Source organism: Arachis hypogaea, chromosome 3 (assembly GCF_003086295.3).
Source record: "Arachis hypogaea cultivar Tifrunner chromosome 3, arahy.Tifrunner.gnm2.J5K5, whole genome shotgun sequence".
NCBI classification, from domain to species: Eukaryota; Viridiplantae; Streptophyta; class Magnoliopsida; order Fabales; family Fabaceae; genus Arachis; species Arachis hypogaea.
The window spans coordinates 20,148,859-20,220,947 of record NC_092038.1 but is presented as its reverse complement, the minus strand read 5'-3'; the positions used below and the strand labels follow the sequence as shown (position 1 = coordinate 20,220,947).

At 34.0% G+C, this 72,089-nt stretch overlaps 3 protein-coding genes across 10 annotated transcripts; 2 read left to right on the top strand and 1 right to left on the bottom strand.

Moving 5' to 3' along the window:
- Positions 1-7,892: 7,892 nt before the first annotated feature.
- Positions 7,893-10,053, bottom strand: LOC112774017 (uncharacterized). Its single transcript, XM_025818445.1, has 2 exons — positions 9,525-10,053; positions 7,893-9,346 (listed from the first exon to the last, which is right to left on the bottom strand). Exons 1-2 carry the CDS (start codon positions 10,051-10,053, stop codon positions 7,893-7,895), a joined length of 1,983 nt encoding a protein of 660 aa, XP_025674230.1.
- Positions 10,054-59,569: 49,516 nt separating this feature from the next.
- Positions 59,570-64,020, top strand: LOC112789764 ((R,S)-reticuline 7-O-methyltransferase-like). 3 transcript variants are annotated; one of them, XM_025831808.2, is made up of 4 exons: positions 59,570-59,723; positions 62,007-62,484; positions 63,142-63,440; positions 63,515-64,020. In XM_025831808.2, the coding sequence occupies exons 1-4, from the start codon at positions 59,715-59,717 to the stop codon at positions 63,809-63,811; spliced, it is 1,083 nt and encodes a 360-aa protein (XP_025687593.1). In that variant the 5' UTR covers positions 59,570-59,714; the 3' UTR covers positions 63,812-64,020. The 3 variants fall into 3 exon arrangements, with proteins under 3 accessions (XP_025687593.1, XP_025687594.1, XP_072088619.1); XM_025831809.2 differs by having other exon boundaries at positions 59,642-59,723; positions 61,984-62,484; XM_072232518.1 differs by lacking the exon at positions 59,570-59,723 and adding an exon at positions 59,848-59,867.
- A 1,763-nt stretch (positions 64,021-65,783) lies between these two features.
- On the top strand, positions 65,784-70,114 carry LOC112789762 (uncharacterized). 6 transcript variants are annotated; one of them, XM_025831802.3, is made up of 10 exons: positions 65,784-65,918; positions 66,589-66,691; positions 67,486-67,580; positions 67,739-67,807; positions 67,906-68,021; positions 68,439-68,493; positions 68,630-68,750; positions 68,984-69,031; positions 69,117-69,211; positions 69,524-70,114. In XM_025831802.3, the coding sequence occupies exons 1-10, from the start codon at positions 65,823-65,825 to the stop codon at positions 69,623-69,625; spliced, it is 900 nt and encodes a 299-aa protein (XP_025687587.1). In that variant the 5' UTR covers positions 65,784-65,822; the 3' UTR covers positions 69,626-70,114. The 6 variants fall into 6 exon arrangements, with proteins under 6 accessions (XP_025687587.1, XP_025687588.1, XP_025687590.1 ...); XM_025831803.3 differs by lacking the exon at positions 65,784-65,918 and adding an exon at positions 65,941-66,013; XM_025831805.3 differs by lacking the exon at positions 65,784-65,918 and adding an exon at positions 65,945-66,092.
- Positions 70,115-72,089: the final 1,975 nt, after the last annotated feature.

The window sequence follows — 72,089 nt, the reverse complement described above, 5'->3', positions numbered from 1 at the left end:
TTATATTTTTAAAAATTTAGAATTATATGTAAAAATAGTTAATTGAATTTTATAATTAATTTTAGAGATTATGGTTTTAGATATTATAACATTTTTTGTGTTACTGTGAATTAATAGACAACTAAGCTCAAATTGTTAATTAAATAGGAGCGTTCTTAGTTTAATAAGAATTGGAATTATGTATTAGTTGTTATTGTTAATAGTCAGTTATGAATAATTTTTAGGATTAGTAAGTTAATTTAGAAGGTAAAATGATTTGTTTTAATTGGTTTTGGTAAGATAATTTATGATAGTTGTGTGGTTTCAATCAATATGTTGTTGAGTTACTGTAAAAGATTTTTAACTAATAAGACTTAATAAATTGGTGGGTTACTACATGGTTACTACTATATGTTGTAATTAGGAAACAGATTAATGAGTTGACTAATAATAATTTGTTATGTTTTTGTAAAGTTTAAGGATGTTGACATGTGATCACTCAATCCCTCCAGATCGATACAATGAAAGGGTGGAGGGGCACTTACAACAAACTGGTTTTTATCATGCATCTCAGATTGGGGTATCCAATATCAAAAAGCACTGGTGAATGCTCTAATCGAAAGGTGGCACCCAGATACACATACCTTTCACCTTTCAATCGGTGAATGTGCTGTGACGCTTGAAGATATGGCAATAATTCTTGGTCTTCCGACGGAAGATCTTCCAGTCACAGGAATGACAATGAGTAGTTTTGAAGTCTTGGAGGCGAAGTGTTTACACCAGTTTGGAGTGGCACCCAGTAAGTCGGCATGTAGAGGAAGCTACATAAAACTGACATGACTTTGGAATCTAAAAGAAAACTTACAATTGACTGATTATATCAGTATACAGAGGTACGTGAAGTGCCACATTATGTTGTTGATTGGAACGATCTTATTTGGGGACAACTCTGGCACAGGTGTGCATTAGAAGTATCTACCACTACTTCGTGATTTTGGGAGTACTGGACAGTACAGTTGGGGATCGGCATGCCTAACACACCTATACAGGGTGTTATGTAGGGCATCTCGTTATGACTGTAAGGAGATCAATGGTCTGCTAACACTTCTGCTTGGTTGGGCTTGGATCCGCCTGTCATATCTAGCGCTGCTTCCTAGGGAATCTCGTAGTTTTCCGCTTGCAAACAGGTAATATTATCTTACAGTGAACCCGTATCTTAGTATTTTGAATCCAATTGTGTTAATGAAATAAGTCATATTAGGTGGCATAACTGGGAGCATGGAGACCATCGCTATAGATATCTTACGCTTGCTCACTTTAGGAAGGCATTGAATGATCTTCAGGAAGGCCAGGTGTGTTGTCATTCAAGAATAATTATTTTCGGGTTTAGCCATAGTGTTAATTTTATTGTTGTTGTTATACTTCTTTATATTGTGATTGTGAAGTGGATTGTAATCATGAGTTTACTTTATCTTTTCCAGTTTGTATGGGTTGCTTATGCTGTCGATCGCGTGGATCCGGACATAATTCCCCTAGACATCTACATGCACTCGGTATGTTGGAGCGCCACGGTGCCGTTGGTCAGTTTTGAATGCATTGAGTGGCATGCAACTGATAGGTATAGGCGACAGTTTGGTTTTTTTCAAGGAGTTAATCATCAGGAACGGAATCTAGACAAGGCACACGGAGAAGTCCTCACTGGTCCTAAGAATCTTAATTGGGCCACGACCCTGACTCATTCATTCTGGGTGATGCAGTGGACAAATAAGTATAGTCACGTTCTTACTGAGATTCCCGTGCCTTCACTGTTGACTTTACTAGGAGTGACGGTAGTCGTGGAATTCTTAATAGTCAAAATCCTAATCATGTTTCAATAGGTCTTATTGAAGAAAATGATAAGACACCTGAACAAGAGACTGATGGGTATCTAGGGAATGAACCGGACGATGAGGATGAGGATGAGGACGAGGAGGATGAAATAGAGGACTCCGACGAGGATGAAGAATCCTGTAATGATAGTATTGTATTTTATACATTGCTTTTCTTGTTTAATGGGTTGATTGTATTGTGATTCAGTTGACTATATTGGATACTTGGTTGGTTTGTAGAACTTGTTATTATACTACTATGGTATCTTTGCTGGTTTGATTACTTTATGTACTTGTGTAATTAAATTGTATACAGGTCAGAAACGTACTCCAAGTGAGGCAGGGAAAGGTTACAATCTCAGGATTGATCTGCCACGTTGTAGCGCTAGTCGGTTCACCCCTTCAGTGTTCAAAAAGGCCGCCAAGAAATGTAAGAATCTTGTGAAAGATGTAAAGTGGACAATAAGAAAGTAGTTGTTATGTACTTAACATTTGTATTTATCAGTAAACTTCTTTATGTATTAGTTAACTGCTTCAAGATCTTTATGTATTAATTAACTGTTCTATGTAAAAACAATATTTATCTCATGGACTAGTTGATATAGTTATAATGTTTTAGATATCATAACATAATGTTTCAAATATCATAATATGGAGGATTGTCTGGATAATACATAAAGTCACTTTATGTCACAGGGTAGATTGTCATAGGTTACAAAGTCTCAAATATGACAGTATATGAATCTACTGAGCATCTCCGTTGGCATTTCCACCACCTGTATGACGGCATCTACTACGACTATGTCCCTCAGCCCCACATTGCCTACATCGCTTGGGATGACATAACACTCACGTATCAATCTCATTCAAGAAGCGCGTCATCCTAGGTCGACCTTTGGTAATGCATCTCAGGAATGGATTCGGTACGAATCGAGGCCCATTGTAAGCTGGCCATGTAGTAGGATTCCTTAGTGGCCTAAACCTAGCTCGGTACACCCGCCGAACTTGGTCCATCTTGTACACATCATGCACATAGGCTTGCCAATCCAGTCATTAGTTTGTACAACATGAAAATACATGTCGACAAGAAATCCGGTCCACCTGAAACTCTCCACAGTCATACCGTTGTCGACAGAGGTCGACAGCATATTCCAGTCTACTTGGCATCCCACGCACTTCAAGGACCCCATTCTGCCGGTCGAAGCAACTGACCTGGATATTTCCTTATGCTAGTTGGTTTGCATGCAGAGGTCACGAGCTCAGAAAAAATATGCCCGGCATTAATCCGTGCTTCTGCCTCGTCTCTTTTTCGGGTGAACAGCTTGTTAAGCCTGTAGAATGTTGCCTTCACAAGAGCAGTGATGGGGAGATTGCATGCACCCTTCAACACTAAGTTGATGCACTCGACTAGGTTCGTCGTCATGTGGCCCCAACAATAGCCACCATCAAATGCCAACGCATATTGTTCGTGAAAAATTCGGTTTAACCAGTTAGTGTAAGCTTCACCCCGTTCTCGTAATCATTGGTAACGCACTTCGTACTCGCGAACCGTCCGCGAATAACATGTACGACAACAAAAAATAATCGTAAAAAAATGTATTACGAGCACTTGTTCAAGGTAACTCTGTTAGCAACGAACTTAGAATTAGTCAACCTTACCTATATTGACGACCAGTTTTTGTAGGTAAGGTGCCTTGAACTTTCTCAGAAAATTTGACTATATGTGCCTGATGCAAAACATGTGGAAACCTCTGGGAGGTGACCAAGCTCCATTTTTGTGCTCTACAACTGCATTGATGGATTCGTGTCGGTCGGATATCAGCCTCACACCATCCCGAGTGACAACATGTTGTTGCAGGTTACTGAGAAAAAAGTGCCATGCATCAGAAGTCTCTCCCTCCACAATAGCAAATGCAATTGGGACGATATTGTTGTTGCCATCCTGTGAAACTGCCACTAACAGACAACCCTTATATTTTCCATACAAGTGAGTCTCATCCACCTGGACAATTGGCTTATAATGTTTGAATGCTCTAATGCAGGGGTAATAACTCCAAAATACTCGATGCAATACCCGAATATCAGTCACCAGGTCATCGCCTTGGTATGCAGGTATAGTCTCGAAATGGATGACAGCTGATGGCTCCTTATGACACATGGCCTCAAACCATATAGGCAATGCTTCGTACGAGGCTTCCCAACCACTGTATATTTTTTCCACTGCCTTTTGCTTAGCCAACCATGCTTTCCGATTACTGACGGTGTAGTAGAACTTCGATTACACTTCTGTAATAACTAATTTTACCTTTAACGAGGGGTCAGCCTCGACCAACGGCTTAATGGCTTCTGCAATTGTAATCGAATCTAGCTTAGAATGATCCTGAGAAATGGTGGCTCTGGTACAGGTGTGACTACCATTATACCTCCTAATAACCCAACAGTGCTTCCTGCTGATCATGCTAACCCTGACAAGCCAATCTCATCATGACCCATATTGTGTACACTTGGCATAAAATGTCAATGGCTCTGATTCATACACCCGGTAGTCTACACTTCTTCGGATGGTATACTCTTTAACAGCTTCCCTGAAACTAAATTCCATCCCAACGACAAATTCACCATCTGCGACAATAGGAGTTTCTGTGGCGAAGGCAACCGAACAGAAAATACTTAATAAATGGATACTTAATAATCAAAACTAAAAGTAAATCAATACGCATAGCATCAATTATGATATAAATAAACTGTACATCTAGTCATTCTCTCATTCAAAACAAAATAACAACATAAACACATAATTAAATTCTGATTAATAAATACTAATTTTTATAAACTAAATCACTAACTAACTAACGACATCATTACCTTAAACTTAACTAAATAAACCGATAAACAAATGCTTGTTAAGTAAATTGTCACACGTCACTTAACTATTTGGTCCATCGATCACTCTAAATTATTACAAGCTTCTAATCCTATTTATAAATATATTCAACCACGTACCTACACTCATATATTCCGGAAACTCCGGAACATGCATGGCATCCAAATCCAAAACTCGCATGAAAGACGGCTCCTCAAATGGCTCTTTGTTTGCGAGTGCATTTGCCACGTCCATCACGTTTGGAGCCATGAGGTCGTCACCATCATATTCATCACTGTCTGGACCAACAACTTCGTAATTGCTTTCGAACTCTTCTTCACTATCACTATCGTAATCTTCGCGTATAATATTCCGGCCGGTCTCAGATTGTTCGAACTCAACGTACAGCTCGATGAACGAGATTTGAGCACGACTTTCAATATACATTGAAAACATCTCTTGCAAACTAGCTTCGTCCGTCATATATTTGACTTGAAATTGGATAAATCTACCAAAGACAGGTATGGGATATCTGTATAAAATATAAGATATTTTCTTTGACATCTCAAAATCTAGCTTCTCACAGATCACACATTTGATCTCTTCAAATGAGATTGTGAAGGGAATAACAACATCTAACAGGTTTTCACATATGAATTTTACTCCTTCAGATGTTTGCAACAAAATCTGACCAAAATAATACACTTTCAAAAGAACTCTATCATCCATTTCTCTCACTCCACTAAATAACAATAAAAACAATACTATCAAATTTTTAGACTACATACCAAAATGAAGAGAAACAAAGATGGAGGAAACCAGAGAAAACAGTGAGCAAGATGAAGAAATGGCCAGATCTGAGACTCTTCGACGAGAACACATACTTTTATATATACAACCCTAAATCGGACCCAATGATTAGGGACTGTGGATTCAAATTAATATTAAAAAACCTAACTCGGACCATGCGAATTCATTTTATTCTTTATATAAAAATTCATATATATACAATACACATAGTCCGACTTCATTTTATTCTTTATATAAAAATTCATATATATGTACAATACCCATAGTCCTATTTGCAAGTTGAGAAATTCAAATTCCAGCAATTGTAAAATCGGACCCTCTAAGTTCTTTGCATATTTTTCCAAAGCAAATAACTCGGACCATGCGATTTCTATCTCTCTGCCAGTGACATAAAGTTGTCCCACCCTTTGGTCTAGCATGCTCTAGTTCCATATCGAAGCACATCACGCTGTTTGGTTCCATAACGAAAAAATTGACCCGACATCTAGCCGGGGAGTCGATGGACTCAATTTTTTTCATTATTATTTAGTAAAATGTAATTTTTTACCATTCAATATTTTTTTTACATATTTTTTTGGTTCTATTTAAAAAATATAAGATGAAATATCATACTTTATTAAATAATTAAAAAAAATTAAAAAAATTTATTCTCACATCTAGCGGTCTCCAATCAGACAATCACAAGCATGAATTTATGTCATTTGTTGTTTTCTTTCAAATTTGTTATTATTATTTATTTGCACATAAATGAGTTCATTAGACAACTAGAAGAAAACATATTTGTAATGTAGTTTAAATCAATTTAGAAGATAAAAGAAATCGATATAATTTATTATATTTTAGATTGTAATAATTTAATTTATTTTTAAATTTAATTCAATTTAATTCAAATGATTACAATATCTTTTATTTATACTCTCAACGAGATATGTCTAACTATTATTTTATAACCATTTTATTTGCATAATAAAAATATGTTATATATATTGGTTATATGTTAAATGAGATAAGTAATAAAATAAAAAATAAATAATTTTAAAATATTATAAATACAATTTTTTTTATAAAAAAAAACCTCCATTTATGATGAAGACTTTGATGGGTTTGGTTTTTCATTTTCTGGACTCGATGGTAGCCTTGTAGGGTTTTGTTACAGTATGTTCAATTTCTATGAATGAATAGTGTCCATAATGGGTTTGTTTCTAAAGTTTCTAATATTTTTTCTTTGTATATGCTTAAACGTTTTTGTTGGGCTTTGACCCTTTATTGTGGGTTATTCTCAATGTAAGTTTGATTACTAAATGGAAATTTTGCTGCAAAGCTCTTAAGGCGATTATGCTTAGTTGCTTATGAAGAACATGTAAACGCCCCGGTTGACAGTAACTGCCTTAATGGCAATCTATCTGCCACTTAGATAGGATTTTTAGTATTTTATCACACAAGTTTTTTAGTATTGTTTTAACATGTGATATTTTTTCACTCGATTTTATTGGTGAAATGTTTTTTACTGCCTCAAAAAATATTAGGTGAAATTAATTTAAGAATGAAAAAAAATTGTTATTCAAGAATATTATATCATAGTGCTTTATACAAAAATATGAATATGCAAATGTATAGAATCTACAAAATGCAACCCGTGTTTGTCAATAATAAATAATAAAAAAAACCTACAAAACGTAATTTGTGTCTTATATGAGAGTGGTTGTATGTTCGAAATGTGTCTTCAAACACTGTGTGTTTGACCAACTTTGCGTAGGATGAAGCAAAACGCAATCTTTTGCATTTTGTAAGTGCGCAGAATGAGGCGTAACCGGCATTTTGCAGATGCACTGTGCTATAAGCTCATGCATGTGCTACATGTGTCCCTCCTTTAACTGCTTTTCTCCTTGATTTGCCCTTTATATTCATTAGGAAACCTACCTTTTGCATATTAACGAGAGAAAGAGGGTGCAGAACAGGGCGGAGCTAGGCTAACTATTTAGGAGGGGCGGTGTTATAATATATATTACTATTTCTATTGATAAAATTAAAAAAAAAATATATATATATATATAATCTCAATCAAAATAAGACAATAATATATAAAAATTACTACTTATAGTTTTGTATCATGAAAAGGCTATTCGACGTTTTTTTCTATTTTCAAAATCATCTATAATTGAATTTGTGTCAAAAATAGCTGCTAATTCTTTTTCTATATAGATGACCAAATTGTCTGCAAGAAATTCATCAGCCATCTTACTTCGGAGTCTTGTCTTAACAATTTTCATTGCTGAAAAAGCTCTTTCTGTTGTTGCTGTAGACACTGGTAGAGTCAAAACAAGACGTATTAATCTATCAACCATGTGATAAGTTCTTGATTTTCCCGTTTCTTACAACTTGTTGCACAATTCAGAAATTGTACCAATGCCTTTCAAATGATTTGGTATATCATGCTGATAATGTTGCAACTGAGATTTCAAAATATTTAGCTCATTAGAAGGAAAGTCAAGGGGATAAAACTTCTCTGCTAACTTGCTGATTTCTTCAATATTGAATGATTTGAAATTGTCCTTAGGATCCAAAGCACAACTCAAAGTCAAAAGCTCTATTGTTTGCTCATTAAATCTACTATTCAACTCTTGTATTTGAGAGTCAATTGTTGCCAAGAATACATCTATTCGATAATGATGCTCAACTGTCACACTTGGTTGACGAGATCGACCTCTTCCAAAAACATATTGTGCACTCATATTAGGGACTTCAATTTCATGTTTTTCACAAAAATCTTTAACATTTGCAAAAAAATTGCACCATCCACCATCTCTTAATTGTTGAAGAAGTAACTTTGATGTAGAAACAATATGCATTGCATTAAGAATATCTTGAGATTGTTGTTGCAGTGCTTGGCAAAGGACATTAGTGATTCCCATAATCTCTTTCATCAAGTGCAAAGTGAAAACAAATTCAAATGACAATAATATTTTACTAACACCATAAGCCTCACCTCTTTGTGCATAAGTTGTCCCGTCTTCAATGATATTATTGAGAACAATATTGGTAGCAGTAAACATTTTTACCAAACTGCAAATAGAATTAAAGTGAGAGCTCCATCGAGTATCCCCAGCTCTTTGTAAAGTGCTTATTTGATTCGCACCTTTGCCTGTTTCTAATTCATTTTGAGCAACCAAGTTTGCATTTTCAATTGCTTGAGCTTCTTGTAATTGATCATGTCTTTTTGAAGAAGCACTAACAATAGTGACAATAGAGTTTAATTGAGTAAAAAATTCATGAATTTGAAGTACCTCTCTTGAAGCTGCCACCAATGCTAATTGTAACCTATGAGCAAAACAATGCACATAGTATGCTTGTGGAGAATCTTTAAGAAACAAAGCTTGCAAACCATTCCACTCACCCCGCATGTTGCTAGCACCATCATACCCTTTACCCCTAATATTTTCAACTTGGAGATTATAATGAGAAAGGACAGAAATCAATTCTTTCTTTAAAGTTGTTGCACAAGTATCAGTGACATGCACAAGATCAAAAAATCTCTCTTTAACAAAACCATCTAGAGTAACAAATCTCAAAACAATGGCCATTTGCTCCTTTTTAGATTCATCTCTAGCTTCATCAACAATAATACAAAATTTGGCATCTCCAATCTCTTCTCTAATTGAATTTCTCACCTTAGTAGCAAGAATATGTAGAATTTCTTTTTGGACATCATTTGAAGTATACTTAGCATTTTTTGGAGCATTTTCCAAAACATTCTGTTTCACTCTTTCATTGTAAGATCCCAAAAATTTTAACTCTGTTGCTTGAACTTTGGCTTTCATCATGTCCTCTGTATGCACAACCTTGAAATGTCAACCATCTAATGCAATCTATAGATGCTCCTAGTCGAATTCGATTCTTTTCAATCTCTTCTGATGTTTGCTTATGAAGAAGTCTGTCAATATGTTGTGATTGTTTCATCAAATCATCACATGATTTCAGCGCCTTATGATGGAATGAGTTAGGACCTTTGCCAATGTGATTCAAAAGAGCACATTCTTTTCCACTATTTACTTTCTTCCAATTCCTGAAACCATTCTCAATAAAAGCATTTGAACCCGTATTGATTGAAGGTTCCTTAGCAAAAAGAAAGCACGGAAAACAATATATAGCATCATCTTCTATAGAATATTCTAACCAAGATGGGAACAATTTAAACCATGAAGCTTGAAAGCGACGATGACTTTTATCACCAGAAAATGGATAATTATCAAGAATTGGCTGATTTGGCCCAACTTTAATATAAGCCCGACGGATTTCATCTCTTTTATTTGGAGGAAACTTCCAAATCATTGGTCGCATTCCAGGATCTCTTTCCAAACGAAAAACATCCAGTTGATTTGGAAGAAGTCGTGGACGCTTTGAGCTATTCAATGAAGAACTTGAAGTAATGAAATTTGATGACCCCTCAAGTATTGGAGTAGTAATAGTAGAAGCATCTTCATTCTCTTGATCTTTTCTTTTAAAAAATGTATCAATGGTTTTGAACTTACTCATAATTCAAATGGCCAAATAAGTTCCTATAATTTAAAATATATTTAGCAAAAAGTATAAATTACAGTCTAAATCTTTATAAAATATAAAAATTATATTTCAATTTAAAATAAAATATTAAAATTCAGAACAATAATACTAACATCTTAGTATAAATAATATAAAATTGTAATTAAATAGTTAACTAATAAAAAAAACTAAATATACAAACTAACATATAATAACATAAACTTAATTAACAAATAATAATAAATTAACTAATTAAGTAAATAACTAAATATATAAAAAAGAATAAAAATAGAACCTTTTTTGAGAAAGAGGAGTGAAAAATCACTTGTTAAACTACTCTTTTTTTTTAATCTGCAAAAAACAAAAAAAAAGAGTTAAAAAGGTAAAATTGTAAAAGATAAGAAGATTAAAGAGATAAAGAAGAAGAAGAATAGAAAAAATTGTTACCTAAATTTTTTGAAAGCCAAGGTGGGAAGAGAGGGAGAGGAAGAGACCGGTTGTATGTTGAAAAATAGAAAAAGGGGATTGGGGAACTGATTAGTGATTATACGTTGGGAAATAAAAAAGAGATAAGGATTGGAAAATAGAAAAGGGATAGGGAATGGGCAGACGGGCTATTGGGCTGGGTTTTGTAGAAATTAAAAGTGAGAGGAGGAGGAAGATTGGAAAAGATAAAACAAAAAGAGAGGGGGGCTGAGAAATAAAAAAAAGGGGATCAGACTTTTTTTTTTTTTTTTTGAATAAAAGCTAAAATTTTGGGGGGGGGGGCATTGCCCCCCTTTGTTTATACCTACCTGCGCCCCTGGTGCAGAAAGAACTTCGTGCATGTATGAGAAAGAGGGTGAAGAACATTTCTCTTTTTCATCAACTGCATCAGTTTTTAATTATTTTAATTTTAGTTTAGTTAAAATGGTTCGTAATTTTATATTAGTTGTAAAGCATATTATTGAATATCTAGATCATTCTCGATATGTAAGTCTTTTATTTTTTTATTAGTATATTATTATATTGTTTTTGTTAATATTATTATTATTATAACTAAGTCATTTTAACAACCAAATCCAATCAAATTAGTTTAAACCTAACAAAAATTAATTTCATTAGTGAGAACATGAATATACACTCCAATTCTTATTTTCACAATCAAATTTAGCATCCAAATAAAAACAAGAAAACTAAACTAAAGAACTTTTTTTTTAAATATTGGGTCAAAGGTGGTGTTACCCACCAAAATGACCGAATAGGAGAGTTTAATAGCGCTATAGGAGCCGTCAGATGCCACAAGGAAGACGTCGACGCCATTATGTGAAAAATGTCACTGACGTGTTGATCAAAACGTAACTGACGTTTTGTTGTGCATGATCAACACGTGACAGGTTTCTCTCTCTTCCTACACGTTGATGAAAATGCCAACTCCTTTCTTCCTTCATTCTTTCTTCTTCAGTCCATAGTCTCCATTATTCATTTTGTTTGAAGAAGTTGGAAGTTGTCATTTTACTTACCCCACATTCCTACAACAAAAAAAATGGCAGCCCCACATTCACGCAACAAGAAAAACGGCAACCGGTCAAAGATAGAAAAAGGTTAGTATTTTAAATGTTTTATTAGTAGTTAGTTAGGACTAATCTTATTGTTTTGAACTAAAAGTTAAAATAACAGTATATAATATTTTTAAAATAATTTTTTGATTACGTAGATAAATAAATTAATTATTAGTTGATTAGGAGTAGTTAAAAAATATATTTTCTTTGTTATAGTTATAATAATAGTATTAATTAATTGTAAGCGTTGATAAATTATCCTTAGTGTATATTATTCGTTGAATGTTAGTATATATTTTTTTAATTTTAATTTTGTTTAATTAATTTTTTTAAAAAACAGAATTTTTATTAATTTTAGTTTGATTTTATATAATTTATGTGAAAAATTTGCCGCTTTAGAATTTTAGTTTTGTTTTAATTTTTACTTTTTTGAAAAACATATGCTTTTAATAATTTTAGTTATATTTTAAATAATTTATTAGAAAAAAATTTAATAATTTTAGTTCTATTTAAAATATTAGATGTTTCAATTTTTATTAGTTTAAATTTCTAGTTAATTTATATGTGTAGTGCCTGTAGTTTTTAATGATAAAATTGAATTATTATTAATTATTAATGTATATACCGTTACGTTTTTTATTTTAATTAAACAAAATCATTGTTATTAAATTTTAGTATGTTTAATAATTTTAGACATTTCTGTAATATATATTGAAAAATAATGGAAACATATTTAGATTCGATAATTAGTAATTCTTAGGATATGTGTTTAGTAAATAGATTAAGAGTTATTATTATTATTATTTTCAATAAAAAAGAAAAAAATATAAGTAATTTCTTTCTATATTATTTTAGTGTAGCATTAAAGATAAAAATGGGAAAGCGTGACATCACAGACGTGCATATATCAAAATATTTTTAACATCTTGTATATGTAAGTAATTTTTGTGTTTACTGTTGTGCTTAATAATTAATAATTCAATTAGTAATTATAAATTATTTGGATTTTTAATAATTATTAATTATATTGTTACTAAATCGAGTATTAATTTAGTAATATTGACTAGTTCTGGTTATTGATGGTTAGTTATATTTTTGTTTTCAGGGTTTAAGAAATTTGCACACTAGACACTTACACCAAATAGACTCATATAATGCTAGGGTGGAAGAACAACTCAGAGAGAGTGGATTCTATCATGTATCTCAAATTGGAAGGATCATGTCTCACGGTCCCACTATAAACGCACTAGTTGAAAGGTGGCGGCCTGAGACGCACACGTTTCATCTTCCACACGGTGAGTGCACGATTACGTTGGAGGACGTCGCCATGATTTTTGGACTCCGAACTCACGGCTTGCCAGTTACTGGATCAATTGACCACAGCACAAGTGGATTAGAGAACGATTGCATGATCTAATTTGATATTGCTCCTGGCCCGAACGACCATAGAGGAAGCGAAGTCCAAGTTAACATGGTTCCGCACCCTAAAGCGGCGCCAACATTTGACTGACGTAGTAAGTAGGAAAATTTATGTAAAATGACACATAATGTGTCTATTTGGAACAACGTTATTTAGTGACAAGTCTGGAATCAGTGTGCACTGGAAGTATTTTCCGTTGCTTCGTGACTTTTCTCAGATTCACAAGTTTAGTTGGGGTTCAGCTTGCCTTGCACACATGTATCGATCCTTATATCGGGCATCTAGGTATGATTGCAAGGACATTGATGGTCCTATCCCATTGCTCCTTGTATGGGCATGGTTATGAATGCCGTCAATAGGACCACTGCCGATGGATACTAGCTTTCCACTTGCTCACAAGTAAAATTTAGCTAAGATGTGGATTTAGTGATTTTTACTGTAGTAACTGATATTACGAATCACTTATGATTTAATTTGATGACATTGTGGTTGATGGTTGGAATGATTTATGAATTGAGGGAACCCTTAAGGGTGGTTAAGTCCACTTTTAGGGGGAGGTTATGTCCAAATTTTTATAAAAATATGCGTTGTTGCAGTATGCCAGGTGGAATGATTATCAATCAGCTATCGAGCAGTATAAAGATTGGACAACTGCTGACGTCAGGAGAAGGTTGGACGATCTTTCTCCAGACGGGGTATATGTTTCGTCATTTAGATTTGATGTTATGCTATATTAAATTCATGATTGTTCATTTATAACTTTGAGATTTGATGTGTTTTTACAGTTTGTGTGGGATGCATACAGTCCCAGCCGGATTGCGCCGCATCTTATTCCATTTAAGATCAACGATGGTGCAGATCTCTGGAGTGCGACTATGACTTTAATATGCTTTGAGACTGTGGAGTGGCATCCTACTGATAGGGTCAGAAGACAATTTGGCTTTCATCAAGACCCGCCAGTTGAACCTATGAAACTCGGCGCGTCCCACAACATAGTGCTGACGGGACCCAAAAACAAGAACTGGGGCGTAGAACACGAAAAATGGATCTCACAGTGGTTAAACAGTGCTGCATCCGTATTGACCGATGCACATGGCGACCATTATCAACCTTCTGAGTAGTACATGGACTGGTATGTTCATAATTTTGGTCATCACCTGCGTCTCTCCGAGCATGCCAATGAAGACCAACAACCACAGCAAGAGCAATCACATCAACAAGAGCAACCAGCTCAGCAACAACACCCATCACGACAAGATCAACAACCATATTCACAACCATATACATACCCACCGTATTTGTACCTACCACATCCACAAGCATATGCATACCCACCATGCGCATAACCATATTCACAACCTTTCACTCAGCCTGTTATATCATATCCACCATACTCATAGGAATATGCGCAACCTTTCACTCAGCCTACCATACAGCCATACACATAGCCCTCTACGATGCACAAGGAATACATACCGACCCAGGCACCGCACTATTCATTGACACAAATACTAGGGATATCGACACATGATGAGGAATAGTATAGGCATATTATTGATTGGGTTCTGGGTCCTGAGTCATCTTAGTGGGTAAATAATTTATTCTCTAACGAGGACCCTATACTGGTGCCGGTGCCTCAAGAGGGTCCTGGTCGATTATCTTTGGATGCAAGCCATCCACCGCGGTCTTTTTCTGAGCACTCTATGCTGAGGAGCTCTGTTGATTCTGGTAGGAGTGTCCATAGGGAATTGGATGTCGACAGACTCCAACACGGATTTCTATGCCCAAAGAGGATGAGGAGGAGACTGACAATGTGATTGACGAGACTTGTGCAAGGGAGCATGAAGTCGATCAGCTTGGTTTAGTTCCTGATGTGGTTGATGAGGTTGGTACAAGTGATGAAATGGTTGACGAAGCTGGTGCAGGTAATTTGATTGTTATGCATTGAATGGGATTGATATTTATGTTTATGAGACATTATTTAGTGATATAGTAGTAACATTGTGTTAAATTGTTTTTGGCTGTTGATTTAGATTTGCTATTCACCCTATTGTTTTTTTATTATGGTTGGTATTCATTTTATTGATACATGAGTATTGACTAGGGCTAATTTTTGTTATCATTCAGGTGCCCAGGATAAGGGGTATGACCTTAGGATTGACCCAGCTCGTAAAAGTGCCTCTAGATGGTCTCCGTCAACCATCAAAAAGAGGGTAAAAAAAGGATGTTCCAAAATGAAACGAAGCATGAAGAAAACTTTCTCTAAATGAACCATTGTACTAATATTTGTTATACATATATAGAGAGACCATTGTTTAATGATAGTGTACACTAGGGTTTAGATTGTTGTGAACATGGTTGATGAATTGTTGAGATTGAAAGAACCCTAAAGGGTGGTTAAGTCCATTTTTAGAAGAGGTTATGTCCAAATTTTTTAAAAATGTTAGGGTTTAACTATTGAATTGTGTGAAATGTGACTTGAAAGAACCAAACTTCAACTAAATATCACCTAAACAAGTTAAATGGAAAACACTAAAAAAGAGATTAAATCAATTACATGGATACAACTAAAAATAAGAGCAAGTGAGTTAAATGGATACAACTGAATATAAGAGTAAATAACATAAATGGGGACAACAAAAATTAGCCAAGATGACAACTACTCATTCGAAGCCAAACCACTAGCACCAGCTCCTCCACGATGCGAGCATCTACTTCAGCTGTGACCCTCACCACTACAAAGTCTACAACGTCTAGGACCACGTAAATCACGCACATCCATTTCATTCAAGAAGCGTGTTTTTTTTAGGACGACCTTTGGCCACTCGCCTGAGGTGAGGATTGGGTACTAGTCGTGGTCCTTGATACACAGGCCATGTTGTTGGATTTTCTAGTGGCCTAAATCGGGTTCTATACACCTTTCGGATCTCTGCCATTGTATATACCTCATGCATATACTGCTTCCAATCTAGACGCTGGTTTGCACAACAGGCAAAAACATGGTGACAAGAAATTCGATCAGCCTGAAACTCACCACAATCGCAATGTCTTAGACGCAGATTTACTACAAACTCTAAACCGCTGGCATCTCCCGTACTTCAAAAACATCGTTATGCCTGTCAAATAAATTAACTTGGATATTTCCTGATGCCGTTTGATTAAACTGGATTTTCTCAGTTGCATACTCAGAGAATAGATGATCTACACTTATACGAGCTTCGGCCTCGGCCCTCTTCCTTGTGAACAAGGTATTAAGTCTGTAAAAAGTTGCTTTGACAAGGGCTGTCACAAGAAGATTACGTGCTCCTTTCAAAACTTCCTTAATGCACTCCACTAGGTTAGTGGTCATGTGTCCCCAGCAATGTCCTTTATCATATGCCAAGGAATATTGCGATCGAGGAATATTGTCGAGCCACTGCTTGTAAGCCACACCCCGCTCACAATATCTCTCGTAATGCATGTTGAATTCACGGACTATTCTAGAATAGCCTGCCATAAGAGAACAATGAAATCCAGATAATACCATCAGTTTGTTGTTAAATTTTCACCATCGGCCACAAACTGCATAAAATGTAAATAATTTATTTACCTATGTTGACAATCAGCTTATGCATTTGTGGTGCTTTGAACCTTCTCAAGAAGTTAGAAGCTATGTGTCTGATGCAAAACATGTGAATAGCCCTCGGGTATTACCATGCTCCATCACTACAACCTACCGCTGAGATAATAGACTCATGTCGATCAAAGATAAGACCAACACCATCTCGATTAACTACATCCGTTCGTAGATGGCTAAGAAAAAAGTGCCAAGCATCGGCGGTCTCACCCTCGACTATGGCAAATGCAAGAGGCACGATATTTCTATTTACATCTTGTAATACCGCAACCAAGAGAGCCCCTTTATATTTTCCATACAAGTGTGTGCCGTCTACCTGTACCAGCGGCTTGCAGCTTCTGAATGCTTTAATACAAGGATAGAAAGCCCAAAAGACTCGCGTCAAAATCCTAAGATCCTCAACCAACTCATCCCCTCAGTAAGCATATGCAGTTTCGTACTCAATAGCTGCTGATGGTTCTTTTGCAACCATTGCTTCAAACCATGTCGGCAAAGCTTCATAAGAAGCTTCCCACCCACCAAATATTTTCTCAACTGCTTTTTGCTTGGCCAACCATGCTTTGTAATAACTTATTATATAGTTGAATGGTGGACGAAATTGTGATCACTACAACTCAAATAATCCAAAAACTTGGTGCTCAACACCATGGCATAAACACAACTTCGCACAACTAACCAGCAAGTGTACTGGGTCGTCCAAGTAATAAACCTTACGCGAGTAAGGGTCGATCCCACAGAGATTGTTGGTATGAAGCAAGCTATGGTCACCTTGTAAATCTTAGTCAGGCAAACTCAAATGGATATGGGTGATATACGAATAAAACATAAAGATAAAGATAGAGATACTTATGTAATTCATTGGTGGGAATTTCAGATAAGCGTATGAAGATGCTTGGTCCCTTCCGTCTCTCTGCTTTCCTACTGTCTTCATCCAATCCTTCTTACTCCTTTCCATGGCAAGCTTATGCAAGGGTTTCACCGTTGTCAGTGGCTACCTCCCATCCTCTCAGTGGAAATGTTCAACGCACCCTGTCACGGCACGGCTATCCATCTGTCGGTTCTCAATCAGGCCGGAATAGAATCCAGTGATTCTTTTACGTCTGTCACTAACGCCCCGCCCTCAGGAGTTTGAAGCTCGTCACAGTCATTCAATCATTGAATCCTACTCAGAATACCACAGACAAGGTTAGACCTTCCGGATTCTCTTGAATGCCGCCATCAGTTCTAGCCTATACCACGAAGACTCTGATCTCACGGAATGGCTGGCTCGGTTGTCAGGCGAGCGCTCGGTTGTCAGGCGATCAACCATGCGTCGTGTATCAGGAATCCAAGAGATATCCACCCAATCTAAGGTAGAACGGAGGTGGTTGTCAGGCACACGTTTATAGGTGAGAATGATGATGAGTGTCACGGATCATCACATTCATCAAGTTGAAGAACAAGTGATATCTTAGAACAAGAACAAGCAGAATTGAATAGAAGAACAATAGTAATTGCATTAATACTCGAGGTACAGCAGAGCTCCACACCTTAATCTATGGTGTGTAGAAACTCCACCGTTGAAAATACATAAGAACAAGGTCTAGGCATGGCCGAATGGCCAGCCTCCCAATGATCTAAGATAGCATCAGAACAAAGATAACTACCAAGATATCTAAATACAATAGTAAAAGGTCCTACTTATAGAGAACTAGTAGCCTAGGGTTTACAGAGATGAGTAAATGACATAAAAATCCACTTCCGGGCCCACTTGGTGTGTGCTTGGGCTGAGCATTGAAGCATTTTCGTATAGAGACTCTTCTTGGAGTTAAACACCAGCTTTTATGCCAGTTTGGGCGTTTAACTCCCATCCTTGTGCCAGTTCCGACGTTTAACGCTGGGAATTCTGAGGGTGACTTTGAACGCCGGTTTGGGCCATCAAATCTTGGGCAAAGTATGGACTATCATATATTGCTGGAAAGCACAGGATGTCTACTTTCCAACGCCGTTGAGAGCGCGCCAATTTGGCTTCTGTAGCTCCAGAAAATTCACTTTGAGTGCAGAGAGGTCAGAATCCAACAGCATCTGCAGTCCTTTTTAGTCTCTGAATCAGATTTTTGCTCAGGTCCCTCAATTTCAGCCAGAAAATACCTAAAATCACAGAAAAACACACAAACTCATAGTAAAGTCCAGAAAAGTGAATTTTAACTAAAAACTAATAAAAATATACTAAAAACTAACTAGATCATACTAAAAACATACTAAAAACAATGCCAAAAAGCGTACAAATTATCCGCTCATCATTGAACTTCGACTGCACTTAGCAATTACAGATTTTACCTTGAGAGATGGGTCGGCTTCAACCAATGATTTTATCACTTCTGCAATTATACCAGAGTCTAGTTTGGCATGATCTTGAGAGATGGTAGATTTGATGCACGTGTGACTACCGTTATACCTCCTTATCACCCAACAATACTGTCTTTTTATAAAACTAACTCTGATAAGCCAATCACAACTTGTTCCGTAATGTACGCATTTAGCATAAAATATCGTCGGTTCAGATTCATACACCCTATAATCGATGCCCCTCTGAATGGTATACTCTTTAACTGCTGCAATCACAGCTTATCTAAAGTTAAACTCCATTCCAACGACGAATTCACCATCTACAACAACAGCAGGAACTACACGAATAATAATAATAATAATAATAATAATAATAATAATAATAATAATATTTATAATAATTAGTGTTAATTATAATAACAATAACGTACCAATACTAATAATAATTCAAATAATTCTTGTAACAACAACAACAACAACAACAACAACAACAACAATAATAATAATAATAATAATAATTTCTATAATCCCCGTTTCATAATAATAACAATAACAATAATAATTCAAATATTCTTAACAACAACAATAATAATAATAATAAAATTACCTGTATTGACATATTCAAGAAATTTTGGATCATGCATGGCATCAAGATTCAAAGTATGCATAAACGATGGTTCTCCCGATGAATGTTGATCCACTAGTACATTAGCAACATTTGCTACATCTCTCTCAACTGATATATCATCTTCTTCCATATCTTCAGTTGGACCAACAATTTCATAATTACCTTCAAACTCTTCATCACTTTCGGTATTATAACCCATCCAGTCTATATTGGGTTCTGGAAAATCAATATCTTCAATTTCTTCGAACTCAACATATAACTTGATAAGTGAGGCTCGTGCTCTAGTTTGATGGTAGGTCGAAAACATTCCTTGTATACTAGCTTCATCAGCCACGTGCATTATTTGAAATTGAACGAAACCACCAAATACTAACATAGGCTGCCTATATAAAATATTGGTCACTCTCTTCAGGCCTTGCTGACCTACACTCTAACAGAGTACACTCTTAAGTCCTTCATATGTTATTGAAAGAGGAACAACAATAACACATGGATTCTCACACAAAAAACTCGCACCCTCATGTGTATCATACAAAATCTGACCATTGAAATATATTCTTAAACTAACATAACTCTCCATTTTATACACTAGTTACATTTATCCACAACTTATTTTACTCAACAAATGCGGAGCAACTTCAACTGCTAAAGAATGAAAAACAACTTCAGTAGCTAAAGAAGTAAGAACAACTTCAACTGCTAAAGAAGAAAGACCTCTAAGCTCTCTGAAAATTTGAAGGCAAATAACTTTATGTTGTTCACTTTCTATTCTACTCAACGTGTTTTTCGCATAACACTAGCATATCTTATATAGCTAATTTTATATTTTTTTATTCATACTTGTACTAAACGTCACCACTGTTTTGACCATTTTCAACGGTAAAATTTGTTTCAACATAAAATGGTACCGCCTTTTTTTATTTTTAAATTAAAAAAATTTTGCCCCCTGGACAAAACGGTAACACCGTTTCCAGCGTTGCTCATTTTTTTAATTATTTATTTCTAACAAAACGGTAGTACTGTTTTGGTTTTATTCATTAAAAAAATTTAAATCAAATACAAAACGTTTTCACTGTTTTGTATCTTCTAACAAAAAAAATCTTTTTTTCCCATAACAGTGTTAAACTTACCTAAAAAAAATATTAAAGAAAAACACACACCTTTTCACAATATTTTAAAAACTCAATGCAATATGAATCCATGAATCCAATTACCAGCATAAATATGACTATATGAGCTTGTTCGACCTATTCTTATACAAAATAAAATTTTTATACTTTGTTAAAGAAAAAGCTATCTTAATTGTTAGAATACTAAGCTCATCGAACGCTATATGACCCGGAAAGAATTAGAACTAAAGATAAAGCGATATAGGACTACTTCAAAGTGCTTTAATTTTCTTTTTCTCAATTTTGAATTTTGAGTGAATGAGTGACTGAGAGTTTTGTGTTGTTTATATGTTTTTGTTCGGGTTGGGTCATTTTTTGGGTCGTATTTTTTTTCTTAGATGGATTATGTATATCAACAACAGCATTGTTGTCAAAATTGAACCAATAATCAATTTGGTGAAACTATTAGGTTAATGGATTAGTGGTTCAACCGATGGGTTAATGATCGAACTATTTAATTCGGTAATAGTTAAACAAATATATAAAATTATAATACAATATTTATTAAAAAATAAAAATTAGTGTTTAATATTTTATATTATTTAAATTTAAATAAATTATATATAAATTTTATTAGCTCATTGCTTTAACGTGATATATATAATTTATATAAATAATTAGTCTTTAATTTAAAGGGTCTAATCTAAAAAAATTAAAAAAATTTATTAAATATAAATAAAATTAAAAGTAAAAATAATTTATTGATAAAAAAAATAAGAAACAATCAAAATTTTAAAAGAGAATACAGGTTGATTTACATGAGTAAATATGTACGTGAGGTTAAAATTATTCTAGTAAAATCTCATTTACCCATATGAACTAATGTAAGGTTTGTTGAGTTAAGAAATTAACTAAATTAATTATTGATGACAAACATTATTTTTGGCAAAATAAATAATTAGAGTTGTTTAATTAATAAATATACATTGCTAATTATTTATGTTATGTTGCAGGCCATAATTCAAGTTAAGCAGCCCAAATGGTATGAAAATAATATAGCAAGGCTGATGGGTAAATAAACTAGCACAGCCCAAAAGAAACAAAGCCAAAGGATCCAATAGGCCAAACGGGTTGCTTAATAAAAACTGGATCCAAGCCCGTATCCATCCCACAAAGCTTCTCTTGTAAGATTGAATTCTTCACTCCTCTAAAGTAAGCAACGTTCCTCTCCTCTCAAATCAAGTCAAATCATGGCATCAGATTAGTAATTGTGGATGACTACACTAGGTTTGGCTGGGTTTTATTTCTTGCACACAAAAATGAAGCCTTTTCGGCCTTTGAACCTTTTTGCAAGAAAATTCAAAATGAAAAGGATTTGAAAATCTCTTCTATAAGAAGTGATCATGGAACTGAATTTGAAAATAATTTGTTTGAATCCTTTTGTGAGAAATTTGGAATATCTCACAACTTTTCTTGTCCAAGAACACCACAACAAAATGGTGTTGTGGAAAGAAGAAATAGAAGCATACAAGAGATGACAAGAGCCATGCTTTGTGAAAGTAATGTTCCGAAATTCCTTTGGGCTGAAACGGTTAACACAGCTTGCCACATTTTAAATAGAACAATCATAAAGAAATTTTTGAAGAAAACCCCTTATGAACTTTGGAAAGGCTACCCACCAAACTAAGATTACTTGCACATCTTTGGATGCAAATGTTTTGTTTTAAATAACAAAGAAAATTTGGGAAAATTTGATCCAAAGGCTTATGAGTGCTTGTTTGTAGGATATTCCGCAACTAGTAAAGCATATAAGGTTTATCATCAAGATGCTAGAATTATTGAAGAGTCCATACATGTTACATTCTGTGATACTAACTTGGTGCAAAGCATTTTGGAAGATGGTGATGCAGGAAATCAAGCTCAAAAGGAGGATGAAACAGCTCAGAATCATGGAAAAGAAAATTCTGGACAAGCTGAACCAGAAACAGCAAATGCTGAAAATTCAAGAGACAATTCCATTTTGTCTCATGAATCTGAAGGAAATTCTGCAGATGGCAGCACACAGAATCCCTTGGTGACTGAATCTGCATCCAAGCCCACCAAACCTCGTGAATGGAGATTCTTGAAGAATTATCCTGAGAAATTTGTCATTGGGGACGTCTCTCATGGAGTGCAAACTAGGTCCTCCGCTAGAAAGGCAAATGAAGGTTCAAACTTTGCCCTTATTTCACAAATAGAGCCTCAAAACGTCAAGGAAGTCCTTAGTGACCCCTCTTGGATTAAAGCTATGGAGGATGAGCTTATTGAGTTTGAAAAGAACCAAGTGTGGACGTTGGTTCCAAGGCCAAGTGGAAAGAAAGTAACCAGCACCAAGTGGATATTCCGGAACAAGCTGGGAGAAGATGGTAGCATTGCAAGAAACAAGGCAAGGCTAGTGGCACAAGGATATGACCAAGAAGAAGGAATAGACTTTGATGAATCCTTTGCCCCTGTTGCCCGAATGGAAGCCATAAGACTTCTCTTAGCCTATGCTGCATTTTGTGGTTTTAAATTATACCAAATGGATGTGAAATGTGTATTTTTAAATGGTGTGATAGATAGAGAGGTATATGTGGAGCAGCCCCCTGGTTTTGAAAATAAAGAACATTCTAATCATGTTTTTACATTGTCTAAAGCTCTCTATGGTTTAAGACAAGCTCCTAGAGCTTGGTATGAGAGACTTAGCTCTTTTCTTTTGAAAAATGGTTTTCAAAAAGGCACCACTGATACAACTCTATTTATCAAGAACTATAATGATTCTTTTATTTTAGTCCAAATATATGTTGATGACATTATTTTTGGATCAGCAAATGAATCCCTTTGTACTGAATTTGGAAAGCTCATGACAAGCGAATTTGACATGAGTATGATGGGTGAACTTAATTTTTTCCTTGGGTTGCAAATTAAACAAACTGAAAACGGTATTTTCATTCATCAAGAAAAGTATGCCAAGGAATTAGTTAAGAAATTTGGTATGGAAAATGCCAAACCCATGGGAACTCCCATGCATCCTAATTCTAAATTAGATAAGGGAGAAACTGAGAAACATGTTGATGAGACTAGGTATAGAGGGATGATCGGTTCTCTTATGTATCTAACTTCCTCTAGACCCGATATTGTGCAAAGTGTTGGATTGTGTTCTAGGTTCCAATCCAAACCTAAACAGTCACATCTTTCTGCAGTTAAAATGATCATTAGATATGTTCACGGCACATCCAATTTTGGTCTCTAGTATCCTAAGATTGATGATTTTTCTGCAGTTGGTTATTGTGATGCAGATTTTGCTGGTGATAGAGTTGACAGTAAGAGCACTTCTAGTTTATGATGCTTCCTTGGAAAGTCCTTAAATATTTGGTCAAATAAGAAGCAACCAACAGTGGCCTTATCCACTGCAGAGGCTGAGTATATAACTGCTTCTTCTTGTTGTTCTCAGCTTTTTTGGTTAAAAACACAGCTTGCTGATTACAAGTTAAATGCTGAAAATATTCCCTTAATGTGTGATAATATGAGTGCCATCAATATTTCTAAAAATCCAGTTTTGCACTCTAGGACAAAGCATATTGAAGTGAAATTTCACTCAATAAGAGAACATGTCCAAAAGGGGATATTAGCATTCAATTTGTTAAATCTGAGGAGCAATTAGCAGATATTTTTACAAAACCATTAGCTGAGGATAGATTCTGCATGCTTAGGACCTGTCTAGGCATTTTGAGCTATAATTTTCTGTTTGAATAGTGCTGATATATTTGCTGGAGCTTTTTTTTGTCTCATAAACAGGTATGAGACAATTCTGGGCAGATGATGAATGTTTCCTTCAAGACAGCGTGTTCTGGACTTGCTTAAAGTGAAACTCAATCTGGGCCAACTTCAAGATTCAGATCAAGAGTGGTCCAAATGTATTTCATTAAATCCAAATCACTTCAAGGCCCAAACATGAATGTCACAAATTTTTTAATTTTAGTGGCCTGTGTGTTTATTTTATTTTTGTCCAAAAGGGATTTTCAGTGTGATTTGTTTTTTTTAAGATTTTGAAAATTTAAAATTAATTTTTAAATCAAATCAAATCTTTCTTTTATGATGTCATGTCTTGTCAAGTCTTTTCAATTGGTGATGCAGTTGCGTGGTTTTGAAAACTTGCTTTTGGGTTCAGTTACCAACACTCCCTCTCTTTCCTCCATAACTTCTCCTCAACCCTTCGGTTTCTTCCCTCTCACACCACTCTCTCTTCCATCAAAAGCATCAATTTAACCAAAATGGGGAAGAAAGTCATTGCCAAAAGAGAACCTCGTGAGAAAATCCATAAACTTCCAGGTTTTCCTAGACCATCAACCCGTTCTCAAGACACCACCTTCACTCCATCACCTTCTCCTCCTACCTCTCCTCCTCGCTGTGACCCCATGGCTCAGACCAAGAACACTCCAAGGTATCCTGCTCCTGCCAAACCAACGCCACCATCGAAGGCAACGCCATCCAAACCAAGCTCCACAAAATCTAGTTCATCCAAGGGCAAGCGTCCTACTGTTGAAGAACCTGTTCCTGAGCCTGCAAAACCTAAGTCAAGGTCTGTTCCTGTGCGTTCACAAAGAGGTAACCCTCATCACCCTCTCAAATATGTTAGCGAACCAGACATTGATCCCTTTGCTCACAAATCACACTTCATGACATCTCACTCAGACTATAACCCTCACCGTTTCAAATCTGCCATGAACCATGACTTTTATAAGGGAGTTATTCAGTACCGTCATCTATGTCCCTCTTTTCTTGCTGATTTACCTGATTTGAAAAAGAAAGGATTTCCTTTTGTTGAAAATCTGGAATTTTTAGACTGGAATCACCTTTTCAAAATCAAAAAACCACTATATCCTAAGTTAGTCAAAAAATTTTATGCAAACATAACTTACCATGAAGGAAGTGTGCATTCTTATGTTAAGGGCAGAGACATTATCTTGAATAATGAGACAATCAGTGACTCCTTGAAGTACACTGATGTAGGGCCGTGTGCTTATACATCTGTGAAGTGGGATGAAGGTGTTGGTATCTCTTACCATGATGCTCTTGCTCACATTTGTGAACATGTTTCTTTAATTGATGGCATCACACCCACTCACAAAGTCCTAGGATATGAACGTGCTCAGTTGCATCGTATTATCAACCACATTTTAATTCCTCAAAGTGGTTAATATCAAAGGGTTTCTTACACGGACACACTTGTTTTGTATGCCCTAATCACTAAAACAGAAATCTCTTTTGCCTATTTGATGGCTAGATACATGTTTGATTCTGTTAGAAGTGTGTGAAGGATAAAGCACTACCTTATGGCATGTTTTTGACTTGCATATTTGAGACTTTTGGTGTTGACTTGTCAAATGAGGCTTATGAAAATAAACATTCATACCTAAAAGGGGGTGGTTCAGTGAAACAGCAAAAAGGGCCAACTAGATCTGAGAGAGTGGTCTTAGATGATGATGATGAAGAGTATATACCAGATGACTCTCCTCCTCCTTCCACTGAGGGTACTTCCATTTCCACCGGGAAGAAATCAGCTCTGCTGAATGTGGTCAAAGATGTTACTCAAGAGTTTGTCTCCCAATCAAATCATTTGATTGCCATGAGTAAGGAACAAAGAAAGCTAGCTAGCAAGCATGAGAACTTCCTGAAGAAATCAAGAGATAGGGTGGCTGTGCTTATGAAATTCATTGATAACATGAATGAGGATGAAGATCAGGCCACTGAGGATGAAGAGGAAGCTGGATCAGAAGGGGATAATTCTGATGCCTAGAATTTGTCTCATGAAAACTGCTGCTGCTGCTCTCTTTTTGTCTCATGATTTCTGTTTCTTTTGTTAATTTTGCACTGTTTTATTTTGGATGACTGTAATAACTTTTGATTTTACTGCACTTTTGACAGTTTATTTAGTGCTTTGTTATGTACTCTAAGTCTTTCCTGCAGGGTACAATACTTTCTTTTTGTTAGTCTTTTTATCATCCGCCCTTGATGACAAAAGGGGGAGTAATAGGAGCAATAGCAATAGCTGTTTGATTATTTTTTGAACTTTGTTTGATATTGTGAACTGTTGTGAATGAGGCTGGAAACTTTCTTTATGATATGTTGCTATCTGACTCTAACCCTGATGTATTAAAACTTTTTGGCAATTTAAACTGTCACTGTTTGCTATACCTTTGGTTGGTACATAGCATCTGTTTAGTTCCATAGAAGCATATGTAAACAGGAAAGAAGAGAAGAGCACAAATTCAGGGGGAGCTAATCTTGAAAAGGAAAGGGAGAGCAACATAAGAGCAAATAACAAAAATCAAAGGGAGTTTCTATACCTTACTCAATTTACTTCCTTTTTGATAATTGATAAAATTATGTTTGTCATCAAGGGGGAGATTGTTGAGTTAAGAAATTAACTAAATTAATTATTGATGACAAACATTATTTTTGGCAAAATAAATAATTAGAGTTGTTTAATTAATAAATATACATTGCTAATTATTTATGTTATGTTGCAGGCCATAATTCAAGTTAAGCAGCCCAAATGGTATGAAAATAATATAGCAAGGCTGATGGGTAAATAAACTAGCACAGCCCAAAAGAAACAAAGCCAAAGGATCCAATAGGCCAAACGGGTTGCTTAATAAAAACCGGATCCAAGCCCGTATCCATCCCACAAAGCTTCTCTTGTAAGATTGAATTCTTCACTCCTCCAAAGTAGGCAACGTTCCTCTCCTCTCAAATCAAGTCAAATCATGGCATCAGAAAAGTAAGAAAGAGAAAAAGAGAGAAAGGTTCCTCCCTAAGCTAGTAACCAAAGAAGCAAGAGAGAGAGAGAGAGTTGAAGCTTGAAGCACAGAAGCTAAAATAGAAACTCCAAGCTAAATCAAGCGTAAGAAAGGTAATCCATCTCATCTTATATGCATCAGATCTTCATCCTTTCTTCCCAACTCTCTGTTCTATCCGAAAATGGCATTCAAAGGAAAAGTTGATCTCTGTTCTTCACTGCTACAAATCCACGGTCACAAGAGATTCTTGGGGACCAAGTTGCATCTCTATGTTTCAGATTTGGTTGACCATTGGAAAACAATTTTGGTTACTCCTTCATGGCTTTCGGTCAAGTTGGAAAAGTCAGAAGGAAAGGTTCCACTTTCATTATTGAAAAGAAAAAGTGAGCTTGTGGGTTAGTGAAGCTCAAGGCTCAAGATGTTGACCTTGGAAGAAGAACCAAGGAACATGCAAGGAGATAAAAAGAAGCTTGTTGTTCATTCTGAAGCAAGGAGAGATAACCAGTGAACTTGAGGTGTTTGTTCTGAGAGAGCTCTTTGAAGAAGTTCAACTAACTGGACAGTGTAACCTATTCAAAGGTGCATTCCGCCAGTATGAAGAACTAAATCAGAGGCTTGCTAATCTGGTTTTTCGCATAGCACAGAGGCTGTTGATGAAGTCAATCTCCTTCATGTTTTACTGATTGTGATGTACTTTTCTAAGCTTATCTTTCTGTAATTTCTTGAGAGAAAAGGCATTGTGAGAAAGCTTGAGAAAAAGCCAAGAGTTGAAAAAGGCTGAGTAAAACACTTGAGAGAAAAGTCTAGAGTTGTTTTCTGATTTCTTTAGGTTGGTTAAGTGTCTTGTATCTTGTACCTGAAAGGTATCCCTTTCTTAGTTGGGTTAGCACTAAGAGGTATAGTTAGGTATTAGCATAGCCAATGTCAAGTTAGGTGAGAACTTGAGTGTGATAGGATTGGGTCAATCCTGTGTTATTGGTGTATGTAATACTGTTAACTATAGTGAAATTCTTCCATAGTTGTGGAGGAGACTGGATGTAGGTTGCATAGCACAAGGCAACCGAACCAGGATACTTGCTGGTGTTAGCTTCTCTCTTCTCTGCTGTGTTCTGTTTTCTGATATTCATGAGATAAAAATAAATTATCTCATAAATTTTCGCTGCTGAGTTCAAACAGAATCAAAACTGCAAAGTTATTTTAAAAAGGGTAATAACAGCAACTAACAAGGAAGGCATAGATTCAACCCCCATCTCTAAGCCTACCACAACCTTTAAGGTTGCATACTTAGAGCATTCCTCATGTGAACTTGATTATTATATATTTTATTATCTACTTAATATACTAAAATTGGATTTTTTTTCGACTAATTAAAGTGAGGTGTCAATGTTTCATCAACTTTTTTCCCGTCCAAAATGAAAATATTATTCTCTTCTAAATTTATTTTAGAAAAATATCTTTATAATTATATTATAATTATATTCTAATTAGCATTTAATGAATAATAATACATGATTATACTAATTTAGAAAAATATCTTATTATAATTATATAAAATTAATATTTAATACATTATCAACTAATAGAATGAGGTGTTAATTTCTCATGAATTTATTTTTCCTCCAAAATGAAAGAACTATTTTCTCTTCTAAATTTATTAGAAAAATATCTTTATTATAATTATATTACAATTATATTACAATTAGCATTTAATGAATAATGTATGATTATACTAATTTAGGAAAATATATTTATTACTTAGCAATTACAGATTTTACCTTGAGAGATGGGTCGGCTTCAACCAATGATTTTATCACTTCTGCAATTATACCAGAGTCTAGTTTGGCATGATCTTGAGAGATGGTAGATCTGATGCACGTGTGACTACCGTTATATCTCCTTATCACCCAACAATATTGTCTTTTTATAAGACTAACTCTGATAAGCCAATCACAACTTGTTCCGTAATGTACGCATTTAGCATAAAATATCGTCGGTTCAGATTCATACACCCTATAATCGATGCCCCTCTGAATGGTATACTCTTTAACTGCTGCAATCACAGCTTCTCTAGAGTTAAACTCCATTTCAACGACGAATTCACCATCTACAACAACAGCAGAAACTACACGAATAATAATAATAATAATAATAATAATAATAATAATAATAATAATAATTTCTATAACCTCCGTTACATAATAATAATACTAATAATAATATTTATAATAATTAGTGTTAATTATAATAACAATAACGTACCAATACTAATAATAATTCAAATAATTCTTGTAACACATAATAATAATAATAATAATAATAATAATAATAATAATAATAATAATAATAATAATAATAATAATTTCTATAATCACCGTTGCATAATAATAATAATAATAATAATAATAATAATAATAATAATAATTCAAATATTCTTAACAACAACAATAATAATAATAATAATAAAATTAACTGTATTGTTATATTCAAGAAATTTCGGATCATGCATGGCATCAAGATTCAAAGTATGCATAAACGATCGATGAATGTTGATCCACTAGTACATTAGCAACATCTGCTACATTTCTCTCAACTGATATATCATCTTCTTTCATATCTTCAGTTGGACCAACAATTTCATAATTACCTTCAAACTCTTCATCACTTTCGGTATTATAACCTATCCAGTCTATATTGGGTTCTGGAAAATCAATATCTTCAATTTCTTCAAACTCAACATATAACTTGATAAGTGAGGCTCGTGCTCTAGTTTGATGGTAGGTCAAAATATTCCTTGTATACTAGCTTCATCAGCCACGTGCATTATTTGAAATTGAATGAAACCACCAAATACTAACACAGGCTGCCTATATAAAATATTGGTCACTCTCTTTTGGCCTTGCTGACCTACACTCTGACAGAGTACACTCTTAAGTCCTTCATATGTTATTGAAAGAGGAACAACAATAACACATGAATTCTCACACAAAAAACTCACACCCTCATGTGTATCATACAAAATCTGACCATTGAAATATATTCTTAAACTAACATAACTCTCCATTTTATACACTAGTTACATTTATCCACAACTTATTTTACTCAACAAATGCAGAGCAACTTTAACTGCTAAAGAATGAAAAACAACTTCAGTAGCTAAAGAAGTAAGAACAACTTCAACTCTTAAAGAAGAAAGACCTCTAAGCTCTCTGAAAATTTGAAGGCAAATAACTTTATGTTGTTCACTTTCTACTCTACTCAACGTGTTTCTCGCATAACACTAGCATATCTTATATAGCTAATTTTATATTTTTTTATTCATACTTGTACTAAACGTCACCACCGTTTTGACCATTCTCAACGGTAAAATTTGTTTCAGCATAAAACGGTACCGCCGTTTTTTATTTTTAAATTAAAAAAATTTTGCCCTCTGGACAAAACGGTAGCACCGTTTCCAACTTTGCTCATTTTTTTAATTATTTATTTCTAACAAAATAGTAGTACTGTTTTGGTTTTATTCATTAAAAAAATTTAAATCAAATACAAAACGTCTTCACCGTTTTGTATCTTCTAACAAAAAAATTCCTTTTTTCCCATAACAGTGTTAAACTCACTTAAAAAAAAATATTAAAGAAAAACACACACCTTTTCATAATATTTTAAAAACTCAATGCAATATGAATCCATGAATCCAATTACCAGCATAAATATGATTATATGAGCTTGCTCCACCCATTCTTATACAAAATAAAATTTTTATACTTTGTTAAAGAAAAAGCTATCTTAATTGTTAGAATACTAAGCTCATCGAACGCTATATGACCCTAAAAGAATTAGAACTAAAGATAAAGCGATATAGGACTACTTCAAAGTGCTTTAATTTTCTTTTTCTCAATTTTAAATTTTGAGTGAACGAGTGACTGAGAGTTTTGTGTTGTTTATATGTTTTTGTTCGGGTTGGGTCATTTTTTGGGTCGTATTTTTTTTAGATGGATTATGTATATCATCAATAACATTGTTGTCAAAATTGAACCGATATTCAATTTGGTGAAACTATTAGGTTAATGGATTAGTGGTTCAACCGATGGATTAATGATCGAACTATTTAATTTGGTAATAGTTAAACAAATATATAAAATTATAATACAATATTTATTAAAAAATAAAAATTAGTATTTACTATTTTATATTATTTAAATTTAAATAAATTATATAAATTTTATTAGCTTATTGCTTTAACGTGATATATATAATTTATATAAATAATTAATCTTTAATTTAAAGGGTCTAATCTAAAAAAATTAAAAAAAGTTATTAAATATAAATAAAATTAAAAGTAAAAAAAATTATTGATAAAAAAATAAGAAACAATCAAAATTATAAAAGAGAATACAAGTTGATTTACATGAGTAAATATGTACGTGAGGTTAAAATTATTCTAGTAAAATCTCATTTACCCATATGAACTAATGTAAGGTTGCATACTTAGAGCATTCCTCATGTGAACTTGATTATTATATATTTTATTATCTACTTAATATATTAAAATTGGATTTTTTTTCGACTAATTAAAGTGAGGTGTCAATGCTTCATCAACTTTTTTCCCGTTCAAAATGAAAATATTATTCTCTTCTAAATTTATTTTAGAAAAATTATCTTTATAATTATATTATAATTATATTCTAATTAGCATTTAATGAATAATAATGCATGATTATACTAATTTAGAAAAATATCTTATTATAATTATATAAAATTAATATTTAATACATTATCAACTAATAAAATGAGGTGTTAATTTCTCATGAATTTATTTTTCCTCCAAAATGAAAGCATTATTCTCTCTTTTAAATTTATTAGAAAAATATATTTATTATAATTATATTACAATTATATTACAATTAGCATTTAATGAATAATGTATCATTATACTAATTTAGGAAAATATATTTATTACTTAGCAATTACAGATTTTACCTTGAGAGATGGGTCGACTTCAACCAATGATTTTATCACTTCTGCAATTATACCAGGGTCTTGGGTCATTTTGGGTTCGATTTGACCGATTCGGCCCGTTTGACCCAAACTTGGGCCAAATTCTTTGAAATTAGTGTCAAAATTCTTGTTTTAATTGGCTCTTTTTTATTTTACTATAAAATTCACATTTTTAATTTTCTTTATTAGAATTTAATTTATAAGTTAATTATTTGCTAATTTTTTGAGGTTTACATCCTACCCACCTAATTAAGAATTTTTTTTCTCAAAATTCAGTTTTAATTACCTGAAAAGAGGTGTGGGTAGTGCCCTTATTTCAGATTCAATACTTTCCGGTCTTTATCACTTGGTCTCAACGGCTCACCATTCCTAATTTGTTGAGATATCTTCCAAGAAGGTACAACTTCCCTTTTTCAACTATCTAGGCCTTCCCTCTCTCTTTACCTGTTAGCTTCGCGCAGTCAGAATCTTTGTTCGAATTCACAGATCTCTTCTCCATTGTTTCTGTTGTCACACTAAGACTTAGGTGTCGAATCCCCCGGGATTAGTTCGATACCCGAGTGACTAACATATCATGCCACCTTAATGTATAGCCTGGTCATTTTTCCTCCGATAGGTGAAAGGTGGATGGATTTTTGTCATTCGATTCACAATTACCTAATGGTATTAAATCCTTTGATTACTGCTAGAAGTTTTTCTACCGGGGCGTCGTCATGGCATCATAAGGTTGCATCCACCCACGTCTTAAGTCCTTGGTTAATGTATCATTAGGTTCAGATGTGATGAATCTCGACACAAAGGTTGCTTTCTCCTCTCAAAGTTCAAAGACTTGCTATATCAGGGCATCTAAATAATCAGTGCGTATTGACGCATTGATTGAACCACATACAACACGGTAGACAAAATTAAAGCTTCAGATCTCTTCTTGTTGTGGTATACTACTCATTTCATCTTCTGTATTTTAAAAGTTTTGCTCTTAATAAGTTATCTCTCTTATGGCTATTTTTAGGAACTATACAAGATGTTTACTGAGCTCGAGGCAACTCCTGAAAATCATCAAGCTGAGAGACGTTCACATCACACGACCGAAGTTCATACGTAATGAAAAAGGACATCTGGTATAATGACTGTACTATGTCTCAAGATGATAAACAAAATGCACAAGAAGAAAAACCAAGATTCATAGTAAGAGAGGAATTCAATCTTAAAATCGTGAGAGAGAAAATCAAGGAATTTTGAGTCAAGTAAGTCTCAACTGAACTCCGAAGAATACAAATTGCAAAGGTGAGCAACTCCACTCACAACAAATTCCTCAAGTTCAGAATTGACATAAGTATGTTCAGACAAGGTTCATGCAAGTAAGGAGTAAAAATTCAAAAGATGGCCAATTCATTACGAGTGTTGCAACACTTATCGGGTACTCGCCGATTACTTATATTTGTCTTGTATGGCTATATGACGAGAGCTTATAAGGTTGGGAATTAGCGAGTAGGCTTGTGGTAAGATCGGTTCTAGTTTGTTTGATGGCATTGTAAGGGATGAGTTCGTGATTGATTGTGGTGAAAGTTGATTGGATGTGAGTTGAAAACAAGTACACGTTTTCAAGTTAAAATGTGAAGTTGAGGTGTAGAAAAGTTGAATAATTTTAAAAGAATAATCAACTTTAAATGTTAAAAGGGCTTCCAAAAGTAGACAAGCTATGAACTAAGAAGTAGGATCGGGAGAGATACCAAATAGCCAACTATAGTGTTGAAATAAGCTCGAGTAATGAGTATGGAACTGTTTGGGCTGCTGACTTGTGATGTAACCATGGTATACGGACGATTTGACAAAGGTGATATTGTAATTGGCTTTTAGATTGAACTGCAATAAGTTGATTATCGAAAGTCTTTCTGTTGTTATCTTCCTCTTTCTCTGACATCACCAGTATTTCACACTGGGAACACTTAATTGAACGGACTTCGCTTCTATCACCCATCTCATCTGACTCTCTAAGTTCTGTCGATTTTAACGGTGTTATGGTACACAAGGTAACCATGAATGATTCGGTCCTCGTCTCAAATTCTTATCGCTACTCACTCTCTCTCACCACCTGAGTAATTTGCAGCTAAAAGTTAAATCTGTGTCATGCCTCTTCCTTGCAGTTTTGGGTTATTAAGTTTGACACCTACAATTCTAGTTTATTTTAAGTATGGATAAGTGTGATGTCTCACTTCCTATATGCAAATAAAATTTCAGGTATCAGTTTCAGTTTACCTCCTCCTCCTTGTGACCCACCATCACCTTGGGCTCTCCTACGTGGTCAAACTATCGCTCTATGCATTTGATTCTCTTATCTCTAGAAGTCTTGATCATTAGTCCAATGCCAACTAGAAACTTCACTAAACTCTGCAAGTTTTGATGGTAATACCTACTCAGAATGATTTAATTTGGTTCTAAGTCCTATACTAGGTTTGATATTTCACTGTTAGGTCTTTCTTCCCTATCTTAGGCTATAAATAATCATGGTATCCTAGAATGATACATTTCTCCTTAAATTCAATCATTGCAATTATCTTAACCTGGTGATTGTGATCGATTTGCATCATGAGTTTCCACCATGTGGACTAGGACAATCCTTAACTAGATGCCCAGGTGATCTGCACCGGTAACACAAACCTTGCTTGTTTTTATGCTACCTATTAGGTCGGTAGTTCTCAGTCCTCTTGAATTCTTGACTCCTTGGTGCCAAGTTATGATGGTGGTCTCTTCGGTGGGACTCCCAGTTATCATTCTTTGCCACGGTTGCATTCCTCACACATTCTTCAGCTATTCGGCTCTTGTTCACAAGTTCAGAAAACACCCTGATCTCCATCGGTGCAACAAAGTTCAGAATACCACTCCGAAGGCCCCCCTCGTACTTAATGCACTTCCATTCCGCAAAATCCTCAGGTGCACCTTGGCAAATGCGAGAAAATCGGCACAGTTCTTCAAATTTGTTAGTATACTCAGCAACAGTCATTTGGCCTTGTTTTTATTGAAGCAGTTCAAGTTCTTTGGCGTTTCTGATTGAGCTTGGAAAATATTTTCTATAAAATTCTGTGTGAAACACTTCCCAAGTGATTACAACACCGTTTGGCTGCAGGATACACTCAGTCCCTTGCCACTAGTGCTAGGCATCGCCTTGCAGCTGATAAGTCCCAAATTCAACCCACTGTTCTTCGGGAACCTGCTGAGCCTGCAGTGCCCGCTCCATTGCCTGAATCCAGTTGTCTGCTTCAGTGGGGTTTAAAGTTCCTCTGAAGTTCGGAGGGTGCACCTTCAGAAAAGAGGAAAGTCTCATAGGGCCGTCTTCGCCATTATTTCCATTGTTCCCATTGTTCATCTGGTTTCCCAACGCTTCGGCGGTCTCCTGCATAGCTGCAGCCATGTTTCCCAGAGTAGCCATGAAGTCTACAGGGTCACCCCTGTCAGTTCAGGATTAGCGTTGCCTATTCTACCTCTGCCTCGCCCGCGACCGCGTCCGCGAGTCGACATCTAGTCCCTATACACACCAAACAAGTGATATCAAATTGATCAGTCTCAATATCGCCAGTCTAGTTCTTCAAGTGTCAAATGCTTACTCATGAACGTTTATGCTATGTATATCAGTCAGATATCCTAATAGCATATAGACACATACACAAAGAATGCACAAAAGGATAATCAGTCCGTCCCTCAGGCTCTATAGGAACGAACTGCTCTTATACCATAATGTAACACCCAACCACATAGAGCTTTACACCTAGGATGTAAAACAAAGGTGGCGAGGCGCTACGACCTCTAAAAATAAATAAAATATATACACATAATAACAGAAAGAATATAATAAACTAGGAGCCTTGAAAAGTAGGTGAAACAAAAATCACGAAAATAAAAACGCAATGCTTAGAAAACGTGATTACGTGCGTGTGAAGAAAACTAAGGTTTAAAAGCATAACTAAATAGGAAATAGGAATAGAGAGACAAGAAAACGATATAACAAGCTCCTAACTCAGCCTGTGAAGCTAAGGCTGGCTGGAGAATATTCACATACATATATAAATACCCCAAAATCCAAAATACAAAAATAAACATCTAAGAGGTACAAAAGTAAAACATAAATACATAGGGAGAATCTACACACATATATATATAACAAAACAAGTCAGAAATATAAACCCAAAAGCCCACTTCGCTGCGGAGAGCTCCAGACACCTAGCGAGGTGCCTCTCAACCTGCATGTGAAAAATACAACATTGTATGGAATGAGAACTGGAGGTTCTCAGCATGGTAAAAGTGTCACGCACATAATATATAAGATCCTGGAAATGCCAAAGGCAATCCTAGAATGCCGACACTCAGATTATAAAGCTTAAAAGGATTAAATGGAAGCCATAAAAGGTAGTCTTCTAGGATATCTAAGTCTAACTTAACTTAACTGTAACTCTAAGTCTTTCCTCCTTTCCTCTATACCTCCATCTCCGATAATTCTCATAGACAAACAAACAGACAAGGCAAGCACAGGTAGAAAACAAGTAGTTCAAGTAATAATTACAACAATTAGTAGAATATAATCAATTAGGCATTCCCAATTAATGCATAGAAAATAAAGCACACATATGCATATGATGAATATCTATCCTACTGGTCGTGAGCTCACGTGGCGGTTACTTTGCCAGAACCCAACACATCTGATAGCTAACCCAGACATTGGTCTCTAGGTTGTGCATCCCCAGGAGGATCATAAACAAAGGAGAGTGCCTTTCCACATCGAAGGAGTGAGCCTTTCCACCTTCTCCTAGAGGATATACGAAGGAGAGTGCCTTTCCATATCGAAGGAGTGTGCTTTTTCACCTTACAACTAGAGAAGAATGTGGGGGTAACAATACGAATGAGTGTGCCTTTCCACCTTCCCTACATCCACATCATGACAAGAGAGGGAACTTCTGTCCTCAACTTGCCATCCGAACACATTTTCAAATTAATACGCAAGCGAGATCATGCCCAAACCTTGCCATCTTGACCATTTCAGCCACATACACATCTCGACCATTCCGACCACATACAATTATCCCAAATCTCTTCATTTATCATAATCATTTCCTTACATTCATTCTTTATACCCATAGTTTAGCATGGTCTCGTACATACACCTCATATCATTGCAATTTGTAGCTAATTCATCATTTAAGATTATTACTTCACTCTCAAGTTATCACATTTTCCTAGCTTCATCTCATTACTAGACTTACTACTGTAGTTCAGGACTAAAAGAATGAAAATGGAGGTTTAGAAGTTTGAAATTAGGCTTGGAAACACAAAATACAGTTTTGCTGAAATAGGGGAAACGCATGCGCATGGGCCATGCGTACATGTGGAAGTCCACTGCTGAGGTGCCATGCGTATGTGTGGGCCACGCGTGCGCGTGGGAGTGCATTTGGCCCATTTCGTGTACGCATCCCTCTTTATGCGTACGCATACAAACCAGGTAGTAGTGTTTATTCGCGAAGGGGGTATATTTGTACGCAAAATTATCATGTCATGCGTACGCGTAATTTCAATTTTTAACTTCAAACTTCTGATACGTATAACTTTTTCGTTTCGAATCTTTTTTCTTCTATTCTTTGAACAGCGTAAACTTCACGAACCCAATTTTCATATAAAACAAATTTGAAATCATTTGGGGGTCCGAAAGCCAAGTTATGGCTCAACAAAGTTTACTTAAAAATCAAGTTCTTATTCAAAACCTCAAACCTCCATTTTTACCACAACAAACTCAATACTATCATTCTTAGGCATACAACCAACACCACAACCACCACCATATCTTACCATATCTCAAATCAACAATGTCACTCATGTATCAATCTCTCAAATACATCAACAAAATCATAATTCACCCCTCCTAAACATATACATTCATGTATCAAACCATTAATCATCAATACATACTCAATCCAAAACTTACCAATTTTGTACCAAGCATTCTCAACTTTCTTATTCAAGACACAATTCATCAATCCACCACTTCTAACCAATTCTCAATTGAATAACTCAATCTCATTAATCACCAATAATTATAATTCAATATCATCACATGCAACTTTTATGATTCATCAACAAAGACATCAATTTCACCCTCAAAACCAATGGCAACATAATTCATACCATTCACTATAACCAATCAACAACAACACAATTCAATTCCTAACCTATGGTCATCTAGCCTAAGTTTTCACAAAATATTATATGTTAAATACGCGAAACCTAAACCATACCTTGGCCGATTTGCACGTATTATCCCAAGCAACCATCTTTAGGAGAAAAGGCAAAGATTTAACACCACAATTCAGCTCTAACACCCACCAAGTTTCCAATCAAGCTTCTAATAGCTCCACATCATATATATACACATATACCTACAACATGATTCATATACCCAAATACCAAATTCAATAACTAACCTATAATATCAAGGGATTAGATAGGATTCTTTGAATTCTCACCTTACCCAAGCGTCGTATAAGCAAGAGTGAATATTTTTCTCAAGCCAATCGGATCCTAATACATCAAAGTGGCAAAAATTCAACACCACTTACATAATTTCAAAAAATTGGGGAAAGAGAGGCTGAGAGTGATAGAGTGGCTTACCTATAAAATTTTTCTGATGAAATCATAAAACTCGACGAACTGGACGCATGGCTGCAAACAGTGTTGTGATTGGAGTTCGGAGCGAAACGTTATGGTGTTTTGAATTAAATCCAAGGGTTTGGAAACTATCCTCTCCTTCCTTGGTGTTCTTCAACGAGGAACAGCATGAAATGAAGGAGAATGAGCTGAGCTCATTTGACTAATTAAGGTTTGGTTGTGCCTTGGGCCCATTTTGGATTCGGTTTAGCCTGTTCGACCCATATTTGAGTCAAATTTTTTGAAATTAGTGTCAAAATTCTTACTTCTTTAGCTACTGAAGTTCTTTTTCATTCTTTAGCAGTTGAAGTTGCTCCGCATTTTTTGAGTAAAATAAGTTGTGGATAAATGTAACTAGTGTATAAAATGGAGAGTTATTTTAGTTTAAAAATATATTTCAATGGTCAGATTTTGTATGATACACACGAGGGTGTGAGTTTTTTGTGTGAGAATCCATGTGTTATTGTTGTTCCTCTTTCAATAACATATGAAAGACTTAAGAGTGTACTCTGTCAGAGTGTAGGTCAGCAAGGCCTGAAGAGAGTGACCAATATTTTATATAGGCAGCCTGTGTTAGTATTTGGTGGTTTCGTTCAATTTCAAATAATGCACGTGGCTGATGAAGCTAGTATACAAGGAATGTTTTCGACCTACCATCAAACTAGAGCACGAGCCTCACTTATCAAGTTATATGTTGAGTTCGAAGAAATTGAAGATATTGATTTTCCAGAACCCAATATAGACTGGATGGGTTATAATACCAAAAGTGATGAATAGTTTGAAAGTAATTATGAAATTGTTGGTCCAACTGAAGATATGGAAGAAGATGATATATCAGTTGAGAGAGATGTAGCAGATGTTGCTAATGTACTAGTGGATCAACATTCATCGGGAGAACCATCGTTTATGCATACTTTGAATCTTGATGCCATGCATGATCCAAAATTTCTTGAATATGTCAATACAAGTAATTTTATTATTATTATTGTTGTTGTTAAGAATATTTGAATTATTATTAGTATTGTTACGTTGTTATTATTATTATTATTATTATTATTATTATTATTATTATTATTATTATTATTATTATTATTATTATGTGTTACAAGAATTATTTGAATTATTATTAGTATTGGTACGTTATTGTTATTATAATTAACACTAATTATTATAAATATTATTATTAGTATTATTATTATGTAACGGAGGTTATAGAAATTATTATTATTATTATTATTATTATTATTATTATTATTATTATTATTATTATTATTATTATTATTATTATTCGTGTAGTTCCTGCTGTTGTTGTAGATGGTGAATTCGTCGTTGAAATGGAGTTTAACTCTAGAGAAGCTGTGATTGCAGCAGTTAAAGAGTATACCATTCAGAGGGGCATCGATTATAGGGTGTATGAATCTAAACCGACGATATTTTATGCTAAATGCGTACATTACGGAACAAGTTGTGATTGGCTTATCAGAGTTAGTCTTATAAAAAGACAGTATTGTTGGATGATAAGGAGGTATAACGGTAGTCACACGTGCATCAGATCTACCATCTCTCTACACAACATACTTTTCTTTTTCTTTTTCGTGCCATCATTTTGATGGTCTTGTAGCGTGCTTCTTTTTCTCTTCGGTGGCTATGCTTAGCTTCCATGGTTTCTCTGAGTTATGACCGAAGGTTAGAAGCAGAGAGAAAAAAAGGGAAGGTATGAACATTAACTAAAGGATTTAAACAAAATAAATTAAATGTCCACTTCCCTTTTGTTTCTTGGTAGCATGCTTTTCATTAAGGCCATCAATCAAATCAATGAAACTTCCTCTCTCGTAGTTCTAATGTATTTATTAACTTCATTCTAATGAAATTTGAATTCCATCACATGGTGAAGTGTGAGATCCGTTGAAGGCATAAAGTAATAACAACATTTGCTTTCCTGGTTAATTGGTTTCGGATCATACATTGGGTCATGTAGTATCAATATTAATTTGGGCTTATAGCAATAATAGCTCAAATTGGCCCAATTAATATCACAACAATTCAGCCATACTTCATTGAACATCTTTGAATCAAAGCTGAATGAGAAATAAATTCACACTTGGGCTTGTAGCCTTTCTTTTAATTTTTCGGCCCAATAATAAAACCTGTATCACAAAATTATTAATTAACATATAATAAATGAAAATCAAATTAATAATTTTGTAATTAATATAATTAATAATGTTTAGTCATCACAAATATTAATTTAGAGTTTTCCAAACTCATCATGACTTAAAGATTTCATTTGGAGGAGCTTCAGTGAATTTAAAGTAAATGGACTTTAATCGACTGACTCCGCTTGTAATGTTTTGGAAAAGTTAAGGAATTGGTTTTAAGGAATGAAATTAAAAATTATTTTGGTTCAAACGGATGGATTTTCGGTTCTAAATGATTTAGTTTTATTTGGATTTCGCTTGATTTAATTCAAACCACAAAAACATGATTTTTCAAGAATTTTAATAAATTTAAGAAAAGGGATTTAGTTGTTCTCCCTTAGAGACTTGAGACCTTGCCAGAATAATTAATTGATAACTTCGTTTAAAAGTAGTTAAAAGGATGGTTTTAAAGAGGAGGATTTTGAGTCTTTTCAAAGAAAACTTCCATTTGATATGGCTTTGGAAAATTCTGTAAGTTTTTTAGAAAATGTTACATCTAGTAGTTTTCTTTTAAAAAGGGAATTGAGTTTGAGGAAAAGGTGGCTTGGAAGCTTGAAATAGCTTGAGATATGAGAAGAATTTTGAAATTGAGACAAAGATGAGTTTGATTGTTGTTTTCAAAGAAAAGTGATTTGAGAAAAAAGAAATATATGGCATGAATGATGATTTACTTGATGTGAATTGTTGAGAAAGTGTGAAAATGATTATGAATGATTATGAATGAGATGGAATGAATAAATGTGTGTTTGAGATACCTGGGTAGTAGCAAGGATGGTGGTTTGTCCTGCTTGCTCCAAGTTAATGTTTGAGAATGATCATACTTGATTTAAATTGAACAAAAGTATGTTTGTGATGCCTGGGTAGTAGCAAGGATGGAGGTTCGTTCCGCTTGCTCCAGGTTGAGCTTTCAAACACCCATCTGCGTAGTAACTGCAGTAGTGGTTATTCCACTGGTTCTGGGTTAAGCGGGTAGTAGCAAGGGGGTTGTAGCTCAAACCAACTGGCTCTGCATCGGTGTTTCAGTCCATGGTTAGCTAACAGGACGTGTCGGGTTGGCTATATAACCGACAAATGATATCATCAGCCATAGGACAGGCATTCATCATATGTATTTATGTGACATTGTTTGGGTGTGCATATTGTAATTGGTTTATCTATATGAATAACCATGTTTAACTACTAATTGCTCTACTTGATGTAACTGCTTGTTTGTGTTTGAATCTTTTATTTGTGTTTGTGACTGAAATTGGTTGAATTTTGGTGAGTTGCCTGTTGGTTGATTTGTTTGGGCCTAGGGCCGTGATTGATTATATGATGGGCCGGGGGCCGTGTTTGGTTTGTGTTTCTGGTTTAGTAAAGTATGAAAAACTATGCTGGTTCAGCATAGACTTAATGAACCTATGCTTGAAAAAGCTTGGCCATTCATGCTGTCTAGGAAAAACTTTTGAAAAAGTTTTGGATTTTTGAAGAATTGACGGATTTCTCTTTTAAAAAGGATTTCGGGTTTTTGGAACATAGTCTTTGGTTTTAAAAAAGATTCATAAGGCTTCTATTAATCACTGTACTTTAAAGACAATTTTATTTCTACGTATCTTATTATAGGAATTCTCTAACACCATAGTGAGAACCAGTGAGGACGATGTTCTCACTCCCCTACAGGTCTTTTCTTTTTCAGGATATAGACGACGAAGTTTGGAAGAGTTTTACTTTTGTATTTACACGATATTTTTGTGTTGTTTTAGTGATGTTTTCCCTCGCCTTTGACCTTTCACATTTTGTATGAGGGATGGGATCTTGTATTATGTAACGCATGTAAAGTATATATATATATATACTTTGTAAGTAAGGATGTATGTTTTGAAAAATACGGTTTAAGTTTTAAACATGCTCGTATTTTAGTATTAAATAAATTAAGAGTCGTCGTAATACCCGAGCTATCAGAGTGGCGCAGCCGGAAGCGTGACATTCTGATAGTTAGGGTGTTACATTATGGTATCAGAGCAGTCTTTCCTGTAGAGCTAGAGGAATGGACCGACTATGCTTCAATTGCAGACTCTGAGTGTTTGTCATGTAATAGGTCTTATTCTGGTAACGAGAATTAGAGCTGTATGCACATGACGGTCTATTGATTAATGCCATTAGTCTCGCATTGCATAATTCCTGGTATTACGTTTGGCCAGCTTAACACTAGTGAATTATGTATATGAAAGCATTAATGGGTTATCATAGACAATATACGAGTTATAGACATCACGAATCACGGGTTTTGGGAACATTAGAAATTAATTCTCAAGGTTACTCGGCTATGTGTCTGGTTTTTTGTTGAAGTCATGTGACGTGTTTTTTCATGGTTTATCTTGAATTTCTTGTTTGCTATTTTCTTTTGGAAAGTAGTTTGATTGTTCCAACCCTCTTCCTCTGTTCATATGCTTTCTCCTTTGATTCCAACCGCATATGTTTGCCTAACGTCCTTGGTGTGTTTGCCTTCCTTTGTTTAAACTCTTTTCTTGATCTTTATATTTTTTGGTATAACTTTGGTCTTGTTGAGGTAGTGTATTCCTTTAAGTTCTTATTCTGAGTTCTTTTTAAAGAAATTGTGATTTAACTTTTCTCTTACTTGACTATATCTACAACCATTATTCTTAAAGCCTTTATAAAATCATTTTTGATTCGGTATAACCTTCCCTAAATAGAACTTTGAAATTTTTTTATGCAGTTTAGAAACTATTTACTCCTAATACCTCACCAGTTCTTTTACTTGTTTATGAAAATATACTTATTTTAAAATATATGTATACAACTTGATTTTCTAATAATTATATTACAATTTTATGAATATTTTTGCTTGATTATGTATTTAGATACTCTTCAAAGGAAGATTTTTGTCTCTTTCTAGTTGATTTTCATTTAATAAACTTCACATGAATCTATTTTTAATTTGAATTTGGTTTAGGATAACACGTTAATTAAGCATTCTTTGCTCTTTTGAAAATGTTGGATTCATATATTCCCTTTCAAGAATGGGCCAATTCTTTTTTCGAGCTTTTTACTTCTATGGATGTCATATTTGATTCTGTATTTAATTACTCCCTTACTTTTGTGAACGTCACTGTTAGTCTTAATTTTCCTTCTCTTATGAATCTCACACTCATCCGAGTCAGCTTGACTTTGTTTCCATCTAATGCAGTGTTTTTCCTCTTAATTGTCTTTCTTTAGTCAAAGGTTCTTTCCTGAGAATTTTTTTATTGATTGAGTTGTCTTTCCTTGCACGTTTTGTATTCCTTTGGATCAATTGAAAACTTGTTTGATATTCCAAGACTAGTGAATTTTGTTTGAATTCCCTTGATTTAAAGATCCTTTTTCCATAGGGGCTGATTTCCTTTTAAGTGTACCTTAATCTCTTGAATATTCCTGTGAAGGTGGTAATTTCAAGTATACTTTCGGAGTCTTGTTTTGAGCTATTTTGAAGAAGTTTCAAATTAAAATTTTCTTTCTTGATTGTAACTGAAAGCCATTTATTAAATTTTGATAAGATTGTTTTGACTTAGCGTACTCTTCTTTACGTGAAATTCTAAAAACCTTATCGTGCGTACGCAGAATCCTACTTTTGATAGAAGTGTATTTACAAAATTTTTACCTCAGATTTTTCTTTTCTAAATAGAGTTTGACTCCTTCTATTATTGCTAAAACTTTCATACACATTTGATTGAATACGAACCTTAAGAAATTTTTGAATGAACCTATGATTTTCCTCCGAGTTTTATGCATACTTTTGGTTAATTTGTGCACATTTTCTTTGAGAATGTGAAATGATTTTTAAAAAAGTTTCCATTCTTTATGAGCAATGCGTTTGAAGGTATTCTTAATTCTAACTCAAATCTTATAAACTTTGTCTTAAGTTTAAGGCATTCTTCTTCTATAAACTTCACACTTCTTTGATTCAACTTGATTTTGTTCAAATTACAACACTACTTTTCTTTTTATTATTCCCATCAGATTTCATTGATCGGGAGTCATTCTCGGGATTGCCAAACTAATTTCCTTTCTGGCACTTTCTATTCCTTGTGCATCCCTGATTAGTTGTAATCTCAACAATCCTTTCAAGCTCTTGCGGATTTTGTCTTTGTCGCTTGTCCTTTTCCAAGGTCTTGTATCCTTCTGAATAAGCGCGAGAATTGGTTTCGCGTACATTCCTCCTGTTGGCATATGGGCGCGCACGCGGCGAGTGCGCGTCCACGCGGATTGAGTTGGGCTAGGGGCTTAAAGTTGGCCCAGATCCAGCATAACTCTCTGGGGGCTTGGCTCAAAAGTTGCAGCAGCAGATCGACGCGGGCGTTGCAGGTACGCGTCCGCGTGAACTTTCATGTTCTCATAATCTGCGCGCACGCACGTAGTGCGCGTCAGCATGGGTCAGGTTGGGCTCATGGCATAGTGGTTGCCCAAGAGAGGCCCAACTCTCTGGAATGTGGGTGGTGGTGCATCCGCACAGGGACGCGTGCGCGTACATGGTGCGCGCGCGTCCACCTTTTTTTTTCAGAAAAAATTATGCTCAAGTACTCCCCATACTGTTCACAACTCCTTATGCATCTACTACAAAACACAAAAGTGCAATTCACAAAAATGCAATATGATATTATTCATCTACTACTAAACACAACATACATGTGACTAAGCTAACAATTAAGTTGTACAAACAAATTTATGTGAAACACCTACCTACAATGGTAACTCAAATCACTTATTAAGCAAATTTAAAAGAGAGTGGAAAGAGTTTACCATGGTGGGGTGTCTGCCACCTAGCACTTTTAGTTTAAGTCCTTAAGTTGGACATGTTGAGGTGCTTATTGTCATGGTGGCTTATGCTTGTACTCATCCTTGAATCTCCAAGGATCCATGCTTCTCAATTGGTTGACAGAATTTCCAACCATCTTCACCAAGCGTGGGCAAAGTTCAGCCCAAGATATGAGTTCCCATAATCGGTCTTCACATAGCAAATCGGGATCCCATATCTTATCTTCACACCCATCCGTTAGTTGAGTTTCATGATTTTGTCGTACGGGTGGTTGACATAAGGGTGATTGACACATAGAATTCTCTTTAACATACCAAGCCTTCCGTTGAAACCCTTGTAAAGTGGCATTCTTCCAATCATCGTTCCTATACCTTGAAGCTTTGACCTTAATGAGCCTAATTCCTAACTTGCAACCACTACACAACTCATTCTTGCTTTTAATTCCACAAAGAGCTCTAAGTTGTCCATCCGTTTCAATCAAACCATATTCAAGCGAGAAAGTAAAGCTTATGGATAAGAATTTTACCCACTTGAATGTTGTGTTGGATGGTGACTCGGGAAGGGAGACCTCCCCACACTTAGACAATGCAAGGTCTACTTATTTAGGCTCTTCTTTGGTTGTTTCCACCTCTTCACAAGCTTCTTCAATTTCAACCTTTTCCCCTTTTTCACTTGGCTTGGTGTTGTCTTCAAGAACTTTGATTTCTTGCCTAATGGGGGGTGATTCAATTTTCGATAGGAATTCATTGATGAATGAATCCATCTCTTGATCAACCTCTTCATATTCTTCAATTTCAATGTACACCATGCCAATGTTCTCTCCTTGGTAGATCTCTTTCTCATTGCTCACCAAGGGTATGGGAGGTTGTGCACACTCTTCTATAGTTTCAACTTCATGTCCAATGGGAGAGAATTCGATTGTAGATAGAAATTCATCCATGATTGAATCCATTTCTTGATAAGCTTCTTCCAAATCTCCAACGATGATATGCCTTGGAGGTTGCGCACCCTCCTCAACATCAATATCAAGCTTCTTGGAAGAGTTCTCCATGATGCTACATTCCCATGGACTTTCAATATCTCCTAAATCTTCAACCACTTCTTCCTTTTCTTCAATGATCATAGGCTCCTCCAATTGTTCTAGCACAAAATTTGACTCCTCCTTTTCCACCGAATTTTTCAATTTCTCCTTCATGCTTTGCTCTTATTTTAACCTTTCACATGTGGTCACGGAAGTACCTTGAGTCTTCAAACATTGGTGGGCTAAAGTATGCACCACCTTGGTCAAATTGGTCACAAACTCAAGTGTATCCCGCTTCATGGCTTCTTGTCCTTGAAGTAACAAAGTGAGAGGATCGTCTATTGGGGTTTGGGGTGAGTAAGAAGGTTCATTATTTTGGAGAGAGGGCTCATGGTAGGAAGGGGGTTCCTCTTGGTAAAATTGTGGAGATGGTGTGTATTGAGGTGGTTCTTGGGAGTAATCTTGATAGGGTTGTGGTGGTTCTAAAGGTTCTTGCTCATAATGGTCACAAGGATGTGGTATGGGTGATTGGTCATATGGTTGATATGGATTATAGGAAGGTGCTTGATGTGGAGAGGCATGTGAGTATGGTTGAGGTTTATGTTGAGGATATGGTTCATAGGCATATGGTGGTGGTTCTTGAAAGTCACAAGGTGATTCACCATAGCCATTGGAGTATGCATCATAGAATGGCTCTTCTTCATAGTGCATTGATGGAGGTTGTTGCCATGAGGATTGATCATATGCATATGGTTCCTCCCACCTTTGATTGTCCCATCCTTGATACACATCCTCATTGAGGCTCTCATTTCCTACACATAATTAGAACCAAACTCATAGCCATAGTGAGAATTCATAATGGAAAAGCAAAAATAAAACTAACAAAAACTAGAAAACAAGCAAAAGACAATCATATTCACACTATTCACATATGTACAATAACCAGTAACATAACACCATTGCAAGTCCCCGGCAACGGCGCCATTTTGATGATTAGATTTTTGACGGTTTAGAATTTCTCAAATAAAATCTCGTCGAAGTATAGTTTCTAAACCAAGCAATAATCCTTTCATACAAAAAGTTGTTTGTCACTAAAATAAACCCCTAAATTTATAAACCGAAGTATTGAACCTCGGGTCGTTCTCCCTAGGAATTACAATAAAGTGTCTTGTTATTGGTTGTGAGTTGTTTTGGGGTTTTTGAGATTTTAGACAAGAAATATAAATGGCAAAGAAAATAAACTAACAACTAATAAAACTCTTGGCAAGATATGAGAACTAGAAGTTCTATCCTAGTTATCCTTCTCAATTGTGATGAGAATTGTGTATTGCTCCCACTTAGTTAACCTCTAACCATGGAGAAAAGTCAAGTGGATGAATCAATTTGATTCCTCAAGTCCTAATCAACTCCTAAAGGAAAGACTAGCTTTAGAGGCATTCAAATCAATTAGCAACTTCTAATTATCAATCAACAAAGGAATTAGATAACTCAAGAGTCACTAATTACTCTACCTAGGCCAAGAGGAACAAAACCTACACTAAAATCCAACCAAGCATTTTATCAAACACTTGGAAGGCATATAAGAAAAGCATAGTGAATTGATAACAAGAATAAAATCTAACAACAATTATTGCAAAGAATTAACAACAACAATCAAGGAAATCACAATTATCATGAATTACCTCAAATTGCATTATTGAAAGAAAACAAAGGAACAACAATCTATCCAAAACAAAATGAAGAATTACAATCATTAAAGCACATAACTAGAAAGAGGAGGAGGAGAAGATTAAGAATTGGTAAAGGAAAAGTGAATCAAAGCATGAATTAAACCTAGATCTAAGAAGAGAGATTAACCTAAACCTAATCCTAATTCTAGAGAGAAGTGAGAGCTTCTCTCTCTAACTCTAAACTAATCGTAATTATGCTATATGCTAGATTGATTAGATTCCTCCCTTCCCCTTAATCCTTCATCCTTTTTTTCCTTTCTCCTAGCAATTGGCGCCCAAATTGGGTTCAGAAACCCTCTCAAATCGCCAGACACGTGTTGCATTAATGAAGTCATGTGCTGTCATCGACGCATGCGCGCACGGTACGCGTGCGCGTCCCTGGCCGATTCTGCAATGTGCGCACGGGCGCCTTGTACGCGTGCGCGTGCAAGGCTGACTTTGCTTCTTTGACTTTTTATGCTTCTCTCCACTTGTATGCTTTTTTCCTTGCTCCCTTGATCCATGACTAGCCTATTTCAACCTGAGATTACTAGCAAACATATCAAGGCATCTTATGGAATCAAAGAGGAACTAGAATTCATCAAAATAAGGCTTAAAAGCATGTTTTTACGCTTAAGCACAAATACGGGAGAGATTACAAAACCATGCCAATTCATAGGTTAAATGCGAGAAAAGGTTATCAAAACACTCTAAATTCAATACAAGATAAACCCTAAAAATGGGGTTTATCAAGGAGCTTATTAGTGCCTGAAATGATAGTAGAAATCACAGAGCAGATAAAGAAGATTTGAAGCCGGATGCTTGTCGCTCAGAACCGTCAAAAGAGCTATGTCGACCAAAGGCGGAAGCCTTTGGAGTTTGAGGAAGAAAATCATGTCTTTCTGAAGGTTTCTCCAACAACCGGAGTGGGAAGGGTAATCAAGATGAAGAAACTGAATCCCCGTTACATCGGACCATTTGGGATCCTAAAGAGAATTGGACCAGTAGCTTATAGGATCGCTTTATTGCCGCATCTTTCGAACCTGAATGACGTGTTTCATGTGTCGCAGCTTCGAAAGTATACTCCTGATGCAGGTCATGTCCTGGATCCAGAATCGGTTTAAGTAAGAGAAGACCCGACGCTTTTAGTTATCCCGATTAAGATCGATGACACCAGTATCAAGCATTTGCGCGGGAAGGATGTATTATTGGTGAAAGTAGCTTGGAGTTAGGTTGGTGTTGAAGTGCATACTTAGGAGTTCGAATTGGATATGCGGAAGGACTACCCACACCTCTTTTCAGGTAACTAAATCTGAATTTTGAAGGCAAAATTCCTAATTAGGTGGCTAGGATGTAAACCCCGTAAAATTAGCGAATAATTAACCAATAAATTAAATTTTAATAAAATAAATTAGAAATGTAAATTTTATAGTAAAATAAGATAGAACTAATTAAAATAAGAATTTTAACGCTAATTTCAAAGAATTTGGCCCAAGATTGGGCCGAACGGGACAAACCGGTCAATCCGGGCCCGAAATGGGCCCAAGGCCCAACCCTTTGAGCTCTATGAATCTATTGGAACAATTTCATAGGTAAGCCTCACTTTCACTCCAGTTTCTCTACTCCTTTGATTTTCAAAAATTATTAGAGTAGTGTTGAGATTTTGTTTCTCTGATGGATTAGGATCTGATTAGCTTGAGAAAAATATTCACTCTAGCTTATGTGACACTTGGGTAAGGTGAGGATCCAAGAACTCTAGCTAATTCTTTGAATTTATTTATTGGGTATTAAGTTTTGGATATATATATATATATATATATATATATATATATTGGAGCTTGAATTGTAGGCATTGGAAACTTAGTGGAGGTTGGTGTCAATGCTTTGATGATTTTGGACCGTTGGGACTGTGTTTGGCTTTGGTGGGTTGCCTTGGGAAAGACGTGAAAATCGGCCAAGACATGGTTTAGGTTTCACGTATTTACTATATAATGTTCTATGAAAACTTAGGCTAGACAACCTTAGGATAGGAATGAATGCTTGAGTATGTAAATTGTTTAGTACTTTAAATGATATATCTTGAACAAGGGTGAGTTTTGGTCTATTGTTAATATTGGTGTTGGAATTTTAAATGATAAATTGATGATGCTTGATGAGGTAGAAGGATGAATATGAGTTTGTGGTGGTTTGTTGATGAATCTTGTTGAAGTAATGAATGTTTGGTATAAGATTATGTATATATTGAGGTTTAATTGATTGAGGTAGGATGTGGAGGTTTTGGCATTTTAAATGGTATATTGCTGTGTTAAATATGTGTAAAGGAAGTAGAAGTTGAGTTTGGTTTTTTTGAAAATTGAGGTTTGAGGTTTTTGTGAAAATTTTTGGCCAAACTTTGGCAAGCCATAACTCAGCTTCCAGACCTTAAAATTGTTTCAAACCTGTTTTATATGAAAATTAGGTCCGTGAAGTTTACGCCGTTCGAAGAACGGATGGAAAATGATTTAAAACAAAAACGTTATGCGCGTCGGAAGTTTGGGGTTCAAAACTAAAATTCTGCAGATTTTCAAACTTAGCCATTTTTCTGATCAGAACTCAGTGTATGCATACGCATACCCTTCATTCGCGAAGGTTCGCTTCTGCCTCGAGTACATGCGTACGCGGACAAGGCTATGTGTACACGAAATGGGCCAAAATGTCCGCCCATGCGTACGCGTGACCTAAGGTTTCTGCGTACGCGTACCTCCTCATATGCGGTCATGCGTTTCTGTTTGATGCGCATGCGTACGCGGGAAAGGAGCTGTATACGCGTGGCCCCTGTTTCAGCAAAAATGAATTTTTGTGTTTTAAAGTTCAAATTTCAATCTCTAAACCTCTATTTTCATTCTTTTAACCCTAAATCTCGTTGATAATCCTAGTAATAAAATGAAGTTTGGAAATGGAGATAACTTGGGGGTGAAGTAAGGTTGGAAATTGATGAATTATAGATGGAAATGTGAATACTTGGAGTGCATATGGTGCTATGACTCTAATGATATGAATATGCTATGTTTACAAATGATTATGATTGATTATTGGATTATGCACTCAATTATATGAAATACGAGTTTCTTTGGGTAAAGTACCATGGCTTGCCATCACATGTTCCAGGTTGAGACTCGATACTCTGTTGACCCTACATTGTAAGAGGTGACCGGGCACTTATAAATTCCCAGGAAGGTTGACCCCCATTGAGTAAAGTTTTATATATGTATGAATTAAGAATATTAAGAGAAAAAGTTATGCATAGACTCATGGGAATGCGCGACAGGAACAGTCTAGGGTTTGGCAGCCGGACTTGTCAGGTTGGCTTGATAACCGACAGATGAGACTCATCTACCATAGGACAGACATACATCATGTACATATTGTTTGTTTTGCTTGTTTGTGCATTAATTGAGAATGCCTAAGTGAATTATTATGTTAATTGTTATATTTGCTAATTGCAGTACTTGTATACTAGCTGTGTTTGCCCTTGCTTGCTTGTTTGTCTGTGCAGTATGACTGGTGTTGGAGGATTGGAGGAAAGGTGGGGAAGTTAGGGAGTTTAAACTAGTTTAAGGTTTGGTTAAGTTAGAATCTTAGAAGACCACTCGTTATGGTTTCTATTTTAGTACGTTAAGCTTTATAATCTGAGTGTTAGCATTCTACGATTGCCTCTGGCATTCCCAAGACCTTATATCTTATGTGTGTAGTACCTTTCCATGCTGAGAACCTCTGGTTCTCATCCCATACTATGTTGTTATTTTTCAGATGCAGATCGAGAGACACTTCGCTAGACTTCTAGAGTTCTGCAGTGAAGTGGTTTCTGGGATTTTATTTTGGTGTATAGTTTGTTTAAACTTATGTACTTAACTCTCTAAACAGCTTGCTTTATTTTATACTTCTTAAAGGATTAAGGAGAACTAGGGTTTATATATGTATTTTAGACTCCGGATTATGTATATATGTATGTAAATATTTTCTGGCCAACCTTAGCTTTGCAGGCTGAGTTAGGAGCTTGTTGTTTTGTATTCTTGACCCTCTATTCCTACTTTCTGTTTAGTTATGCTTACGAACCTTAGTTTTCTTCGCACGCAAGTAATCTTATTTCCTGAGCATTGCGCTTTTTATTTTGCGATTTTGCTTTATCCGCTTTTCAAGACTCCTCGTATATTGTATCTTTTTTCAATATTATTATGTATATATTTTATTTTAGAGGTCGTAATACCACCCACCTCTGTTTTACGGCTTAAGCGTAAAGTTCTGTGTGGTAGTGTGTTAGAGGGTTCTTCTGTGAAAAAAATGCAAAAATCATAACAAAAAAAAAACCAAAATAAAAACTCAACACAAACAATGAATTTCATTGATACAATACACAGTGATTACTTCAATAATCCAAAAAACAGAGGCACTCATCAACTTTGAGGTACCAAATTGTTTAATCAACAAGAATGAAACCCTAACTCTAGAAACGGTTTTCAAGTTCCAGCAAAAAAACAAAAAACAACCCATGACAAACCAAATTTAAAAATGCCACAATCCTACAACAGGTTTAGTAACAACAAAAAAAGGAAGAAAAACCATACATTCAGAATAGTCAAATTTCAAGAAGAAAACGAAAAAATCAAAACCAAACAATAAAACAAAGACTAAACACAAACAAAAGATAAAGAAATATACACAATAGAATCCTTTAATAATCAGAAAAACAGAGCCCTTGATCATTTTTCATGAATCAAGAAAAACTAAAAGTCTAAAACCCTAACCCCACAAAATATTTTTAGTTTTAGGAAAAAAAACACTAATAAGAAATAGATTTTATCAATGGCACAACCCTAACAACAACTTTAGTAACTAGAAAAAATAGAAAAATACCTTTAATAGCGACGAAAATGTCGATTACGTCTTCAACACTGTGCCGAAGCCATTCCTCAATGACGAACTCACGAACAAAACCCGCCAGAAGCTTTAATCAGCAGCGATGAATGCTTCTTCATCTTCTCCTCAGCAACATTGAACTGGAAGTTAGGGCTTAAATGTTACAGAAAGTGAATGAAGTGAGAGGGATATTGAAACAATGGCCAAAACAGTGTTGTTTGAATCCATGGCTTTGACACTAGAAACTATGTCGTTTTAACGCTGATGCGTAACTTAACGGGTCAGGTAAGCTTTTGTTAACGTCGTTCATAATAACATGAACAGAAGAACTAACGTGATTAAATTTAAATTTTTTAAGAACAAATTTGATTAACAAAATCATTCGATGCCCAAATTGAAGATCGCGTGATCTTTAAAGAACCAATTTGATCATTTACTCAATATAGTAACCATTACTACGAAAAATGAAAGAATATAATAGAGTAAAAAGTTGTGTTTTAATTATCTCAATGAACTACTGTAATAAATTTAAGATGCAATTCATCACTCATCATATATGCTAACACATAAAAGACACAACTACTAATTGCTAAATAAATAAATAAATAATAAAAGATATGCCACCACTAAAAAAAACGTTGAATACCATTAGAATTTTTGTCGAATTTAGCAGTAAAATTATTGGCGAATTTATTGGTAGATTTTGCAATAAATTATTGGGTAAAAAAGTTATCGGCAGATTCTTTTTTCTGACAATAAATTCGCCGATAATAATTGGATAAAAAAGAGGAGAAAAATTAGCGCGAATATTATCGGCGGATAAATCCGACAGTAACCCTAATTAATGTAACACTGCATTTTGGTCACTCGCAAAGTGTTGCCGTCGGATATTTGACAGCAAATTTGACGGTAATATTCGGCCTAAATTTGAATTGCAAACCCTTTCTCCCTCATTTTCGAACTACTCTCCGGCAGTGTTACCTTCTCTTCTCCCCCCCCCCCCCAAAACGAACTACCTCTGGCAGCCCCATCGACTAGCGTCGGCCACCACCAACAGCGTCCAAAGACAACGTGAACTCAACTGGTGCTCCTTGCGCCGCATTGGTCGCTCTGTCACTGCCGTTTTCGTTGCTCCTGCCTGCCACCACTGCTGATGCCGCCACTATTTCCTTTATCGCCGGAGCTGCCTCTTTCCTCCCTCCAGGTAGGTTGTCATCCTCCCTCCTCTTCCTATTATTTTCTTGCAATTTATTTAAAAAATCCTAATGCAACCAGCCATTCCGATTTTTCACTGCGACCGTCCGTGCTGCCACTATGTCGAAAAAATCCTCCATGCCACCATTGTGTCTATTTTGCCCTTGTTCAACAGTTGCCCCAAAGATACGACTTTGTTGCTTTTGGTGAATGGCTTTTGTTTGAGATTTATGAATATGGCAACAATTTTAGATTCTGTGAATATTTTGAGAATTAAAAAAAAAAAGAACCAGTTTCATAAATCTGAAATTGTTTGAAGCCCGAATGAACTTTGTGCATAGTTTGGGTAAAATAACACTGTCTGTTGATTTATAAAATCACATTCTTAAATTGAATGGTTTTCTTTTTTATGCATCCCTTTTAGAATTAATTTGGCAGTGCTCACTCTCCAGTATTTGCGTTTTAAATTTGAAGTTGAGAATTTAACTTTGTTAAAAGAATAGCTACTTGAAAATGAAGTTTAATTAGACAATGCTTACTCTCTGACATTTGTTTATTTTCTTTCAAAAAAAGGAAGAATTGATGGTATTCTTGTCGATGATACCCAGGTAAGTGTTACTTATATTGCAAATATGTAATGCTAGTTCACCCTTGTAGCTATCAATTCGCTATTGCTTGTCTAATTCCAAAAACCTGTAGATCAATTTTAATGTTACCAGAGCTATATGTAGTCAATTTTGTACTTTGGAGTTCCTACGTAATTTACCACTCACTTGTATCACACTCAACGTTTAAGACTGAATATTATATTGAACTATACTCTTGAGACATGCATCCTATTCTGAAATTGCATGCTTAAAGAATCCATTTTCATTCTTTTTTGTTAGATTATTTTCTAAGTAAAGAAGCTACGATACAAGAAAATATTGAATTATTATAATGAACTAAAGTGATCAGTTATGTGCATATATCATGAAGTAAAAGAAACCGTTCATTTGTTCAGCTTTTTCGCTTAAGTTTGAATGCCTTGATTAGTAGATTCAATAGGATTTTTGGTGCTTATGATAAGGAATGACCGTGTAAACTTTTTGAAAATTTTGACAAAGATTTAAGAGTTTCTAATTTAAAAAGAATATCTTTTAATTAGTTTTAGACTTTGGGTGACTTGGTTAGCTGCATGATTAATAAAAGCATTGATAAACAATATAGAAGGTAATTAAAAACAACAATTACATGATTTGAAGCAAACAATAATTAATCTTTATAAGAAAGTATAAACAGAGCAGGGAAGAGCAAGATTTTCTGTTGTCTCCATTTTGTTATATTTTGTCATGATATCTATAGGCATAGTTTAAAGGAGGTTCTTGATGCCCCAAATGTTATGAATATGATTAAAGATACTAAGACAGCACAAGAGATGCCATGATAATCAAATTATTGAACATAATACACTTATTCATTTGGCCATGCTCAATGATTTTCAAATATTATTTATTTTATAATCTGTTGAGACTGGAACTAAATTATTTGCTTTCTCTTTTTCTTTAGGTTGGAACTATGAATGATTTTTATGACATGCTTTCAAATGTCAGGTTTCATTCTTCAGAGATTGCTTTCTTTTGTTCCTTTGTTCATGTTATGATTGGAATGATGAATTTCCTATATAAAAATTCTCTTGCTCTCAATAACTTTAGTATTAGTTCCTCATAATACTAAAGATGTAGGTAAATCAATAGGATATATATATATATATATATATATATATATATATATATATATATATATATATATATATATATATATATATATATATATATATAATTTCTATTTGCTCACAGTAATGTTATGCACTTGCATCATAAGTTGCTGTAATGATTATGAGATTGTTGACAATGAAATTTTTATTGAATATGAATTGGTGTTTAATTTGACTATTGTATTGGCTTAATTTATGATAATGTATGGTTGATGTTGTGAACGATAAATTAATTAATTGTTTAGTATTTAAAAAAAATTAAGTTTATTGTTTGTCAAATCTGTATATCCGCAGGTAAACAGTTACTAGCAAAATTTATACCGTCAGATTTATTCTACCGCTAAATCTGACGGAAAACAGGTTATCAACGAATTTTTTCAGTAAATCAGACGATATCCAATAACTTTCTTGTAGTGCACGATATATAATATCATAATATAATCAATTATTATACTAAAAAAAATATTATTTATACACTAAAATTAATTATTATGTATTTATGTATAAATATATGTATTCTTAATTTATTTTTAATGTATATTTTATATTTTAATATATATTTTATATTAATGATTAATTTTAGTGATTACTTTTAATATATATTTAATATAATTATATTTTTAAATAATAATTATTGATATAGATATAAAAGTAACGTGCTATGACTGCTATCACGTATTAAAACTAATAAGATTATTATAAAAATCAAAATAATAATATTATATACAACACACACATATATATTGTAAGTATCATATTATTTCTATAAAATTGTTTCCAAATTTGGCTATTGCAACGACCAACAAGGACAATTTTTTTAAGTGGCTATTGCAACTCCCAAAAGTTCTTTCGAATCTTGGAAGACACATGTCTAATACGGTTATAATTAAGGAAGAAAGAATGAGAGAGACATATTTTTGTGAGAATAGGGATAATATAGCAACGTTTTGGCATAAGCAAGGGACAGATTCTGATAAACTGCAGATCGCAGATCCTCGGTTGTTACCTAATAAAATATAGATTTCAATTGCGATTTGTGAAGTGTTTGTTTCTTGTTGCATAAATAACGTCGAGGTAGAAATAGGAGGGACTATATGGTGTAATAAAATAAGGTTTGATAAGTGAAATGGTAGGGGCTGGGATACGATTTGTCTATTTCTCAATGAGAATTAACCAGCAAAAATATTCGTTATATTTTCAATTCTGAAAAAGTATTTTTTTGAATTAAAAAAGTATTCTTTTTAATAAATTACTTTTATTCAATTTAAAATCTATTTAAATATATTTTTAAAAAAATATTTTTATTAAAAAAATGAATTATTTTTTTTAAAGTTAACTATACTTTATTTTTAAAAAACAAAAACAAAAGATATTTTTAATATTTAATTTTTTTAAAAAATCTATTTAAATATAAAATAATTTTTGTTTGTTAAAAATATTTTTTTAAAAAATAAAAAAATAAATACTTTTTTTAAAAGTGAATCCAAACTGATCTTATATTTAATTACAAAAAGTTTGAAAATGACTTAAAAGAAAAACTATTCTTATTCGGTTTTACAAATTTGTCATTGAATGGATGAAAAGGTTAAAAAATTTAGAAATTCATCTAAGATTCTATTAAAATTAAATTGGATATAATAAAATAAATTATTTTTATATAAAGTATATCTTTAGAAAAATAATTTTTTAAATTAATTTTTAATCAACTTTTTTATATAAAAAAAATTAGACAAATTTATCGAATATTGACCCTTTACTTGTAATTAATTACTTGCGGTTGAGAGGTAAGCGGCGACGGCGGCGAACAATAGAAGCAGCAATTCGCAGAAGAGAAACAAGTTCTTTTATGACAGAAACAAGTTCCAGGTGAACGCTCTTCAACGGCGATGACAGATGGAGTCGTGAAAAGCAGTTAACCGGCAGCAAATGGTGGCGATGGAGGCTGTCGGCAAGAGAGAAAGAGAAAGGGGAGAGAAGTGAGGTTAATGATGTTGCAGAAATGAAAGAGTTCACAAATTTAAATTTAGAGTCAATTTTATTGGCAAATTTATCGTTGGAAAAATCTGTCGGCAATGCATAATCTGTGATCAAAACGGTGTATTTCATTTAATTACCTTACTGTTGGATTTTTCCTCTCTAAATCTTACGGTAATGATCACGCCAATTAATTTTTTTACCTTCATTTATTACCAGTGAATTTATCGTCAAAAATCCAAATCCGTCGATAATTTTTTTTACTCAATGAATATATTGCTAAATCCACCGATAAATCTGACTGCAACATTTTTCTTTGTAGTGTAATATGAGAAGTAATGCTTTTAAAAGAAGAAATAAGAGCAACAGAAAAAGAAAAAAAAAAGAAAGAAAGAAGAATAAACAGAAAGAAAAAAATACAACAGTAAAAAAGACATTTTTGTGTTTTTGTAGCAAAATTTCGATGTCAAAATTTAGAAATTTATCTATTATTGTTAAGAAATTTTGGTTTTTTTGTTCTCATAAATTCTGTATAATTCAAAATTCTTCTTCTTCTTCTTTCACATCTTCTTCTGCTTCTTCTGCTTTTTTTATTTTTTTATTTTATTTTTTCATAATTCTTCTTATTTTATTCTCTTAAAAAAATAAACAAAAAAATAAAAAAATAAAAAAAAACAATATCAAATCATAAAAATGAGGATGAGAAAAATAAAATATAGCAACAACAACATTAACAGAAGAAGGAGAATATGGCCTATAAAAAAATACATACGAAGAAAAAAAGGACAAAATTTTATATGCATATTGTGTGAATAAATTTTGTTAAATTTAAATTAACGTAATTAGACTTAATTGTCAAAAATATTTGAATATATAACGAGACTGTTAATATATTAATTATGTTTACTCTATAAAAAGGTACAGCGAGAAGTTGTTATACTCAATTTGCAGGAAGAAAAAAAGACAAAATAAAATGATGCAGGTGAGTCCTTAAGCTCACAATATACATGTATAATTTCTCATTGCTGCATATTATTGGAGACACGCCGCATACATAATACATTTTCTTCTTTTCTTGTTTTCGCATTCGATTATTATCGTCGAAGCGTATATACCATTGCTATATGTAAGTCCCAGCTATGAACTCTAACAAGGATTATAAACATATGCCCAAATTAATTTATCATTCATGTGACTTTGTATCGCTCATTGCACAATTTCATGTTCATGCATCATTATATATTATTGGTGCATTAATTATCGTTCTCTTTGAAGCTAATTAAAATTTACAAATATTAGTTATATATTAATGAGTATTAATAGAGCATAAATAAAAAATAATAAAAAATTAATTCAAATAATCTAAATTTATTTTATTTAATATTTATTAATAATTGTTAAAAATAATTATATAATTTTAAATGTAATAAATATATAATTATAGATATTATATGTATAAAATTATAAATAATATTATGTAATATAAAATAACTTTAGATATTTTTTAGTAGAGTAAAGTATATTTTTGTCCCTTAAGTTTGACAAAAGTTTTAAAAATACTCATAAATTTTATTTTGTTTTAATTTTGTTTCAAAAGTTTTCGATATGCATTAAATAATATACCCTTAACGGCTAAATTTTTAAAAATTTTAAAACCAATCTAACAATAATGCATGAAAATTATGTTTGATTTACTTGTGTTGAGGGTTGTTCTTATAAAATTGTTGTTGAATTGGTCTTAAATTTTTTAAAAAATTAACCGTTAGAAATATATTTGATGCAAATCGAAAACTTTTGAGACAAAATTGAAACAAAATAAAATTTAAGGATATTTTTAAAATTTTTATCAAATTCTAAAGACAAAAAATATATTTTACTCTTTTTAGTATTATTGGAACATAAATAATGGACTACTACATTATAACGATAAATTGTTAAAACTAAAATATTTTTCTTGAAGAGATATTTTTGTCTTTTTCTTTAAATACATGATCATCCGTAAAAATGACGCTTAAAAGCTAAATACTTCATTTTACCCCGTAAGTATTTTAAGTTCGAATTTTAGGTCAAGATACGCAATTTACTAATATTACTCTTGTAGAAAAAAAAATTATAATTCTATTAAAAGGATAATCGAATGCACAAATATTTTGCGTTCTTAAAATCTAAAAACAAAGTCGCAATTAAAAAAGTGTAATTCTATTAAAAAAATAAAATTAAAATTTTCGTTAATGAACTTCAATATGTAAGATAATTAATGGGTTAACCACCAAAAATGTTATCGAATTATTTAAACGTTGACAAAAATGTACTTGAATTTTATTATCGACAAAAATGTTTTTAAATAATTTAAAAACACAACAAAAATATCCAACAGTAAATATATATTTTTAAAAAATGTCTTAAAAATTGAATTTTGATGTAATTTTTTGCAAGCTTAATAATAAAATTGAGATATTATTATCCTTAAAATTTGGTGATTTTTCGTTAAGTATATATTTGTTTTAAAATTTTTTTGTTAACAACTGATAATATTTTTAAAAAATCACAAAAAATATATACTTTACAAAAAAACATCAAATTTTAAGAATAATAATATCTCATTATTTTAATTATTTTTACAAAAAATCTCATCAAAATTCAATCTCTATTGTATTTTTTAAGAAATACATATTTAATGTTAGCTTTTTTGCAAGATTATTTAACATTAAATATGTATTTCTCAAAAAATATATTAGAGATTGAATTTTGATGCAATTTTTTGCAAGCATGATTATAAAAATGAGATATTATTATCCTTAAAATTTGGTGATTTTTTGTTAAGTCTATAATTTTTTTTGTTAACAACCAATAATACTTTTAAAAAATCACAAAAAAAATATATAATCAGCAAAAAATTATCAAATTTTAAGAATAATAATATCGCATTTTTTTAATCGTTCTTACAAAAAATTGCATGAAAATTCAATCTTTAAAGTATTTTTAAAAATACATATTTATAGTTGGGTATTTTTGATGCATTTTTAAATTATTTAAAGGCATTTTTGTCGACAATAAAATTCAAATGCATTTTTATCGGCCTTTAAATAATTCGGAAGCATTTTTAGTAGTTAACCCAATAATTAATATACAAAATTTATCCATAAGTTGTTTCATTCCCAACTAAATTTTCAAAAAAAAAAAAATTGATGTCTAACATCAATATCTTCGAAATAATATCTTCAAATTTGTGTATTACTTAGCAAATTATTTGAGTGATGATCAGCAAGGTGTAAACATGGAAGACAAGGAGGAGATGGAATCATTGCTTGGTCAAGCTGAAATCTGGAAGTTCATGACCAGCTTCACAGACTCCATGGCGCTAAAATGCGCCGTAGAGCTCGGCATCGCCGACATAATCGAGCGGCACGGCGAGTCACTGCCGTTGTGGAAGATCGGCGAAGAAATTGAAGACGCGGCTTCGCCTGAGATCTCCATGCTCGAAAGAATAATGAGGGTTCTTGTAAGAAGAAAGATCTTCAGTGCTCAGCACTCGGAAAACGGAGACACGGTGTACGGAGCCACACGCGCCTCCAAGTGGATCCTACGCGACGCAAAGATGACATTGGCGCCGATGTTGCTGCTTGAGAATCATCCCATTCACTTGAACCCTGCTCACTACATTAGTCAGTGTATCAGGGAAGGAATGCAAAATGGAACTGCGTTTTTCAAGTGCCATGGCCATGAACAATTTGTTATGACAGGTTTCAAACTCTAATCTTCTGCAAAATCAATTCACCTCTCTTTCTCAATATTTGGATTTGTCGATTTTTTTTTTTTAGGGTACAATAAGTATACGTAGTTTTCGATGATAAAATATTAAAATTGTATTTAAACATTCATATTATTTACAAAAATAAATTTGAAAATACAAACAAATAAATTATGAAAAATTCAAAACTATAATAAAAATAATTAAATGATATATTTTTCTTTTATAAATAGCAAACAAATTTTGTATTTGATAAACGTTTTGTATATTTATATAAATTTTTGTAAAAATATTTAAAAGGTGCATGCAAAAACCAAAACAAAATTTGATTATTAGAATTTTTCTTAATTTTGTAAAAGTTTTCAAATATATATTCATAAAAAAATTATAAAAAGATATAAAACATTTATTCTTATTTTAAGAATCCAAAGATATAAAAGAGATATAGTATGGGCTTGTATTTGACATTAAATAATGTTTTACTATTTCGAATTTCTTAAATATTTTACTAATTTTTTCTATGTTTGAATTACTTTTGAAATCCTTCAATAAGTTTTAACATTTAAAATTGTTATCAAGTATATAAAAATTTGTAATCAAGTTCCTATGTAGTAGAAATGTTTCTAATGTTTTTAGGTGTGAAACGTAGGTTTGGACCCTGAATATAACAGGTTGTTCAATGAGGGTATGGTTTGCACTGCAAGGGTTGTGTCAAAGGCTGTGATATCAGGCTACAAAGATGGGTTCAAAGAGATTAAGTCTTTGGTTGATGTTGGAGGTGGAATTGGAGGGTCACTCTCTGAGATTGTGAAGGCATTCCCACACATCAAAGGTATTAACTTTGATTTGCCTCATGTTGTTGCAACGGCACCCATGTATGATGGTGTCACCCATGTTGGTGGAGACATGTTTGCTTCCATTCCTCAAGCAGATGCTATTTACATGAAGGTATCAAACCCAACTTAGTTTATAGTTTTCAAAGTGTAAAAGACATTTGATCAATAATGTATGTTTTTCAACAGTGGATTTTACATGATTGGAGCGACGAGCACTGCATAAAGATTTTGAAGAACTGCAAGAAGGCAATAGGAGAGAGTGGGAAGGTGATAATTGTGGATCATGTTCTTAAACCAGAAGGAAATGGTGTGTTTGATGACACTGGGTTTGCCTTCGACATGATGCTTCTTGCACACAACAGTGGCGGCAAAGAAAGGACCCAAGAAAATTGGAACTGCCTCTTTAAGGAAACAGGCTTCCCTCGCTACAACATCATCAACATCAATGCTCTTCCATCAATCATTGAGGCATTCCCAGTCTGATCTCAACAAAAACATGCTTATGTTTCTCACCATTTCATTCTTGTTTGTGTTATCGAAGTATGGTTAATTTTGTGTTTTTATAATATGATTTTTAATAATTAGTCTTTACATCTGTTAGATAATTTATATACACGTGACATAATAAGTCATTATAATATATTTTTTTTGAAAGATAGAAGTGAAATTTGAATTTATGACTTCTAGGTGAATATGAGGAGAATATGTCATTTAATTTATAATTTATTGGCTTAAGTCATTATAACATTATTTAATTAAAAAATTATCAATTTGATCACAATATTATCTTTCAATAATCCATTAAGAGGTTTAATTTTTCGAAATAAAAAATGATGTAAAACACGATCTTTACCATTTAGTTATACAAAATTATTTGAAAGAAAAATATTAGAAATTATCATGTTTTATTATTTTAGACTATCACTTAATTATTAATTTAAATTTTTTAGTCTAATATTTTAATAATATATTTTATCTTGTATTTTTAAATAATAACTAACTTTTTATGCATGGTTCTTTAGTATATGTAATTACTTTCCTACCATGCAAACAAAAATAATCATGACACGAGAAACCAAATTACCTTAAACCAGCAGCGATAGCTACGATATAGCCTAGCAATGAGGAAAATGTATGGCTTCCAAAGCCACAAAAAAAAATAATCCAGAAAAAGGAAAAAGAAAAAAGAAAATAAAAAATAAACAAAGCAAACCCATCACACAACACTTTGCCCTCTTCTCTTCCTCAATGCAAAACTCAGCCTTCAACAAAATGCCATTTTTCCATCTCTTGTTGTTCTTCTTTCTGGCCCCACCACCACTCCCCTCTACCATCATAGTGGGTCTATTCCAGACATTGATACCACCAACAACACTGACATGTCATATCATATCTTATATCATAACATAGCAGGTATTTGTTGTATCTATCTATCTATCTATCTATCTATCTTATATTATTCTATCTATGCATTTATACATCTTCCACTATAGCCTTTCTTTTTCCCTCAACAAATATTCTTGCGTAAATTTTCACCACCTTAATTTTGGATATATACAAAATAAAACAGTGGATCACATAAATAACTGAAATGATCCAAGGTGGGCTAGTCAGTAAGTTATTTAAAACTCAGATGATTATGTATATGTATATAATAAGAACGACGAGATGAACAAATAATTGTCATTTAAACACAAAAATACAATATTTTTTTCTAAGGCAGATTCAAAAAGGAAATAAATGTGACATTTATAAATAACTTAACAACTATATCAGCTATATAAAAAACAGTCATCAAATTAGTTATTCGAATAATACATATTAAAAAATAAAATATAAATTAAAAATAAATTAAATAATATATGTTTATATATAAAATATACCGTCACTAATTTTGTAGTTAATTTTTTATACACACGTAATATTTTGATAATTTAAACGTGTTCGATTGATTGGACAAAATTTTTAATGTAAACCAAAGTTTAAAATGTAATTCTTTTTAATAAATAGTGAAATATATTTTTTTTATCATGAATAATTGTATAATCTATGATATATTTTGTAAAAATACTATTTATACATTAAAATCGGTCATTAATATATTTGTATATAAATATATGTATGATTTAATTTATTTTTAATATATATTTATATTCTAACATATATTTTATACTAGTGGCTGATTTTAGTGACTGATTTTAATATACACGTACCATAGTAGTATATTTTGATGAAATGAGTGAAATTTACTTTATTATTATGAAGGTGTCTAAAATCAATGTAATAAGATAATGTCTACGCAACGATACAATAACATATATACAAGAAATTCCCTTGGTATGCTTTTTCACTTGTCCTCTTATTGAATTTCAAAGCGTTTGTTACGACAAAAGTATATAAATATTTGTCTTGTATGTAAAGTTGGTGGGCTAGAAATAAAAAATTAAAAAAAATTTAAAAAAAAAAAAAAAAGAGAAAGAAAGCTTAAAGGTATATGCTATGCAGAGCACGGACACCACCCACCTCCACTTCTGAACCAGCTTTTTTCAAATCTACTTTTCCATCACTAACTTCATTTTTACTCCTTAAAGTTAAGCAAAGGCAGAATCCCCTTTTGATTATTTTGTTATGTGTTTCCTTCAATGTCAACTTGTGTTATTATGTCTCATGTTAATTAAACTTCTGGTTATTATTTCTCTCTCTCTCCCTAGTAATTGCTTAAGTGAAAAAAAAAATGAGTGGACAAACAGAATTTTTATGATTGGTAGGTTTGAATTTACAAGGTTAGCATGGCTTGGTTGCAATCATAATTCATTGGGGACCCTTTTCTTTCAAAAATTGATCTGTCTTTTTTTTTAATATAGAAAAAAAAAATAATTGTCTTTTGTTGTTGTGACTTTTGGTTTCTGTTAAGCTTTAAAAAAGGGATGAAAGGTTTTTGAGTGTGATTGCATCCTCATGAGATTGAGAAAGAGGAAACGATGTTTTCCTTCTTGCTCCTCTCTTCACAAAGTAAATCAAATATTCTCCTCTTCTTTTTTTCCCCTCATATATCACTGATTTTGATAATGTAGGAGTTTCTATATATAGTATTCAGAAACTGCATCATTTTTACCAGTTTCTGTAACCATTTTGAGAAAGTAAATTGCTTTCATATGTTGTGGATTGATGAGTTTTTCATATTCTCCTTATGCAAGTGTAATCCAATTTTTTTGTTTTTTCTTTTTGGGTTAACACATGGCTTATGAATTGAAATGCAGGTTGATGAAGATGAGATTTATTGGAGACATAGAAAGAAAGATGAAGAGTTGGAATGGTCACATAATTCCACTCACTTAGTATCTCAGTTTGCTCAATGTTTTTGTGAGTAACCCACCCTCTTCTACCTTCATCCATCATCATCTTTTGTTTGTTTAGAGTTTTATTATTATCTTGATCACAATATGCAAGATTTCTGCACATTATGCAAATTGTGCCATTCAAATACTCAAATAATTTAATCAACTTGAGTTGATCGAGTGGTTAGTTCACTTAAATAAGTGTTGGGGGCTTCGAATCCAGCCTTATGCATTAACAATCCTTTGTCCGGCGGCAAACTCTTAAAATGGAACTCAATTTCGTGACACATTAGTTTTTGACCTGTTGGACTGGGAGATACCATGAGAAACCAATAAAAAAAAGCTCAAATCATTTGATTCTCTTGCATTCATGATGATAATTTCCTTTTTATGTTTCATTGGAGGGTAAATTTTATCTAACTGGATTTCATGTGCAATTTATATACTCTAAGTATGGCTATATTGCCTATTTTCCTTTGTTGATTTTGTCAATTAGGATGAAGTTTTGATCCTTTTTTTTAGCCCATTTTCATATTTTGAGCTTGTGTAATTGTTTGAACAGTAGGCAGTAGCTATGTTATGGAGCTTTTGCTTTTTGTCAAATGGAGACAAAGGAGCTTCTTTGCTTCATCTGAAAATTTATTTCAATGGAATGCACCTTTGCAATATAATCTGTGTTTTAGGAAAAGCAATTTTCAAGAATGAACTAGAAGAACACGTAGTTCTGAAATCTACTTGGTGTTTCTCTTTATGTATCTGTTTTATCTTTCAAGTTTTTTTCTTCTATAGCTTATCCCTCATATAATTTGTTGCATGAAGCTAATGCTATGGTTGGATCAAGATCATGGATAGGAGCACTCTTTAACCGCAGTAACACTCGAAGAAATGCTGACTATCTTTTGACACCAATCCAGGTAAAGGAAGAACCAAAGATGGTGATTTGTTTAACTAGTGCAACTATTTCACTTTTAATGCGGCAGAAAACTTTTTTAATTTAAATCAGCACATATATTTCCTAGTATGTTTCCTATTGTTATTTCTCTTTTAGTGAACGTTTCATAGTCATATTCAGGAGCAAAGACTTCAAAGACTTCAAGAACGGGTGAATGTTCCATTCGATGAGGCTCGACCGGATCATCAAGTATATTTCTTTGTTTATCATGCTCTCTGTAATTTCAGAATGATTTCAATTATATCTTCAAGCCACACTTGACTAACAATGTCATAAACTCTCAACAGGAAGCATTGTGTTCATTGTGGCATTGTGCCTTTCCAAATGTCTCTCTGAAAGGCTTGATATCTGATCAATGGAAAGAAATGGGATGGCAAGGTCCTAATCCATCAACAGACTTTAGGTAACAACAGTTATGTTCAAATAAGATCACGGGACATTTTCGTTTCGTCCATTTGCAACAACTTGCTGAGTACATAGGTCGAAAGGCTGCGTTCGGTTAGTGGATGATGACAGTATTTGGCTTAACCAATTCATTTCAGACAAAGTTGTAAATAAAATCAAATATTAACTCTTGTAGCATAACAAGAATAAATTTGATCCTGGCCTTTTCTCGGTGGAGATCTGTGTCATGCAATTAGTTTAGTATACAGATTTATTAAATAACTTATTTGGTGAAGCTCATCAATTTTCTGATTAGTTGATACAATAATATGAAAAATCACTTGTTCATTAGGCTTCAAAAGAGGTTCAATGTGCTTCACCTCAAAATTTTCAGGCAACTTTTTTTTTTCTTTTCTGATATCATGTTTTTCCTCAGGGGATGCGGCTTCATTTCGCTCGAAAACCTACTCTATTTTGTGAGGACTTATCCGGTATGCATTCCTTCTTTTCATTGTGCACATATGGAAGAACTTGATCTTCTTTTATGTGCTTATTATAATCTTCCTGATATATGTCTTGGGAGAAAAACAAGAGTTATTACTAATTTTTATGGAAATTCAAATGAAGACATCTTTTAACAGGTTGATGACAAAGAAAGGAGGAAAGCGAGCGACATGGGAGTATCCGTTTGCCGTTGCTGGCATTAACATATCATATATGTTGATACAGATGCTGGATTTACACTCAGGTTTGATAACCATTTCTCATTGCACTCACTTTTAGTATTTATTGATTTTATTTGACCAGCTTCACCCTCAAGATTCAACAGACTTAAAATTATGGAAGACTTAAAGACCATGAGTTATCTTACATCAATGCATTTTACTTTTATATTTTGTCATTTGGAAAATTTTTCCTTTGTCAAAACTAAGAAATGCAAGCTACATTTTGTAATAACTTAACTGATATTATTTTTGACAGAGAAGCCTAGATGTCTTCCGGGCATTAATTTTGTGAGGTTATTAGGAGGTAAGAGTGGTGTCAACTGAATTTTTTTATTTCTTATTACTCCTTCAACTGATTGAACTAAAAGTTTCACTGCCTGGTTCTGCAGAAGATGAAGAAGCATTCGATGTTCTATTTTGTGTAGCGTTCGAGATGATGGATGCGCAGTGGCTTGCTATGTGTGCAGAGTACATGGACTTCAATGTATTCTTTCTTTCTTTCTATATTCTTTCTGCATCACCAAAAAAAGGGCGGGGAAATTAGTTACCTTGGAGAACACGCTACACAACTATGACTTCTGAAGATGATGTTAGGATATATTATTAGGTTGTGTATGGTTCCTATCTTGAGACAAAAAAGAGTCTCGTGATAGTAACCTAATGATACCGTAGGAACCAAGATTGTCATGGAAACATGCACCAAACCACTTGAACAATCCAATGAAGCCATTCCTTTCTATATGAAAACTGAAAGACATACTAATTTCTTGATTGCTGTTGATTTCCATGGCTTCAGGAGGTTCTACGAGCGACGCGGCTGCAGTTGGAGAGAGAGCTATCCTTAGAAGACATCCATAGAATACAAGATTTACCTGCTTACAACCTCTTGTATCAATAGGCTTTCCACTCTTCTTTCTCTTCTTCTTCCCTTGTCCATATGAGCAACAAATTCCACAAATGATGAAACAATTTTGTAGGTATTGCATATACAGTTTCACTTACAATGTACTTCAGGGGGTTTTAGTATTCCACTTTTTAATGAACTTGTGTTAGTCACTTATGAAGTTCTCTTTATCTGACATTAAGTGAATCAAATGAGTGGCTAATGACATGCATTCTTGAGATGCAAAATGCATATGGAATTGATTAATCAACAGGGAGCAAGAAGCAAGAAGCAAGAAGCGCGAACCAATTCGTACGTTCCGATTCGCAATTCAATCATGTAACAGTCATTGAATATATCAAATGCAAAATACCGAACATTTATGTAGATGAAGTTTCTTTTCTTTCTCCTGGGAACTGAATCATGCTTGAAAATGTATTAAGTTTTAGACATTGAATTGAAAATAATATGCTAAAATTAGGTTTAGTTTTTGGTTTTAGCTTAGTCTTAGAAGTTGTCTGGTGACCATCAATTCCAGTGTTACTCGGATTTTGAATAGAACAGCATAATTTGCGAACCTTTTAATGTATTAAGTTAATCAAAATAATAATCATTATTGCGATCAATATGCTATTTCAACAATTGTTTCTAGTGATGTTTGAATAGTGTACGTATTTTCGCTGGTACGGGTTGACGGTAGGATTAGGGATTTGCCGGTCTTGGTGATGACGTGATCGGACTTTTAGAACGACGGAGGGTCAAGGGTGGTACTTGCATAGACAATTCGACACTCAAGTTAGAATGGATTTAAGAGGTACAGATAGGGGTTAGGAGTGTATAACGTACCTAAGGGACCACTTAGCTTCCCTTATATAGTTTGTCTTGTTATCTTATTTTATTAGCTAAAATAAGGAAGGTATTTGAGTTTAAATGTTGGTTAAGAATTTATGATTTTCTGGCCGGTTTAGGCTGTAGGGAGGATTTGGGCGTGGGAATCGGGCCTTTGTTTGGCCATTTTGGGGACTCGGGTCCTAAGCTCGCAACAGTTGCCCTCGGAGTATGGGAGCAAGCTAGATGGGTCTCGACGCTAATATGAGTGAGTTCGTTTCTCCATTGTTCAGAATTTCGGGAGTTCGAGGGCAGAGTGCGGGGTGGTTCCCATATCAACCGTTGCATTTTTTGGCGGTGGGATTTCGTTACATCTTTCGAAGTGCTATAATAATACTTAATGGAAGTAGAGAGGTTTTGAAATTCCATTTCTACACCTCGTCCCTCCGGATTCTTACTTGAAACGTTGGGTGTCTATTTTCCTTCACTTGTAACTGCTTCTCTTAGTTTTCTTCATTTTTCTATTGCCTGTCACTTTCCTTTGTTTGAAAAACACTCTTTGCAGCATTTCTGGGTGGCAGATGGGGCTGCATTCTTCTATGTTCGTACTTTTTTGCTGATTTTTTTCGTTCTCTAAATACAATTTGGTGCCTTTATTTGTTTTAGTATTTTGTGCATTGTATCACTTCTATTTTTCCCTTTTTGGGTATTTTTTGTGTCGTAGCGGTAGAAAAAATAAGAGGTACCATCGTTAATATTTTTTTTAGACATTCGGTAGATTTTAGTGTAAAATTTGTGTTCTTTCTTTTCTGGAGAGTAGGCTGACAGTGGTGTCCCCTTTAATTATAGGTATATTTTGGCAGAGATCGGAGCGTGCTAGGGTTTCCGTTTACTCAGACGGAGGTGTTCCTAACGATTATTATTGGATAACCTCCGATGTGCTGGGTACGCCTTCCCAGCTCACGGAGGAGGATCTTAGAAAGTTTCGTGATAAGGATGCGGTGTGCGGAAGAGGTGATGCGAGCGTCAGGACGAGTTGGCACTCTCCGGGGAGGACAAAAGAGTTTCCTATATCAATCCTGATTTTCTATGGGTTATCGACTGGATGTGGGTTTACGAGCCTATGTTCACGAAGCTGGGGCTACGGCTCCCTTTCTTTGTCTTCGTCTAGGCCCTTCTGAACCGATGTTCGGTGGCACCGTCTTAACTGTATCTAAACAGTTGGGCGGCCGTGTGGACTTATAAGTTGATTTGTAAATTTTTGGAGCTTCCTGCTCGAGAGAAATTTTTTTGTATTTTTTCTTGTGCACTATCCTGATTAAAAAGGAGAAACACAAGAAGGGTTATATATCATTCCAGGCTCAGTCGTATCGTCGGGTTTTCGGGATGTTCGAACCTTCCATGGTTTTAAAGAGAAATATTTTAAGGTTTTCTGCCCGGTGACACCATCCTTTCTAGTTGACTTTAAAGGGGAAGCGCCGTTTCGCTACCTACTGGAACTTCTGATTCAAGGCTCTGAGGAAGCGTGAGAGGGCAGCTAGTCGTCCCATCAGCCTTTGTACATCCTTGAGATTTGCAGGGCTGCTCATCTCGAGGATAGCCTTGCATTTTTATGGGTTTGCCTCCACTCCCTGTTGCGTGATCATGAAGT

Bases quoted from the DNA above. Each gene is read 5' to 3' on its own strand.
- LOC112789764 (XM_025831808.2), top strand. The intron at 62,485-63,141 runs GTTTCAAACTCT...TGTGAAACGTAG, and splicing joins TGAACAATTTGTTATGACAG to GTTTGGACCCTGAATATAAC. The intron at 63,441-63,514 runs GTATCAAACCCA...GTTTTTCAACAG, and splicing joins CAGATGCTATTTACATGAAG to TGGATTTTACATGATTGGAG.
- LOC112774017 (XM_025818445.1), bottom strand. From the start codon at position 10,053: ATGAGTAAGTTCAAAACCATTGATACATTTTTTAAAAGAAAAGATCAA. The intron at 9,347-9,524 runs GTCCTAACTCAT...TTGTGCATACAG, and splicing joins TTTGAATCACATTGGCAAAG to AGGACATGATGAAAGCCAAA.
- LOC112789762 (XM_025831802.3), top strand. From the start codon at position 65,823: ATGCTATGCAGAGCACGGACACCACCCACCTCCACTTCTGAACCAGCT. The intron at 66,692-67,485 runs GTGAGTAACCCA...TGTTGCATGAAG, and splicing joins TCAGTTTGCTCAATGTTTTT to CTAATGCTATGGTTGGATCA. The intron at 68,751-68,983 runs GTTTGATAACCA...TATTTTTGACAG, and splicing joins GATGCTGGATTTACACTCAG to AGAAGCCTAGATGTCTTCCG.